Below are 53,985 nucleotides of genomic sequence, written 5' to 3'. Positions count from 1 at the left end.
AGGAGGAGGAGGAGGAGGGGAGGAGAAAGAGGAGGCAGAGGAGGAAGAAGAGGCAGAGGAGGAAGAGGAGGAGGAGGAGGAGGAGGAGAAGCCCTACTGTCTCTTCCAGCAGCCATCGACAACTGCCTGCAGTAGCTCCTGAGCTAGGGTTGGGACTTTGCGATCCCCATCTCTGTGGAATGTCACCAGGCTGGATCGTGTCCATGCAGCACAGCTAACGCAATGGCCCAGTCATGTCCAGAAGACACTACTTTGAAGCAGTCCTCTATGACTTTTACCTCTTACAATCTTTCTTCCCCCTCTCCTGGGGTGTTTCCTGAGCCTTGGGGACAGTAAGTGTGATGCAGATGTCTCATCTGGGGCTGAGCAGTCCACCATCTCTTGTTCTTGGCACCATGGCCGGTTGTGAGTTTCTGTACTGATTGTCATGAAACTTCTCGGATGAGAGTTGAGAGATGCACTCACGTATGGGTGTGAAGATAAGTACTCAGAAGGCACTTAATACTGTGCCCATTTAGCAATCAGGAAGTGGTTAGTCGCTCCCATAACAATTCATGCCACTGTTAGATCAGTGGGCATATCTTGCCAGGCTGGCTGTTACTGTACAACAAGTATTTTTATAAAGCATTTATAAAATAAATAAATAAATAAATAAATAAATAAATAGAAACGCTTTCTATTTCTCTTGAATAGATAGGTAAGAGTGTAACAGCAAAGCCAGGCAGCAGATGTTTCCTTTTAGTGGAATGCTTGAAAACCAGAAGCTCTAGTTACCTTTCCTAATCAATTACATTGACCAAGCCAGGCCTTTCCTAATCGATTACATTGACCAAGCCAGACCTTTCCTAATCAATTACATTGACCAAGCCAGCCGACATTCTATGTTTTACATCAGACTCTGAGGTAGTAGAGAAAATGTCAGGGCACAAAACACACTGGTGCCTTCCTGGGTCAGTTTTTAAAATGTATCCATATGCATTCAGCCATACAGATTATGCTTAAGTTATTGATGACAAAGTAGAGAGAGATGCTTAAGGCTCATCACACACACACACACACACACCCAAAACTTAGACACTCAAAAGCGAATATCAGCACTAATATTGTCAAAACAGGTTTTCAGGAATTGCTGCCCTGTGGTGAATGAACCTCTCGCACTGACTTTCTTACCCTGCAGCAAGAATGAGTAGAGTAAGACTCAGGCCTAAGCCACCTGTTTGTCATGATAATTCTCTATTTTATCATCCTCAGAAAGATCCCATCGGTGATAAACTAAAAAACTACAGTTCTTGCTTAATAATGAAAGAAATAATGAGGAGACAGAGACTGAAGCAGGGACGATGTTCTCATTAAGACAGAGGCAGAGATTAAAGTACCACAAATGATTAAAGAGCCAAGACAAAGTCATCAAAAGAAGGAAGGTGTGAAGGAGAGATAAACCTGTTTCTTAGGATCCCGAGTGTGGGATCGGAAAGGTCTTGTGAGAGAACAGGTGGTGTTAATCCACTAGAGGACCAACCACCTCATGCAGGAGCTTGGTTGTTGCCAGCTGAAAAGATCCCACCAACAGACTCTGGGAGGAGATATTTAAATGAGCCCAGAACTGGAGGCGGGGCTTTTTGGAGACTTCGAATAATTTTGGCTGTTCATCACTCAAGATGCTGCTAGAGAGAAGGCTTCAGGCTCCGGCTCCTGCTGAGGTTCGGGGTTCTGGTTACTCCAGGTTCCAGCAGAAAAAAAAATCCTGCTGTTTACACCAGGAGAACCATTCCTCGGAAACTGATATCCTTATGCTTTTGTTATTGTGTTCTTTAATTCTCTTTTCCTATTGTTTTGGTTAGTCAGGTTACAAGTGACGTACGCTCAGTTAATATGTTGTAATAAAATATATTGGTTAAGAAAATTGAGCCTACAAAGGTGGAGGCAGGAAGGCTTCTCCTCTGAGTATTTCCAGAAAGGAACCTACCCCACAACACTTTTAGTTACTGGAGATAATGAAATTAAGTTGATCGAAATAAAAAAAAAAGACAGAAAGAAAGAAAGAAAGAAAGAAAGAAAGAAAGAAAGAAAGAAAGAAAAGGAAATGAAAGAAAAGCCAAACCAAGCTGGATGACATATTAAGAAGGCCATGCTAGCAGAAATGTTGTAGATGGATCTTCTTAATAGCCTGTGGTACTTTATCTGTGGCCAGCAACACTCGCTCACCTGTGGAAATCATTTGTTTCTCCTTTCTATTAGTTTGTTCCTTTGTAAATAGGGGAAGATACCAGACACTGATATTTGTCTATCAGCTTTGATTCTGCCTTTTTTTTTATGGTGTAATTTTTTTTCTGGCCCTGTGGTATGGTTCACATTGACATTCATTAACGTAGCCTTTGTGTGATCTACAATGCAGAAAGCAATATCAAGTATGAGCCAGACTCCATTATCTTTAAACCATTTCTTAAGTTTTAAGACTATACAAACATATAATTTGTACTTATTTAAAGCATTATTCTTTAGGAGGTATTAGGTGGGGAGAGAGTCCTGGAAGAGACAGACAGCAGGAATGGTGGGGTGCAATTCGTGGACAAGGTAAAAACCTAGTGCAATGGAAACTCCTAGGATTCTATTAGGGTGACCCTAGCTAAGACTCCTAGTAATAGGACATAGATAGCCTGAGTCTGCCATCTCCTGTAACCAGGAAAAAGTGCTAGTGAAGGGTTTGGGACACCACACTAGCCACGAAACCATTGACCTACAAATACCAGCATGGTTGCTGGGGTAAAAAAGGAACAGAAATTGTGAAAGTAGCTATCCAATGCCTGATCCAGCTTGAGACATAAGCCCACCCATGACACTGCCTGAAGAACCAGAAACCAGAGTCCACATGGCCTAGAGACCAAGGATAGAACCAAACACAACTGGCAAAAAGAAAAAAAAATGTCAATAAAATGATGCCTAATGATATTATTCTACATTCATAGATTGGTACCTAGCCCAATGGTCATCAGAGAGGCTTCATGCAGCAACTGACAGAAACAGATGCAGAGACCCACAGCCAATCATGAAGTGGAGTTTGGGGACTCTTGCTAAAGAGGGGGAGGAAGGATAGTAGGAGCCAGAGGGGTCAAGAACATTACAAGAAAACCCACTGAATCAACAAATCTGGACTCACAGGGGCTTACTGAGAATAAACTAACAATCAGGGAGCCTGCAAGGATCTAACCTAGGTCCTGAGCCTGTGGTTACATAAGATCACAATCCTTTTCTAATTCTTTAGTTATCTCATGCAGATCTTATCCCATGATAGTGCCTTCTTGTTCATAAATTTCCTGAGTCTTCACGCACTGACTCTTCCTTGCTAACAATAAAACTCATGGAAAATAAAATAAGAGTGGTAATTGTTTGGATATTGCCTTGTGCCTTATTAAATGTGTATTTGTTTAAAAAGGCCAAAAGGAGTTTACATTTACATTGTAAACATTTCTTTTAAACCTTCAAATAATCCTGTAGGCACATTTGCATTACTTCTATATTCATGACATCGGTAGACATCTCACACTGCCTGTCTCCCAAGTTTCACTTCCTCTGGCATCCAGTCCCTTGGGAGCAGCACTGTGTCCAAATGACGTGTTCCTTCTTGCTGCTTTGCTCTCCTTGGTCACATCAGTGAGCCCACAACAAGCGGTCAACAAAAGTCCTGACCCTCAATGTCCTTCTTACAGCTGGATCAAGGCAGCTGGCCTAAGTCCAAAGTCTCTGTTGTGTGGAAACGCATTCCTGCATTTTTTTCCTTATTGCTGTTGTTTTGTCTAATTGTTGTACTTACGTAAGTATAATATTGTGTTTATGATATATACATGATGTTCTGATTCATGTGTACATTAAGTAGTGATCAATTCAGGGTAGATAGCGTATTCATTGCCTGAAGTCTTACCATTTCTTTTTGGTGAACTTACTCAAGTCCACCTCTTCCATTTCTAAAATATATAATCATTAGTATTGAGTATGTTCACTCATAGAGAAACAAAATTGGTTCTTCCCTGCAAACAATAACTTTTGACCTTCCACTATTCGGTGACTCTCCTCAGCCCTCATATCCCCACTAACAGTGATGGCCAGTGGAAATAGGCAAGAACTTGAGGGAAGCAGAAAGGGGAATGTCCTGGAAGCATCAGACCCTCACTCCTGCTGTGTTTCCTTTAGAAGCTCGTTGGTTCTCTCATCACCTGCCAACTTTGTACATCAGACCTATTTGAACTTTCTGTTCTTGGCAAGAAGAAGCCTCATGGATGGATCCAGCACTCTGTGTTGGATTTAATGATTTGTGTTTCAACAAAAGGTTCAGGAAGTAGGTTTACTTTACATTATGCCTTAGTTTAGGGTTTCTACTGCTGTGATCAAACCATAATCAAGCCACCTTGCACGGAAAGGCTTATTTAACTTACACATGCCAGTCATAGTCCGTTGAGGAAATCAGGCCAGAACTCAAGGCAGCAACCTGCAGGCCAAAACGGAAGCAAAGGCCATGGAGGAACACTGCTCACACATCACGACTTATGCAGTTTGTTTTCTTACATACCCCTGGGCCCTACGTAGGGATAGCACCACCCACAGTGGGCTAGGACCATCCACATCAAGCATTAACCAAGAAAACGCCTCACTGGATGCCTATGTGTGGCATTTTCTCAACTGAGGTTCCCTAATCTCAGATGACCCTGAGCTTGTGTCATGTTGGGGAAAAAATAGCACATATTATGTCACAAAACTCAAGCAACTTCTAACATAAATGCTGTTTATATCTCAAAGAAGTCACATGATAGCTGTTTCAAAACACTACGGAAAGTGGCCACTCTGACCTGTTAAGTCATGTGCAAACCATGACAGATTGCCTTCCTGGTATTAAATAAGGTCTGTTCTGGGCAAATAACTGGTAATTATGTATCTACCTTGTACAGGCCCAAGTAAGCCGGCCACCCAACTCAAATGTCTAAAATTCCAAGACTACAGATTGTACATAGTGCTAACTGGAATCTGGCACCCCACTAAGAATCTATTCTTAAGGACAGGCACATGGAGGAATACACATTCAATTAGTGGAATAATTTTCTCCCAGCCATTTGGCAACATCCAGAAGAAGAAAGGATACATTTTCCAGTTTTCTATGCACAACTGAAATATTACAAAACATACATATTTTGTGGCTAAAAATAAGTGGGTGCTTTAAATGCATTATAATCATAGGAAATATCTGTGTACCTGAGCCCCTCTGCAGACATCAGTGACGCTCACCTCACAGAACCAGGTGATCTTGTCTGGTGGAACAGTATGAACCCAGATCTCAATCACACTTTAACTATGTCTGTCACTCTTGCTTCCTGGTTTTGAGAACAGAAACATTGAAAGCATGAACCTGGGTGTGGCCACATCACCTTGAAAGCCTGAGTGGCAGTACTGAGGATACAGGGGGAGGTTAGAGTAGACGGAAGTGTCCCTCCCCTGAAAATATATAATTGGACCTACCATGTGATTTCCCAGTGTCACAACTCCATAAGTATTAGACATAACCAATGCTAGCATGTGATAGAAACATACACATATATCCATTTTTACATTATTTATGCCAGCCATGGTATGAAGTCAGCCCGTGTTCTTTGATAGATGGGTAGAGATAGTGGGGTGCGTATACAGGGGACTATTATTTAGCCATAAAGGAGAATGAAATCATGTCATTTTCAGGGAAATAGGTGGAATTGGAGAACACCATGCCAAGCAAAGTAAGTCAGACTCAGAAAGGCCAGCGTTGCATGTGTTTTCTCAGGCGTAGACTCTAGGAGGGGGGAAAGATATGAAAGCAGAAGGGTGACCATTCCGGAAATGAAAGGGGATCTGAGAAGTGGGAAGAGGGAATTAGAGACGGCAAGAGTGGATGCACATGATCAAAGTGGATTAAATGTGTGTGGGAAAAGTCACTGCTGTGTGCGTTACTATGCACAACTAATATCAGTTAATAAAAAGAAAAATGATAAGTGTACATCATTGCTTTTGCTCTTATAAGCAGAGTATAAGTGACTGTGGTTGTAATACTATTGCTATAAAAAGAAATATTAAGAACTTAGAAAGTTATTTTAACAGGAAAAATAATGAATTCATGCCCCCCCCCCAAAAAAATAGTTTACTTTAGAAACTGCACTGGAGTGAAAAAAAAATCAAAACAGGTAAAAATAGATAAAAGTTTCTACATTTTCAGTATCTATATTTTTCACTATTATTGCTACAAAAGTTGATTTTGAATCTTTCCCCTTGAAAATTGGCTTTATCATATTTTAAAGTTTGACCAGAAACCCGTTTTCAACAGTGTTCCCTGTGTGTCCAGAGTAAACCTTGAGGAATATTGATGCAGCTAACATTCGTTTCCACCTCACTCTCTCTCTCTCTCTCTCTCTCTCTCTCTCTCTCTCTCTCTCTCTCTCTCTCTCTCTCTCTCTCTCTCTCAGATCATTCCATGGCAACCCCATAACTGCACTTTACCTGCTAAGTACTGTGTCCCCTGAGGCACAAGCTTCCAGAAGAAATCTCCTTTGCTTGGTGCAGCTACATTTATTTGTGTCCACTAAGGATTTTACGTGATTTCCACGTATGACTTTGCCACGGTTTCTGCAAGGCAGGAAGGATACAGAGGAGTGCCCACGTCAGGGAAAGGGAGAAACGTGCTGCCTTCCCTGCTAAGCACGCTGTGACACTTCTACGTGGGTCTGAGAGCGTGAAATAGTAGGCAGAGTCCATGCAAATCTGTCATAAAGGAATGAGAGCATGACTTACTTGCGAGAAGCCGGGAGTGGTATAGAAGATGGAGAGAGTGTCTCGCCTGAGAAGCAGAAGACAGTGATACAGAGGGCACGTGGGAATGCGGCCGAATCCTGCAGAGAAGGCAGTTATTAATCTGTGCTTGTTAAAGGAAGCTATTGTTGTGCGTGTACTCTCCCTCCCTCCCTTCCTCTTCCCCTCCCTTTTTCCTTTTCTCCCTCCCCTCTCACACACTCACACACTCGTACAGATGAATATCCTGAAACTAGAAAGACCCCAGGAACTACACCAACAGCCTGCCTTATAGGAAGAACTACCAGCTACGGTGTGCAGACACAGCTGGGGACAAATGTGCCACGTTTTAAATAAAAAATAAATGATAAAGTTGTTAACTGTTTAGAAATAATATGGAGCAATTTTTGGCTTCCACACATACATTTGAATGCTTGATATATATATATATATATTCTGTATAGCAAAAAGTTTGGAACACTGAAGAGTTGCATCTGACCCTACACCCCAATGAACTCTGTGTGTCCTTGCTTTTCTGTGTCCCATGTTCACAGGGTCAGTGACAAACAAGTGAAGTCAAACGAATAGCATTCCACAGTCCCAGAATACAAAGCAGAATATGATCCCCCTCATCCCAGAGCTATTGGGTCACACAAACCCTCCCCAAATCCTGGAATCCTCCTTTGCCTGAATCACAGTTCCAAATTCACTTCCTGGCCCTGTTTAGGAAGAGGTCACAGCCCTCGTTTCCCCATTCCACCAAAGCATACTTCCCCTTCATGCCTACTTTCTCCTTCCCTCACTAAGGGAGAGACAGAGGCCAGGGAGGAAGGCCTGGGGAAGGAAGAGGAGTGTGCAAGAATCAACCGCAGATTCTCCTAAACAGTATCTCAGCATTTCTTCCCATGCTTGGTCTTGCTGACGCCAACAGGACTGGACCGGGTCTTGCTGACACACATTTCCCCTTCTCTTACCTCCCAGGGTCATCTTCCCTGTTCCCTGACTTCATTATGAAGCTACGCTGGGCATCGTGTGGATGTGCATTCCCTGAAAGTGTACGTTTCTAGCTGTTGTACTTTTCTCGAATACAACAGACAAGCAGGTTGCGTAGAGGTTCAGGCCAGAAACATTTTCACTGAGCAACCCAAGACACTATATTCATTTGTTGCCTGATGTGCAGAGTAAGACTGAGGCCAGCTTAGTTTTGATGTTTTAGATAGCAGGTTATCGATTCTTTAAATTCACAAGTGTTTTTCTTCCAGATTTTCTCCCTTGTACTCAAAAGATATTCAGATTTTACATGTATGTATTCATTATTTCCCAAAGTAAAAAGGCTTCTTTTCAATTCATATACTTAATGTATTTTTGCACACTTAAAAAGACTCCTCTCTTTTAATACATATTCAGTTTCTTATTTTATCCCACTTATTATAACATGCTTACAAAGGGGTTTATTTCTTAGGCTATATTATTAATCTGTGCCCCCCCCCATAGACCTTGTCATCCCTGTCAGCAGTGTAGCTGAAGTTACTGATATCATCCTCAGAGAGATTTCATAGTGGTTGCTTTCAAGCAAGAGACAATAAAATGGGGATTTCCCAGGCTTATTGGGTTAAGTGTATATACAGACACTTACTTCTGGGGTGGACAGTGTTCTTAAATTCCACAATTACCATTAAGGATGCCTGAAATATATGTCACTAACAACTACGGTAATAAAATCAGAGATGAGTCTACACTTAATACTCAACCAGACAAGTGTGTGGAGACAATCCATGATATTTCAGGTGATTTTCTTATCCTCAGAATGATAAATAAAATTTTTTGAATCAAAAACCTGAGCAGTGAGTATAGACAAACGTTTGTTTAAGTGAACATCTTGTTCAATATCTAGATTTTGTTTAATCTCTCAGTTTCCAGTTCATTTCATAGCCCATGACAAGAACAAATAACAGATATGAACTTTGATATAAAGTGAGAGGCTGGTTGTGTAGCCCTTCCACAATATTTGCTTTTATGTACTTTATCTCCTTCTTGAGGCAGGTGTCTTGATGACTTGGGGAGCAGTGGTGTCTTTAAAAGCACTGAGTTGATCTGAAAAGGTGCAAGATGTTTTTTTATTTATTTAATCACTTTACAGCCTGATCCCAGTCCCCAACCTCCTCTCCTCCCGGTCCAGCCCTCATGCCCCCCCCACCATTGCCCCATCTCCTTCCTCTCAGAGAAAAGGAGTCCCCTAAGGGGTACCAAACCACCTTGGCACCTCAAGTCACAGCAAAGATAAGCACATCTTCTCCCACCAAGGCCAGACAAAGCAACCCAGCTAGAGATCCAGAGGTAGGCAACAGAGTCAGAGACAGCCCCTGCTCCCATTGTTAGGGGACCCACATGATGACCACGCTACATATGTGTAGGGGAGGGGTCTAGGTCCAGCCCACGCATGCTCTTTGGTTGGTGGTTCAGTCTCTGTGAGCCCCCATGGGCCCAGGTTAGTTGACTCTCTAGGTCTTCTTGGGGTGTCCTTGACCCTTCCAGCTCCCTCAATCTTTCCTCCCACTCTTCCACAAAACTCCCAGAGTTATGGGTCTTGAATCTGTTTCCATCAGCTGCTGGATGAAGCCTCTCACACGGCAGTTATGCTAGGCTCCTGTCTGCAAGTTTAGCAGAGTTTCATTAATAGTGCCAGGGAGTGGCTCTCTCCTATGGGGTAGGTCTTAAGTTGGGCCAGTCATTGGTTTGCCATTTCCTCAATCACTGTTCCACCTCTATCCGTACACTTCTTGTAGGTGAGACAAATTTTGGGTTGAAGATTTTATGTGTAGGTTGGTGTCACTCTCCCTCCACTGGAAGTCTCACCTGGCCACAGGAAGTGGTAAGTTCAAATTCCATGTCCCCCCCACACACACACTGTTAGAGATGTCAGCTAGGGTCACCTTCATGGACTGTGGTACATTTACACAATGGAATGCTACTCAGCTATTAAAAACAAAGACAGCATGCAATTCGTAGGCAGATAAATGGAACTAGAAAAGATCATCCTGAGTGAGGTAACCCAGACCCAGAAAGACACACATGGTATGTAGTCACTTATAAATGGACATTTGCCATAATGTACAGGATAGCCATGCTTCAATCCACAGACCCAAAAAAAGCCAAGGAGGACCCAAGGAAGGATGCTGGAATCTCACACAGAAGAGGAAAGAAAATAGTCATCTGAAGTAAATAGAAGGACAGAGCTGTGTGGAAGAGGGAGTAGGGAGGGTGACAAGAGTGGGGATCAGGTGTGGGGAGAACAGAGGTAGGCAGTGGGGGGAGTGTGAGGGAAAGAACCTGGGAGAGAATGGAAATTGGCAGAGGAACATCTCTGGGACAGTGGAGGCCCAGAGTTATTTTAATGTTATATATTTAAGGTATATAACACCCTACCTTGCTATCCATACACACAGTGACATGGTGACTACAGTCAAGTAAATTGGGCACCATCTCTCATCTTATTTTTACTTGAAGTAAAATTATCTCAAATTTCTTAGAAAAAAATCATATCACGTGGTATTATAATGTATTCATTCAGTTCATTGGATCTTGAAGGTGATATGCTTTAATGTAATCTAAATATCAGAGGCTTTTGTATCTTTTGGTTACTGCCTCTCCCTCTCCCTCTCCCCAGCTCTATCCCATCTCCAGTAACTACACGTATGATATCTACACTTGAGCTCTTATTGAGAGTCTACATAAGTGACATACAGTGGTATCATAAAGTGGTCTCTTCCTTGCCTGACTGGCTTCACTTGGAATTTCTTCCAGGCATATGAAGAACATTTTACTCAGCATGTTATCCTAGATGGAATGGTCACCTTTGTAAAGGACAAAGTAGGGAAAGGTGAGCCTTCATTCACTGTCAATGGGAGCAAAAACTTGTACAGCCACTACAGCATTAAGCATGGAGATTTCTCAAAAAGTTAAAACTAAGCCTACTACATGACTCACCTGTACATTTAGGTCTTTTTTTTTTTTTTACATTTAAGTCTTTAGTCCATTTTGAGTTTATCTTTATGTATGGAGCAAGGATCTTGTCCCATCCTTTAGTATATATTGACAGACAGTTTTCCCTATAGTATTTATTAAAGACTCTGTCTTTTCTCCATACTATCTTTTTGTCTTTGCCTAAAATCGGTTTAGAGCTGGGGAGATAGATGCTTCAGTGGGTAAAGTCTTTGCAGTACAGGTATGAAAACCTGATTTTAAACCCACGTAAAACCTGGTAGAGTGACATACATCGGGAATTCTAGTGCTCCTGTGGCACAATGGGAAGTGAAGAAAAAAAGAATCCCACAGAAGCTTTCAGCATCACTGGGCCCAGCACACACAAAAGGAAGCAAAGAAGAGAACCTGCTCAGGTGGAAGGCAAGGACCAACACCTGAGGTTGTCCTCTGACTGTGACACACACACGCGCACATAGTAATGTGTACACATACACATGCATACACATCATACATATGACTGCATGTGTCCTGCGCACACCCACACATGCACGCACACACACACACACACACACACACACACACACACACACACACACTAGTTTATCAGATACACTTGGATTTGCATGGTTCTTTTTATTTTGATTCATTGACCTATATATCTATCCTATATAAGCATATATATGTATGTGTGTTTCGTGGCACACATTATTGTGATGCAGTCAGAGATTACAATGCCTCATTTGTTGTTATGGTTTTAACACAACATGTTCCTCCACAGGCTTGCTGTGTACAAGCCTTGGTTACACGAATGGTTCTGGGCACGTTAGGAAATGTGTTATAATTGATGGAAGTAGATCACCAGAGATCCGCCATGTAAAGATATATTTTATACCAACCCCCTTTCTGTCTCTCTGCCCACTAGAGAGGAGGTGATTTGCGCTATCGTGTGACCCTCGCTGTGATGTTCTGCTTCACTCTGGCTCAGACCAGCTCCACTCCACAACTGCTGCTGTCCTTGCTGATCATCCTACGGTACTGACTTCTCCAAAATGCTTGGGCTCTCGCTGCCACTAGGCTGCGTCTTCTTCAACCTTAGCTTCTCCTGGGCTCTTTTTCTGGACTGTAACCCTATCACACCAAGACTATCTTAGCTAGACTTTCTATTGCCATGATTAAACACCATGACCAAACCAACTTGGGGAGGAAAGGGTTTATTTCAGATCACAGTATATAGTCCATCATGAAAGAAAGTCAGGACAGGAGCTCATGGCATGAACCCAGAGGCAGGACCTGAAGCAGAGACCAGGGAGGAATGTTACTTACTGACTTGCTCCCTATGGCGTCTCAATCTGCTTTCTTAAACTTGCCCAGGAATGACAAAACCCACAGTGGGGTGGACTTTTCTACGTTAATAATCAATCAAGGAAATGCCCCCCTACAGACTTGTCCACAGGCCAATCTGATGAAGGCTGTTCCTCAGCTGATATTTCTTCTTCCCAGATATGTCTAGGAGGTGTGTGCCAAGGTAATAAAAATCCAACCAGTGCAGTGACTGAAATATTTCCTCCCTGCTTTAAATAACCATTATTCGCCTAGTTTTACATTAAGTTCAATGTGGAGCTGATTATGTCTTGAACTATCCATACACAGTGCCATCAAAAACCAAACTCCTGCCACAAGGGAAGCCCTCCTTTGAGCTATTGGCTAGGGCTGTCCAAGAGACTTACAAACCATTATCAGCTATTGCTGTTGCTATCACCATTACAAGCTATTGCCATTACCCTTGGCTTCCCCCACTCCCAGAAGAAGTTAAGTCCCTATTGCTGAAGACACCATGCACATCAGACACAGGACCAGAAGCCCACTGAGCTGAATCTAACCTGAAAGCCTCTTCCCTGAGGACTAGCTTTTAAGGTACCAGAAAGGCCATGCAAGCTTCCAATGATGAGAGCAACCAACAGTCCTACTTAGCTACGACACCTATGAGCCACAGTACTGACCAGGGTGGCAGGGTAACCTTAAGGATGCAGCAGTGGCACACATACCTTAGCAGTAACCAACAGCTCTCTGATTGGATTTAGGACTCACTCAATGAGAGGAAAGTCATGCATGGGACTGGAAACCTAACAAACTACCCAGGGCTACTGAAACTAGGGATCAGTAAGGATCCGTAAACCAGCATAAGCCCTAATTACACTCTAAATATTTGTCCTTATACCTACAGGTAAGTGTAGTCCTCATCCCCCATAAAAAAAAAAAAACATTTCTTTGAGTCAAATAGAGACTATTACAGAAAACCACAACCAACCATTCCCAAGGGATGCTTCTACAACACAACACCTGCCCCTAAGAATCGGGAATCAATGCAGAAAAAAAAAAGACAAAATTATTGTAAGAGTCAGAGGAGCAGCAAATTTGCTGTGATGTTGTGTCTACTAGGAATGTCAGAAGAGGCCCCTATGAAGAGTCACCTGGTAGCCTAAGCATGGCCTAACAAGAATGACACTGATAGACATGCATGCATGCATAGGGAAAAACTCACAAGGCCTCTACTGTAAACAAAGAAATACAGGCAAGTAAGGGATGCTGAGAGTTGGAGAAATAGTCTTCCCCAGGGAAGAGCACAACCAGTTGGTTATCCAACACCAAATGGTCAGCCCTGAAAGCGTACCTACAAACAATATTATACCAAAAAATAATATATGTGTGTGTGTATGTGTGTGTCCTCTCTCTCTCTCTCTCTCTCTCTCTCTCTCTCTCTCTCTCTCTCTCTCTGTGTGTGTGTGTGTGTGTGTGTGTGTTTGTGTGTGTGTGTGTGTGTGTTTGTGTGTGTGTGTTTGTTTGTGTGTGTGTGTGTGTGTGTGTGTGTGTGTGTACACATGAGAGGGTTTGGAGGGGCAAAGGATATAATCATATTATAATTCCAATTTTTATTTTAAAAAAGAGAATATACCCATGCCACACTATGGTGCAGTTACTGACTTAGGTTATGGGTTTTGCTCATGCATAAATTTGCGATTCTGGGAAATGTTTAGGGGGTGCTCACTAAATATTTGATGATAACTGAGTAAATGAGCCCCACTAGTGAAGGGATCACAAGCTACTTTAAGAAGATATTTCTTTACTTTTAACAGAGAAATGAAATGCATAAGGCAAGTAGATCTCTGTGAATTCAAGGCCAGTCTGGTCTGCACAGCCATTTCCAGTGTAGCCAAGGCTACACAAAGAAACCCTGTCCCATGTATGTATGTGTGTGTGTGTGTGTGTGTGTGTGTGTGTGTATACATACAGTAGAGGTCACTCATAAAATAAAACTCTGTTGCTATTTTAGTGTTTCAAACTTTTTAAAACTTGCAAAATTGTCCTTCATTTACACTGATATTTTAATAGTACACATACACTATTGTGGCTACTTATAAGATACAATTATTATAATTTTTATAACTTGCTTTACTTATGAAATAACATGGATTTTTACATTCAATACACTTCCTCATTTTTTTTTTCTGTAGCTGAAATCAAACTCAAGACTTTTCACATTCTGGGCAAGAGCTCAGTCACTGACCTTCACAGCACACTGTCCTTTTGATGGTTTGAAAATAAACCTTTATTTTGAACTTCATAAAGAGCAATGTCATGCACAAAATCCTGGTGTCCACAACTATCTACAACGAAAAATCTTCAGTCTAACAAATGTAATAATCACCGGGCGCGCAGTTCTCTTGTTGATTCCGTGTCAGTCGGGTTCAGTCATGGACTGTGACAGAAAGAGCATGCTCCTTACATGTATGCCTCATTCTTTTTTCTTTATAATCTTCGTAATTTAACTAAAATGTACTTATATCATTTCCCCCCTTTCCCTTGCCTACCCACAGCCCCTCCTGTGCCCCGTCTCCCTTCAAGCCCTCCCATAACCCCTCACACTTCCTCTCAAATCCATAGCCTCTCTTTCTTTATTTCATATACGCATGTATAAATACAAACTGCCGAATCCATTTAGTGCGGCTTGTATGTACGTGACTTCAGGGCTGACCACTTGGTTTTGGATAACCAGTTAATGGGCTCCACCCTCCGAGGACTAAGTTTCCCTCTCTCAGGTGCCGCTCTTTGCCTGTGGTTGTGTCACTGTTTTGTTGTATTTCAGGTCTTGTGTAGTCAGCTGTACTGTTCCAGTATTGTTGAGTGTTGCTTCCCTGTCATTTCTAGAGAACACGCACTCACTTCCTCACCCTCTGGCTCTTACGATCTGTTTCCTTTTCCACACGTTCCCTGCGCCTTAGAAGCAGGCAAGATCTGAGAGCAGGGCACGCCACGGTCAGTGGTTCTCTGCAATCCGACCAGCTGTGGTTTTCTGTGATGATCTATGTCTGCCACACAAAAAAGCTTCCTTGATGAGCGATTAGAGCTACACTGACCAAGCAGAGTTGCCTCACGGACCTGCTCCGCTCTTGTCTAAACGCTCCCATCCGTGTCTTTTTGCCTCTCTCTCTATGCTGGTGGTTATCTAAGACCCCGACCCTAGCCACCCTCTGACAGATCTGTTTAGTGAACAGCATTCTGGATCCCAGTCTTACCGATAACTGCTCTGAGGGTCTCTGATCATAAATTTCAGTCAATTTCCGGATCAGCAAGTCCACATTACTCTCTAGTTTTCTTCTATAAATGTCTACATTTAAAAATATGCTCTTTATTTTTTAATTAAAATATGACTTCACCTCTTCCCCCCTTCCCTTAACTCCTTCCATATATTTTTAATATGGGGAAAATCTTTTCTTTAATACATACTTGTTTCAAAATTTCACTGTTCTAAAAAACTGTACATATTTATATTTAAGCATATGACCATATGTTTCCTTAGAATCTGTACCTATGAATGAATTACTAAATATTTTTGGCTTACATGCATAGTAGTCAACACTGGGGCATAATCTGTGCCGTGAACATTTTGTACTCATTTTTATTATGAGTTTTTAAAAAAAAAAAAGCTGAGCTTTTCAGCAAGTAACTGGATGTGTTATTCATGGGTTTTGCAAACCTCAACTACTTTTTAAAAGAGGAAGAACATTATCCTTAAAATATCCTTTAAAAAAAGTCTTCGTGAAAACACTCATCTCTATGCCGACAAAATATAAGGGAAAAAAAACGTAATGATACTCATAAGGTTCGTGTGCCACTTTGGGAATTGAGTATAAGATTAAACATGCCTGTGACCTAATGTACTGTCCTTTTCACCATAGAAAAATATTATTTCCATACGCAGGACTTCTTCCTCTCCAGCACCCGTCTCCCAGTCAAACTGCTCAAGCCCGAAGCCAAAGAAGCTAAGAAAGCTGTCACATTTGCATTTTAGCAGCTACATCCTTACTCCTAAAGCATCGGCAGCAACGGAAGGTGTAGTGGCCTCTGAACCCGAGTTATCTTTGCCCATGTGTAATGGTGCCTCGAAGATGTCAATACTGCTTGGAGTGTGGATTCTTCCTGACTTCTTCAGGCTAATCAGAAGTTTCTAGCTTTTGTCCGAGCTTGTGTTCTTCATGCCAGAAATTCGTTGTGCAATCAGCCTCATCCTGGAAGAAGTTCCAAGTATCTTTATACATATCTATAAACATGCTCGTGTGGCAGGTTTAAGTGGAAATGAAAATGGCGGTCAGATCAAAATGGCGCTCTTTCTATGCTCATTCTTCTACATAGCACACGGTTCGGGAAGACATTTAACCCTTTAGCCTAGATGTTCCGATCTGCCGGAAGTCCATTATTAGCAATCTAACAGGGTAGCCGGCAAGACTAAAGGAGGGTTCAAAACCGTGTGCCACACACTTCTGAGTGAAGGAGGGGGTCCTTTCCAAGGACCAGTCGACAAGTTGGCCTGAGTCCCACAGAAGCCTTAACTGCCTTCCTTTCGCTTTGTTTTTTGTATGTGTGATGTAATCTTTGTTCCTGTGACTATGTTTTCTTCACACATTCGATCTCTGGCGTTTTGTTCTTGTTTTGCAGTGGTAAGGGGTAGTTTCAAAGGCTGGTGGGTGACCCCACACAGGGTCATCTCAGGGCCACTTCCTACCTTTTCCCTGTCACACCACTGAAGCCTGCAGACCAGGAAGCTAAGGAAATGAACACTTGCACTTGTGTTTCAGCCGCTGCAGGAGGACAGGCCACATCTCCTTAGCTGTGCCTGCTTCCCCACCCCTTCCTTGGGCAACAGGGATCACCTTGCTCCTCCCTGAAGTCGCTGTCCCTTGCAGAAGCTGACGTTTTCTTCGTTTTTTAAAGGAAAGGTCTAACACTTTGCAACTCTTGATAACTGTTTTCCAGACTTGATTGCTCTAGAGGAGTGAGGTGATCTCTGAAATGTCCCTGCTCCTCCTGCATGCTCTGTCCACACCGGCAATCTGCCTTCTTGCACACCACAGCACCACCTTGCTTTACCAAACCAAGATGTACGCCATTCACTTTAGCTCTGCGTTATTGCTGCCGAGGGACGCTTCTGTTCCCATCTCATTTCTGATTCTATCTCAGGTTCTAAACGGGGTCCCTTATCTGGTCAGCTCGCTCTGCTCATCTGCTTCTGCCTTTCTTGTAATTCTTTCCCTATTTACTACATCTACCCTTTCAACAACAGCCTATGTTTACATACAGCTCTTTTCTTCCTTCGACTTAAATGTTCAGGTCCTAAATTTAGAATAGATTGAATAGAGCTGGGCTATTGGCATACACTTGCAGTCCCAGGACTCAGGGAGCTACGGCAAGAGAGTGGTGAGTTTGGGTCTAGCCTGGGTTACATAGCACGGTCATGCCACAAATAAACAGATTGAAATTTGAGTGCTGTGTGCAGGTTGAAGCACGGAATAAATTCATTGCTAAAGCCAACATATAGACCAGAAAACTCTTTAGAAATGTGTTGAAAATCAACTATGTTAGAAAAGCCTCAGGGTAATTTATAATGTCTTTAGGTTAAATACTTCTGAGGTTTTTAAAACTTATATAATTTTTTAAAACTTATATAATTTATTTGTTCCTGGAATTGTTTAAAATGAGATTCTATAACATTACTGAACTAAAATTTGTTTTGACTTCTGAGGATAATTTCAATATTACAATAATATAACAATATTATTTATGATCATCCAAGTTCCAAATAAGGCACTCAACCTTTGAGAACAGAGGTCCTACATTTTATGTTTCTCACAGTTGCTAGCATGAGTTAACTAAACGATATTAACTAACCTGAAAAATGAACAAATGATATGTCCATAGGAAATGTTGTTCCTTTTGCACACATTTGTACATTAGCTTAGAGCAAGATTCAAATGAGGGAAACCGAGTGTGGTGGCCCACACCCTTAATCCCAGCACTCCGGAGGCAGAAGCAGGTGGATGTCTGTGAGTTCAAGGCCAGCCTGGTCTACAAAGCAAGTCTAGAACAGCCAGGGCTACACAGAGAAACCTTGTTTCAAAAAAAAAATCCAAATGAGGTGATAGATATAAAATGCCTTTACAATAAAGATTTGAAAATTAACATATATTCCTTTGTTAATTAAAAATTTATTCAGAACTTAATACTAATTATTAAGCCTTAAGAAACAATTGCTATATTGAATGAGTGTTAGTTTTGTATAAATTTTGTTTTTATAGTTTTATAAAACTTCTGGGGTTTATATTTATGTTTATATCTAGATGTTTATGCTTACATCCTGTGGTTCTCCTTAGGAATTTTCATAGCAGTGTCTTACTTATACCTACCATTTTATTTAACTTCTGAGAGTTCCATGGATTTTTTACTACTCATTTAATAAATAAATATCTGTAAAATTATTAATATATATTAATGAGCTTACATGTCAATATTTGTGAAATATTCACATTTTAACTTCAGAACTGGTTTATTAGTTTTTTCCTATAATTCATATCCAAATAGTTTTATATTTACATTCTATTGTCTTCTCAGCATACATGTTTTATTCTTATACATAAAAAGTAACATTTGAACTATATTTAAAATAATATATCAATTACATTTTAAGTATATTTAAATGGTAATATAATTTAATATTTTGTTTAATATTTTTTAAAGCTCAGGTTTAGGTGAGAGCTACAATACTAGAAAGCAATTCCACTCAAAATGATTAAAATTATGTTTTCATTAAAAAAAAAAAAGAGTAAGGTTCATGCCTGTAACCCCAGAATTCTGGATTTGGAGGCAAGAGGATCAAGAATTAATTCAAGGTCATCCTTGTCTCTGCAGATAGTTCAAAGCCAGCCTGGACTATATGCCTTTTATCAAAGAAAACACAAAAGCAAAGCTTTGGTGATGGCTGCACAGAGAAGAGTGCTTACTGCATAGCGTGAGGACCTGAGTTCAACTCCTCAGCACTCACGACATGACCACGGTACCCATGAACTTGCTGCAGCTATGGTGACCGGCCTAAGATCAAGCAATCAACATTCCAACAGACAACAGTAATTAGACTCCGTGGGTCAGAGAGAGAAGAGGGGGAGGGAGGGAGAGGGGGGAGGGGGTAGGCAGTAAAGGGGAAGAGCTATGTTGGGGGGTCTTGGCAGTACTAGGAGGGTGAGTTAGGGTGGATATGATCACACTCATTGTGTACATTTGTCAAAGAATAAATAAAAAGACGTTTTAAAAACAATTATTTTTCCTGTCTTAAAATTTCAATCTGGAACAAGCTAATGGTTAACATTGTTTTAGGACGCATCCTACTTCCTTCCTGGAAACACCTTCTCTTTACTCAAATACTATTCCTTACTCAGATTCTTATTGTCTTTATTCCTGGAAATTGCAGTGGTCAGTACAGTAACTTGCCGTCTTCAATATTGCTGTTGGAATACTTCTGAAAAGATAGAAAACCCTCATACAGGATTCTCATTAAAAAAAAAAAAAAGTGATGAGTTAGAAAAAGTGAAGTAGTTACTTCTCATCAAGACTGCAGCATAACCGGAATCAGTAGGAATGATGAAGTGTGGTTCAATGATGGGGAACTTGTGTGAGTGAGAATCTAGGCACACATTGTCCTTCCCTGTGTCCCTCCCTTTCTGGGACAGTGGTCACTACTGGGGAAAAGGACACAACTAAGCAGACAGAAGCCACATTAAATGGGGAAAGGGGAAAGGTCCCTGACCATAGTTAACGAAAACTCACTTGTTCATTCTAAATTCTTGCATTCTCTTATCTCCTCATCAGTAATGACAACCTTTAATTGGTGCATTTATACTATCAAGATACGTTTTTGCATTAGCCACGCCTCCTGTTCTTATATTTCAAATGCATATAATTGAATTAGTTATTATTTGGGGGTGGAATATGTATGGCACGTGCATATGTTTTATTTCTTTCCTATAACAATTAAAACACTGGAGATGCTATCAAGTATATCTTCTCATCTCTATCACATTTCATTTGTCACTAAAGTCTTACTGACAATCGCTTTTGTCTACTGACAAGTTTATTGTTTAGTTTGTGGTATTATGTCTACTTTTGAACATTTGTGCTTTAACATGCTCTAGTCACTGCTGGAAGAACTTTGAACATATCATAGTGTGTTTATTTTCAGTATCTTCTTTGTCACTTTATGTTCTTTATCTGCAGATAACTGTTGGAAGGGAGGGTCTCCAATCTGGAAGCGGGCATTGATACAGGGGGACAGTCAAGTCAGCAACTGAAATCCAAGCAGACCATATGATACAACAATTCCTGGAACTGGTACTTGACAAAGACTTTGTCATAGGCCCATGAACAAAGCAGAACTCCAATTACTAGAATCGGGCAAAAAAAAAAACCAAAAAACAAAAAATTATCAAGTTCGGGAATCAAAGTCAACTTTCTGTCAGGAAGCAGACAGTAATCAAAAATTTATATGTAGTAAGCATATGTTATACATGCCAACATCCACGTTTATAGATTCTACATAATCTAGCTGGATTAGCAAGTATGCAGCCTAAACTTAAATTCAGCACACTGGAATATTGAAGGGAAGTAGCCTGAGGGAAAGGTCAGCACTGAATTAACTAAGGCTGACGACATTGCTCTGGGATGTTTTCTGTGGGGAAATTAGATACACGGATGAAGAAATTTCTAGAATGATAAAGAAATAAGAGTTGATAAAATTGAAAAAAAAAGGGATCTCTGATCTTCTACCACATGGGATAACCAGGTCTACTGACCATTCTCCCTAGACTGCAACAAAGCAGAAAACTAGAGAGCCACAGGGGCAATTTATTCATTAATTGGTAGAGCCTAAAAAAAAATTAAAAATAAAAAAAAAAAAAGAAAGCACTGAACTGGGGATACAATAACCCCATCATTCACGAGGCTGAGTTATGGGCATCGTGAATTAGGGTCTGTTTGACTTTTTAAAATTATATCAGCCTCTATTAAATTTCTCTGATAAATTTCTGAATTACTTGTGATTTCTTGAAGCACACTGAACTTTGCATAAGCAGTTATTTTTGAGTTGTTAGACTGATCAATCATCCCCAAAGCTTTTGTGCTGGTGACTGTCACCTTGTTCTGTTCTCTTGGGGGACATCTTGAGTTGTTTGTTTGTTTGTTTGTTTGTTTTTTAATGTTCTTGGTCTTTGTAGTCATAGAAGGGCATTTGGACATGAAATGTGTAAATATTTATTCTGTAGTGCACAGCCTGAACTTTTCTATAACCATCTTTCTACAGACAGCCTGTCTCAGATTCCAGAAGCAATATCACAGGCACTTAGCTCAGGACATTCTAGCTCATACCGAGGTGTATTAGTTGCTGTGAGCTTCACCTACGTTCTTCATTTGTAATGATCCCTGGTGGGCCTACCCATATTTGCAATATTTCCTGACAATATCAGAACAAGTCAACTGAGAAGTATCTCACAATAATGTGGGAGCCATTATAGACATGATAGACTCAGGGAAGTTCTGCAGAGAGCTCCATAGGCTTGTGGAATGAATCAAACAGAATCGTTCATCTTGCTGGCTGAAGACGCATCAAAGCTTGCATCCAAAGCTATGGGATATTTAGGGTAGTGGATCTTGCCTCTGGTTAGATTCATAAGAGATTTCTGTGGATCCAGGAGACACAAGAGAACTCCTGCTCTGCCATTCTACTGAAGACAATCCTCTCTGGTTATCCTTTCCTCCTTTTCATTGAATTTCTTTTTTTTTTTTTTCATTTTTCATACATGTGCTTATGGCATGTGTGCGTGTTTTCATGTGCAAGTGTGTGTAGGTGTGCATGTACATGAGTTTGTAGGTATGTGGTCACCTGAGACTACTGTTAGGTATCTTCCTCAATAGCTCTTCACCTTAAGGCAGAGTCTCTTGAACTCACTGCTTTGACTAGACAGGCTACCAGCTTACCCAGGGGCTTCACTATATCTGTCTACACTGATGTGATTATAGGCAGGGCATTAATGCGTCAAGAAAAGAAAAAAAATGACTGAACATTCATGGAATCTATCTCATGATGCCTCAACTTCAACAATTCTAATTGAGATGAATAAAGTTTGTTAGACAGTTTGGCCAATGTTCAAGGCAAGTGAGGCATCTTGATTTGGCCACTAGATGCCAACTCTGATAGTGGTAACAATGGTGAGGCATCTTCTTAGGCATATGCTGAGTGCTCAGAACCTGTTTTTCAACCAAGTGCCACACTATGTCATCAGTAGACACAAGGATAAGTGAGCTACCTCTGGATTCAAAACACTCTGATGGAAGATTGTGATTGACAGGAGTCTTTGTTGCTTGGCTCGTCTCTCGTACCTATTCCTGCATTTGTTCAGATTAATACACACAGAGTATGAGGTGTTCTGGATAGCACAAACCCACATTTCCATGGCTAGTAACCGAGCAAGGATCGATCTGTTATCCTTCCCTGTTTAGATTAATTGTGTGCTTGTTTCATGAAAAATAGTACATTATTTGGCCTTTGACATTGGTCTGAGAAGGCCATCAGGTACTAGTCGGTATTTGTGATGTCAGTGGGACATGGTTGTGGTGGTCCTGGTGGAAAGCTGAAGGGAAACTGGGGCAGCACAAGACTCTTCTGTAAGGAGTCACAACACTGATGTCAGCAGAGAACTCCTGAGGAAATCCATAACCTCGGTTCATTTCAATAAACTCTAGCAGATTTCCTTTTAATCATGGCAACATAAGGTATATGATTCATCATAGAATAAGAAGTATGCCCAGAAAATTAAATAAGGTAGTATATTTTTAAATGTAGTATAATTCTAATATCAAAGGAAGGGGAAAGATGTCTTGTATTCAAGATGTATGTTAAGGAGAGACTGTCCTTAAGTGACAGCTTAAGTGTCCGAGTAAAGACATCTCTCTGAGATAGAAGGTAAAGCATTTTCAAGGACAGGGTCTTTGTCTGGGGTGATGGCATAGTGAGTCCCAGACCAGTTTGAGTGCTACACTGTAAGTCCTTGACTCTTCCTTTGTGGAGCCATTACACTCTTGACCAATCTATTGATGTGCTCCATCCATTAGATAGGAAGTACAAAGGCTGCCTGTATAACACATGACCAATCTGTTGATGAGCTCCACCCATTACATTGGAAGTACAAAGGCTGCCTATTTAACACATGTACATGGCCACCTAATAGATATGTTCTACTCTGGAAGTAATGTCAAAGGTGCAAATAATGACAAAATACTCTTTTGTGTGTTTTAATGCTTTCACATAGTTTAACTATGTCACCATTACTAGTATTCATGTGTGTGTATGTAATAGAAAAAAAAAATAAAACTCAAGGGCTAGAGGAATAGCTCAATAGAAAACACTTGCCTAGTATCTACAAGGCTTCATGTTAGATCTCCAGCACTGAAAAAAAGGAATAAAATAAATTTCAAAAACTAAAAATAGGAGATGGCTTAGCCATTAAGAGCACTTGCCGCTTTTGTAGAGGACCAAGTTCTGTTCCCAGCACCCACGTGGTGCTTCACAACCTTCAGTAACTCCAGTTCTGAGAACTCCAATGTACTTTCCTGGACTCTGTGGGTACCCACACACAAACAGGTAAACACATATAACATAAGAATTAATCAATTAGTTTTTTAACATTTTTTGTGAATTTCACACCATGCCCTAATTCCACTCATCTCGCCTGCCCTCATACCCACCATGCACCCTTATAATCTTCCCTCCAGACAGAGAAAAAGAAAATCTCATTGTGGAGACTGTAGTGTATACTTTTGTCCACCATAATTTACTTGCAAATGTTCATTGCAATAAGTCAATAGTCTGATATGAGGCCTCTGGTTTCTGCTACACTGACAATACTGGAACCTCGCTGGAATTCATCTCAGATATCCCGTTGTTATACTCTATGTCATGGAGATCCTGTAGTTTTGGATCTATAGGACTGGCCCCTTCATACACTCCAACACTTCATTGATGGGGTAGATGTTGGCATGGACCAATTCAAAACCCTGGATCTGGGCTGAGAGCTATCTGAGCTGGTCAGCCTGCCAGCTCTTCCACACATACACCACCTGGACAAGCTCTCCTGCCTGCTCTGCCTGGCCCTTTCAATGCTTCTGCCAGCAAGAGGTGAAGTCAGCTCTCCCACTCTCATACCCTCAGGACCAGCTCACCCACAGCCCCTGCAAGCAAAGCAAGCTCGATCCTGCTGCCCAGGCAAGGTGCAGGGACCACTCTCCTGAGTGTTGCAGCCCATAAGGGCATGGCCAGTTCTCTCATTCTCATGGTCCTGGGGCCAGCTCTCCTTCCTGCTATAGGTAGTGAGAGTGGAGGAAGGCATCTCTCCCTTACCCACACTGCTGCATGGAAAACAAATTGTGGTGTCAGCTTCCCACATTCACACCCTCAAATCTGGCTCACCTGCACACACACCACCAGCCCTATTGTGCTGCCCAGGTGAGGGACAGGGCCTGCTCTCCTGCTATCATGACCTTGTCAAGGCCAGCTCTCCTACCTACCACAGGTGATGGGGGCAAAATGGAGAGGAGGGGATCTTTCCTTTGCTGCTGCCACTGCAGCACAGCAAACAAGATGCAAGACTGGATCTCCCACACTCACACCCTTGGGCCTGGCTGCAACCCCCACATCCAGTGCCAGCACAATTGTGCTGCCCAGACAAAGAGTAGGGCCAACTCTCCCAAGTGCTACAGTTGGTGAGGAGCAGGGCAAGGTCTCCTGACCTCATGACCTAAGGTCCGTGTCTCCTGCCTGCTTCAGGTGGTGAAGGGCAAGAAGTGTATCTCACCCTCACTCATGCCACCACACAGGAGATGAGTGTCAGGAGCAGTTCTACCATGCTCAGACCCTTAGGGCTGGCTCACCTGCAACTTCCACACTGTGTAAGGCAGCTCTTCTGAGTATTACATCTGGTTAGGGGTAGGATTAGATCTCCTGTTCTCACTCGCCCAGGGCCAGATCTCCCATAATGCCCAGGTGAAGAGTTCTGCATAGCCCTCAGATATCAACATGTCCCAGGCTGCAGCACAGCCCAGGGACATTCACCTGGCATTTGGTGGTAACAGACTTCTGTTGACCCAGACATGGCCCCTGGTGGCAGTACAGGCCAGGACCCCACCATGGACCCAGGTGGCATCACCAGCCACTCCCATCAGGCTTTTCCTCATTGGCCCCGAGTCTCCAGTTCTGCCTCTCTTCATTGTGCCCACGTCCTTCGGTTTCTCTTTCTCTTCCATTTGTCCACCACTTACTTACTCCTCTTAGAGGTGCCCAGGGTCTCTGAGTGTCTGGGGTTGTCTCAGGAGTGCTACACCCTGCTCGTGCATTATGGCACTGGGCATGGGTCATCTCAGGCATCATCTGCCCCTCAGATCTGCATAGCAATGGACTAGTGGTCATCTCAGGCTAGCTTCCTGTTCAGGCCTCAAGGCTCACTCCTCATTTGGCCCCACACATGTGGTCCCACGCGAGGGTCATCTGTCTTAGACCCACTCCTTCCCAGAACCCATGGTCCCAGGAAAAGTTCTTTAGTCTCTGGCTGGTTCTTCACCCTGGGAGCCCATCCAGGCCTGCACAGCAAACTGGTGGTCATCTCAGACTTGTTTTTTAGGGATTCTTTGGCGGCTAATCATTCAGATGTTCACAGGTCAGAACACTGAGCATAGACATAGCCTCTTTCCTCTCTGATGCTTACTGATCCACATGTGATGCAGCAATCATACCTGCAATGCCCCTAGGGACAGATTAATCAATCAGTTCATTAAAATAACCAATCAAAGGCAACATGTGAATGAGTACACTCCCTAGTTTTTGTAAATCTATGGAAAGTGTTAAATTTTCATTTGGTTATGAACTGGACCTAGGTTCCCTACACATGTGTGGCCAATGGGCTGCTTAGTCTTCATGGAGCTCCCCTAGTAAGGGGAGCAGGGGCTGTCTCTAACATGGACTCTGTGGCCTGCTTTTCGATCATGATCCCCTGCCAGGGATGCCTGGCCTGGCCGAGTGGAAGAGGATGCATTCAGTCCGATTTGAGGTGCTGGGGTGGGTTGTTAGTGGAGGTCTCCCCTTTTCTGAGGAGTAGGGGAGGGGAATATGGAGGGAGGTCAGGACTGGGAGGAGAGGAGGGAGGTGGCTATGGTCTGGGTGTAAAGTGACTAAATATAATTTTTAAAATAATTTTTTTGAAGAAAAAGCAAAAAGAAAAATCCTTTGGTTGGTTTGTGCCCCAAAGTGGGAGGGGGAAGACGATGACTCTCCCTTTAAGGCTGACTCCTCCTTCGTTCTGGAACCTTTGCATTCTTAAGAGTGAGAGGATTATTTTTCCCCGTGGCCGTCCACTTTCTACAGAGAACACATCCATGAAATAGTACCAGAAGACCCAAAAGCCATCGGAATCATAAAACTTTGGAATGGGCAGGCACGGAATGGTTCTTCTCGAAGACTCTGGATCTCCTGGTAAATGTGTCTCAGATACATTTATCCTTTCGTGTAGTTAAGAGATGTTCTGACAGCTATGATTGGCATAGGAGAACAAGGAATAGAAAGGAGCGCTGGGGTCCTATGGAAGTGTTTTTCCTTGGCCATAGGTCTCAAACTGAAATCGTAAGGAAGGGTACAATGTGTGCATTAATTTTATAGAATTGCTGGGGTGAAATCAAGTCAGAATCTGAAATAAAGAGAAGCATCCTGTGTATGAAATAAGAGTTGTTAGGAGAGATAAAGTGCAGGACTCAACACTGATTAAAAGTTGATTTCCAACAGGAAATTTGGAAAGCCAACTCAGTGCAAAACCCTACTTCATCATGGGCATGGACTGGCTAAAATCATCCTGCAGTTTTATATGAGTGTTGAATGGTGGTCATTGAGGAGCTGAGAGCTATAAAAGCACTAAGTGTCGTGTTTCATGCAGTGTATGGAGATGATCAGATTAGCATTTGGGTATTTTGGACGTCAAGTAGACGTTTGTCACACTGTTGAGAGCGCTGTTTAGCAGGTACTGTTGGTGGCACAGTCGTGAACATGAGAAATAACAGCCATTCTGTCATGAAACTTATTATCTAACTGTGTGAGCCAGGCAGACATGGGGTTGAGGGCATGCACAGTTGATGCTTGGGAAGGTAGAGGGGCAGAAAACTCAGAAGCCTGTCCTGTAATATACAGAGAACATGCCCCACATCTAGTTTTATTGATGTCCCTTTCGACCATGCAGGCTTAAGACCTGCCTTTAAATTTTGCTTTCACACCCAGTGTTCTCATACCCCACTGCCGGGCTGCACATAAGCCCATGTTCCTTCCAAGCTCGTCTCCTGGCACTGAGAGTCTGAGTCTGTATCTTTCCCATTTGCCTTCCATTTTGAAAGAAGGCACTTGTTTGTTTGTTTGTTTGTTTGTTTTGTTTTTTGTTTGTTTGGTTTGGTTTGGTTTGGTTTAGCCTTTATCAGACCCCCAAACTCTGCACCTTTCCTTCTCTTGATAGCAAACTTCACTTCTCTCCTTTGTTTCACAGGTTATAAAAGAATTTTTCATATAGGTTTCTTCATCCTAGCTGTGACCTCACTTGTCAGTGTCTCGGCTGTCACTAATTCTCCTGGTGAGTATTTTGTCAAATTTACATATGTACAGCCTTGCCCTTCTCTAATATAAACTGTCAAACCAAATCACAATTCCCCTGTATGTTAAGTAGCCTCTAAAGACCCATCCTCTGTGGAGCTGAAGAACTGGGTGGTAAAAGCACACAATAATATTCTAACCGGCAGGCACAAAATTATTAGTACGGTCTTCCCTCATAAAAAAAAAAGTCCCAGGTTACATAAAGACTGAAAGTAGTATGTGGCAGACCGAAAGAAAAAAGAAGATAGCTCGGAGTTATTGGGACAAAAGGGAGTCCCAGGGACACTTTCATAAATTCAAAGCCCTATGCTTTACATTTTAAGACGTGCACTCCCGGAAGCCTGGCTGGTAGACCCACCACGTTCCTGCGTTAAGCCATCAGAAGAGCAAAATAAGCAGCCCAGAGAATCTGAGGAAGGGAGGGAGGGAAATGTTTGTCTTGTGATAGAAGATAACAGGAAAACAGCTCTCTCCGTTTCCGTGTTTGAAGACTAGTTTTAGTAGACGTCAAACTATGTGCGAAAATCCATGCAATTTAACATAAATGTAAGAAATGGTGTTTAATTCCCTTCAACGGGTTTTACCGTCCCCACACAGTCACTATCAACTTTGTTTCTATTGAGTTCACGATAGGAAGAAACATACATAGTTCATCCTGTAACACGCTGTGCGTCTTGTTTTAGGTGGTATAAATTGCCACGGTTAAGAACACCCAGCCATACCATTAAAATCCTGCGTGGTACTACGCTGTTAACTTTCCCAGTTTTGCCATCATTCCTCTTGAAGCCTGTAGTGCTAATAATCCTAGCTGGACTCTATGAAATAACATTCTCCTATTGTAGCACAATGGGGTCAGGATGGGTCTCAACCCTAACTCGAAATCACATGTAAGTAATCCTTAAAAAAAAAAATGTGTCATGCTCTCCGGACTTCATTTGACCATCGTTTGCCTGTATTGACTTGTTATTGCAGGAGGAATGAAAAAGGAACTGAGACTGACTGGTGGTGAAAACAACTGTAGTGGGAGAGTGGAACTTAAGATCCATGAGAAGTGGGGGACAGTGTGCAGTAACGGCTGGAGCACGAATGAGGTTTCTGTGGTTTGCCAGCAGCTAGGATGCCCGACTTCTATTAAAGCCCTTGGATGGGCTAACTCCAGTGCAGGCTCTGGGAACATCTGGATGGATAAGGTTTCCTGTACAGGAAATGAGTCGTTTCTCTGGGACTGCAAACATGAGGGGTGGGGAAAGCATAACTGTACCCACCAACAAGATGTTGGAGTGACCTGCTCAGGTAAGGCTCGCCTACATCAAAGCAGACCCCCCATGCGCACAGTGCTGATCCGGTTCCCAGTGTCTGTCTCTGGGCTGGGTTCTAGCACAGTCGCCCACTAATACTATGACTTCTAGCAAATCGTTGCATCTTTCTAAGCATCTGATAAGACAGGCAAAGCTCTCTGCACGGTTTCTGGTATATAACAAGAGCTGAAAAATGTTAGTTTCTTCATGGACCCCCCATCTTTCATTACCCGGTGGACTCAGCCGTCTTCATCTCCTTCTCTTCATTTATTTTATTATTAATCTTTATGATGGTATAACAAACATAGCATTTGCAACGAATATCAAAACTATAAGAAAATTTTTCAGGCTCTTACCTGTATACAGGATTAATATCCAACTCTGACTTAGGTGTGGCAGCTTCTGCTCTTATTTTCTTACATAATAAAGAGTTACACCAGAGCTGATGGCCACTCGAGGACTCGTTAGACTCGTAGGGCTCTGCTATCTGTGTTTGCGAGGTCCTTCATCCTGACTCCTGCTTCATCTTCAGAGAGTCTACCTCTTGGCACACTAAACAGCAGAAAGCTGGTGCCAGGCCACTCCTCCTGCCGCTGCACCACTCGTGTCCTAGCTCTGCTGTCTTTCTCTGTGCTCCGTGCTATGTCCAGCCACTGAATCTCATGCTCTTGAAGCATGAAGTGGACTAACAATGACAGCCCGGTGTTTAAACTTGTAAGGATTCAATAATACATGGCATGTGATGCACCTATGTGTACTTTGATTGTGACCTCTTATAATAAGTAATTGCCCATAATAAAAACAAGCCTTGTTAAGTTGGGGTCCTTGGTTGGAGTTTAGGGCTCATAAGATACCAAAATCTCCCTTCTTTGTGTATTTTACTCCTTACAGAAACTCATGTCATGAAGAACAAATTTTGCTGCAGAAAGAGAAAGAAAGATAGATAGAAAGATAGATAGATAGAAAGAAAGAATGAAAGAAATCCTTTTTTTGCTAAAAATGATACTAAATGCCTTGGGGAGAAAACAAACTTTGATTCATAAAATTGAAATAATATTTTTCCATAATTTTAAGAACTTGATAGCACATAGGATTTTGAAAACTGGTGTGTTTATTTAGGCATTTTAATCTTAATTTCTAATTTCAAATTCAACATGAATTATTCATTCTTAGAACTCTTTTACTATAAAATAGTTAAAAATAAAGAATCTAAGCATTTGGTAAATGACTATTTTCTCATTTTCAACAACTTGATTAGAGGACCAATTTTTTTCTGCTTTCTTTCTTTCTTTTAGTCAATAATAAGTTATACTAGTCTTTTCTATACTGAAGAATGTTCTGATCCATAACACAATTTTCCTGGAGAGTAGATGTAGAGGAAAATCATTATTGTTCATTGGATCTTAACACATCAAATTTCTTTGATATGTGGAGATGGGCAATATCTAAAAGTCAACCACTAATTTTATTAAAGTGGCATCAAATTCCAACTATCTGGGAAACCCTAAATGATTAATTGCTTGTGAATGAATTTCACTTCCTAACCTTGGTCTTTTCTGTAGATGGATCCAATGTGGAGATGAGACTGGTGAATGGGGCCAACCGGTGTTTAGGAAGAGTAGAAGTGAAGTTCCAGGGAAAGTGGGGAACAGTGTGCGATGACAACTTCAGCAAAGATCACGCTTCTGTGGTTTGTAAACAGCTTGGATGTGGAAGTGCCATTAGTTTCTCTGGCTCAGCTAAATTTGAAGCTGGTTCTGGACCAATCTGGCTTGACGACCTGGCCTGCAGTGGGAATGAATCAGCTCTCTGGGACTGCAAACACCGAGGATGGGGAAAGCATAACTGTGACCATGGCGAGGATGTTGCAGTGATTTGCTTAGGTGAGGACAGCTTCAGGCTTCTGTCCTCTGTGACAGACAAAAGAAAGGGGTACCAGAATCGTAAGACCAAGTTCTTGAGAGCATAATGGAGTCAGCCTCCATCTCCTCATTACTTTCTCATTTTGGGTACCAACTCCATCTCTAACTGAAATCAGGACATTGCAATAGCTGTAGGGGGCGAGGGAAGTGCTGGAGAGATGGCTCATTAATGAAGAGAGTCCTTACCACTTTTGCAGAAGAAGGCTGGGGTTCAGTTCTCAGCACCCATATGGTGATTCACAACTGCCTGCAACTCCAAATCCACAAAATCTGGTCCCTTTCCCTAATCTCCAAGGGCACTGCACATACATAGTGCATATACTACTGACCGTATAGCAAATATTTTAAAGCTTTTGTCCAGGTGAATATTATATACTGGGTGCATTTCCTCCTCATAACCCCTTATCCTTTCCATGTCTTTCTCCCTCACATTAAGTACTTTCTGTCCTTTTGGACTGTTTTATTTCTACTTTCAAATAATTTATACATAAGTAGACATATGATACAGATGATACATAGATTGGTTGATTGATAGACAGACAGACAGATGATAGGTAGGTAGATAGGTGATAGATACATAGATAGATGAGAGAGAGAGAGAGAGAGAGAGAGAGAGAGAGAGAGAGAGAGAGAGAATAGATAGATAAATAGACAGACAGACAGACAGATGATAGGTAGATAATAATGATGATGATAGACAGACAGATGATAGATAGGTAGAGAGATAAATAATAGACAGATAGGTAGATAGATGATGGATAGATAATAGATAGGTGATAGATATATGACAGATACATAGATAGATGATAGAAAATGATACATAGGTAGATAGATGGTGGACAGACAGATAGATGATAGGTAGATAGATAAATAGATGATATATATAAATAGATAGATAGATGATAGGTAGAAAAATAATTAGATGATAGAAGATGATGAAGATGGATAGATAGATAGATAGATAGATAGATAGATAGACAGATAGATATAGAAATATCACAAACATATAACTGTATATATCTATGAGCCATAATGGAAATAACAATCGATATTTGTCTTTCTGAGTTTGGTTTAAAAACAGCCCCCATCATCACCGTTCTCTGTCATCCTCTTCTTTAGTCACACTGACCTACTCCTTCCCAAAACATTAGCTCACATCCGTAGAATTAAATGATAAAAAATCAACGTGCCTGTACATCAGCACTTCCCAAAGGCTCAGGCCTCCCCTAAGCAAGTCCTGCTTTGGCCTGGTGACTTTAATATTCATACAGGGACCCAGTCTGTAGGCTTGTGTTTAATCACAGGATTTTCTTCAGAATCAAAGAGGGTTCTTTAAGTGGTGTTGGTTATTGAAGTGGGAGGAGAGGGTTAGTCAGTTCCTTCCCCTCTGCTGTGCCTGCAAACTAAGAAGGTATTCTAGTAATTATTTCTCCACTGGAGTTGAAACGCCACAACCAAGGCAACTTGTGGCAGGAATGGTTTATTTGTGCTTAAGGGTCCAGAGAGATAGGTGTCCCTCGCCATCACGGTGCGGAAGCATGACAACAGGTAGACGTGGTGAGTGGAGCAGCAAGCTGAGCACCCACATCTTTAAAGGGCAAAAACAAAGCAGAATGGCAGCTAGGAATAGTTCTGTGGGACTGCTGGATAAGGCCAAAGTCTTACTTCTCCGTATATCCATTTTTGTCCACTGTCTATGAAGGTGGACCCCCTTTTGTTCAGTGGGCTTCCCACTCCACTTGCTCTGGTAACCCCAGATTTTGTAAGGAGTGTCCCATAGCCCTCAACTAAGATTACAGGCAAGACCCTTTCCTACTGAGGAGATCCTAGCCTCCAGCAAATGACCTCTAATAGTACCTAGCAGTGATTCCCTCGCCCATAGGATAATTAAGTACTGTATTTTCTTTCTGGTGATAGGTCCCTGTGTTACTGCATGCAAATGAGGTACTGTACCAATGTATGTAGATTAAGTACCCTGGCACCCTTAGCCCTAGTGATTCAATACATTCACCCTCAAAACCCCTCCCTACTGCCCAAGGCTTATAAATAAAGGCTGGCTGGCATGCTTGGGTGCTTTCTCTCTTGTTTATCATTTTCCCACCACGACCATCTGAGACTCCATTTATTCTGGGGGTAGAGGGAAAGGCAGGAGACCACCTCTGGATGCCTTTGCAGCCACTTGGGCCTGCTCCGCCACCACTGATAGCTTGGTGCTGACCCCCACTGAGGCACCACAGCGCCTGCGTCTCATCAGACCCTAATGCCAGCTGGTTTCACACATTTGCCTGTTTCCTCTGCTGTGCTTAGGACAGCAGCTCAAGCAAGGAGCTGTCATATGTTGGTATCATCATGGGCTTGTGGGGTTCCTGAGTCTCCACTGCTATCTGAGACCTGCAATCTCATTCTGAAAGAGCTAAACTGTACCACTCCATGGAAAACTCAAATTCCACCTCCTCCAGAGGAACTGGGAACCTGGCTTAGTGCCCCAGGCCACTGTCCCAGAACAAGAAACGGGACCTTGGACCTTTGACATAGAGGTCTCTCCACTCTCATCTGGAGGCAAGCAGTGGCTGGACCAACCCAAGTAATGTGGGACCCAGGGCCAGATGCTGAATAGACCACATCTCCTAAACCACCCCAAACAGTGCCTCTAACTAGGGACCAAATGTTCTAACACCTGAGCCTGTGGAGGAGGATTCTCATTCAAGCCACCACAGGTACTCACAAAGGGGCAAGGTGCGCAGCACAAGATGAGTAGTGTAAGAGATCATGCAGTTAACAGTGAAAGCAGATGCCAGATATTTACCCAATCTGGTGTAGGAGGTGAGAAACCTAAGCACAGGCAGAGTAGGTTCTAACACCACTTGTGCTGGCCAAACAGGAACAAAACTGACTCTTGACAAATCTCTAAGACACTTCCCAAAGAAAACACCGTGTGATAAAAAGTCCTTGCCTCCTTCTACCTGTAGCGACTCGCGATAGAGCTATAGAATCACTGCCTCTGTCCATCCCTTCACCCCCTCCTCTAGCTCAGCTAGAGCTAGTTCTTCATCACCTTATTTTTTATTTCCATTTCACTGGCTTGTTATTTGTCGCTGTTACAGAGGGAGCAGATCTGAGCCTGAGACTGACAGATGGGATGTCCAGATGTTCAGGAAGACTGGAAGTGAGATTCCAAGGAGAATGGGGGACTGTGTGTGATGACAGCTGGGATGTCCATGATGCCTCTGTGGTGTGTAAGCAACTGGGGTGTCCAACTGCCATCACTGCCATTGGTCGAGTTAATGCCAGTGAGGGATCTGGACCAATTTGGCTTGACAATATTGCCTGCAAAGGACACGAAGCAGCTCTTTGGGAATGTAAACACCCGGAGTGGGGAAAGCATTACTGTCATCACAGAGAAGATGCTGGCGTGACTTGTTCTGGTAAGTCACAACAAAGAGCAAATCAAAGGGGTGGGGGAAGAATCTGTGTTCACTAGAAAAAGAAATAGGTGTGAGTTTTGAGTGGTGGAAATAATTAATTCATTGTTGAGAATCTCTTCACGGCTGTGAAGGCTTTGACACAGTCTTCCATAGGTGGGATACTTGACTCCATTCTCTGTATTGTTAGGAGCACTTTCTGGAATCACGCTTTCAATTCTAAGTCCATGTGGAGTTCAGAGACTTAGTATTTAAGGGACTATGATGAATCGGTGGAGGTGTGTGCCACACACCTGGGCGTGCATACATAATTAACATGTTAAGTCCTTAAGAACTATATACCATTTATAATAGAATTCACAGGCAGCACTTGTTTATTAAAGTCTCAGTAAACAGGTAAGCCAAAATAGGGTATGGTGGCACAGGCCTGTAATCCAAGCTACTTAGTAGAGAGATGAGGGCAGGAGATGGCAAACTCAAATACATTCTGGGCAACTTACTGAGACATCGTTTCAAAACTAGAAGCAAAAGAAAGTATAAAGAGGCACCAGGCATACAATTCTTTCCTAGTTGAAAGGGCCTAGGGTTGATCCTCAGGAATGCCAAGAAACAAGCCAGCAAGCACCGCGCCCAATGCCTCGGTGTCTACAAAGGAGGTAGTAGTCTCTCAGGAGCTGCCCTGCCTGGGCTCCCTCAGACTCTGCTTCTGTTTCTTCTGCAGACGGATCAGATCTGGAACTGAGGCTTGTAGGTGGAGGCAGTCGCTGTGCTGGGACTGTGGAGGTGGAGATTCAGAAGCTGGTAGGGAAGATGTGTAGCCGAGGCTGGAAACTGACAGATGCGGATGTGGTTTGTAGACAGCTTGGATGTGGGTCTGCACTTCAAACGCAGGCTAAGACCTACTCCAAAACCAAGGAGGCGACGAATACATGGCTCTTCCCTGGCACTTGTATGGGGAATGAGACTTCTCTCTGGCAATGCAGAAACTGGCAGTGGGGCGGCCTTCCCTGTGATCACTACGAAGAAGCCCAAGTTACCTGCTCAGGTGAGACCTTCAATTCATTTGCTAGGAAGCAGCTTAATTCCAAGGATACGGCAGGCAGATGCCATGGCCACGGTTTACTTTTTATGTTCTTTTTTTCCAGCCGTATAAATCAGGATATGTAGGTGCACTGCCTGCATTAGTCATAGAATTGGCATTTTTTAAAAAAAACCTATTCCTTGCAACATTTTTTAAAAGATTTATTTATTTGCTATGAATACAGTGTTCTGTCTACATGTACACCTGCACACCAGAAGAAGGCACCAGATCTCATTATAGATGGTTATGAGCTGCCATGTGGTTGCTGGGAATTGAACCCAGGGCCTCAGGAAGAGCAGTCAGTGTTCTTAACCTCTGAGACATCCCTCCAGCCCTCTAGGTTTTATTTTTAAAATAATTCTGATTGCAGTATTTTTCTAAAAGCAGTACGTACTTGACACACATCATGTGTCTGTATTATCATATGTCATATACTGATAAACTATGAGTTGTCCTTCAATTAACAATGTATTAGGGATCTGGCAAGGTGGCTCAGTAGGGAAAACATTTACCATACACTTGTAAGGACTTCAGTTCAGATTGACAGCACACATAAAGAGCTGGGTGCCCCAGGGCACACTTGAGGCTGACCACCTCTCTTCTCAAAGTTAGTGAGTGAATGCTATCCCAAGCTGATGTCAAAAGGCACATTGACAGGTGCTGACACCAGCTTCTGCCTGACATTGTTGACCTCTGACTTAAGGCCATTTGAAACCTTATGGCCGACTGAAAGGCCTGAGGCCTACCCTGCTGCTACGCTTGCCGCCTTTGTTTTAAGGAGGACCGATTTCATCTTCTGCTTTGGCTGCATTTTATGAGCAACCCAGCTGAGAGAAAGGACATGCAGGGTGTTTCAAATGATGGTCATTTATCCTTCTTTGTGTGCATCATATGCTTTAGTGACAAAAGCAAAAAGTCCTAACTTGTTGTTCTTACTCGTGTTCTTCACTCAGGTTTTTAAGAGAAGGGATATATGCTGATTCAGTTACTTTGGCAGACTAAAACTTAAGTTGCTAATCAAAAAAGCCAAATTCATGCACAAAATTGTATTTAATGACTCTCATATAGAAATTAATGAAGCCATGTGATTGTCGAGAAGAAGATAAGACCCCAGTATTCTAACCATAAACATGGAATGCGTGACCTAGCAAAAGCAACCTTGGTGTGGGTGAATGCATGTTAACAGATTCACAAAATAAGGCTGAAAAATAAAATGGAGCCCCTGAGTTTGGGTGCAAGTTTTTCCATTCAGTTTCAAATTCAAATGCTTTAGGATTGGGGAGCAGAGAGAATGTATACAGAAAGGTTTTGTTTTCAAACACACAACAGTTCCACCAAGGAAGAACACACATTTGGCTTGGTTTTGCTTTCTTCTGGTTGTGTTTAACTTCATTTGAAATGGCAGCATATGAATAACCCACAAGCTACAAGAAATCTAGTTTGGCTTGATCTCAGAAACTGCCTTGACTTAAAGACTAAGGACTGTGTACATACTATCCAGTGGCATCTGAGGGAGACTTTATGCTTGTCCAACTCAACAAGAAGTTAAAGACCTTTCAGTTCAAAACTCGATTACTTGCATATAGCATTGTTTGTTTTAAACTTAATCTGCATTTAGAAATCAGTAGGCTCTCCATCTCATATTTAATGGTGAAATGTTGGCACGCTGAGGCGTTCTATTTGTGTTTCTAATGCAGAAAACTAATGTCACACCTGGGACATTTTCAGAGCTATTTTAGTACAAGGTAAAAGACACAAGATCTTAAGAAAACATACAGAGTATGACTGGTGCAGCGACTTAAGGGCTGTCTGTCTGTCCATCTGTACCATGCCCAGGGCAGCATCAAATTTTCACATAGGCATCTGCGAAGGATGTGTACTCTTTAGAAGATTCAACCTCAAATGTATTCCTGTTGTTTGTTTGTTTGTTTGTTTGTTTTTTAAGGAGTGAGTTTGAGGTCTGGAGAGATGGCTCAGAGCTTAAGAGCACTGCCTGCTCTTCCAAAGGTCTTAAGTTCAATTCCCAGCAACCACAAGGTGGCTCACAACCATCTGTAATGAGATCTGGTGCCCTCTACTGGCCTGCAGGCATTACATGCAGGCAGAACTCTGTATACACAGTAAATAAATCTTACAAAAAGAAGAAGAGGAAGAAGAAGAAGAAGAAGAAGAAGAAGAAGAAGAAGAAGAAGAAGAAGAAGAAGAAGAAGAAGAAGAAGAAATGAATTTGAAGTAGTTTGTATTTTCAAGAAGCTCAAATGGGCCCTGGTGTTCAAGGAAGCCCTCACTTGTTTTGGTAGCTAAGTCTCTTGGCCTGACAAGGGGCACATCCCAATGTGACTTCCACTTCTTGTTGCTTGGCATCTCTTTTGTTTACATTCTAAAGCCCAGTTATGCTGAGTGACACACAGGTTTATTTTTCTTTTTCTCTTGGTCCTGAAGGCACCATATCTAGGAGTCTGGTATAGTGCTGTTTGCCCTTCCTGATGGCAGAGCAGATGGGGCAGAGAATATTGTGTGGGGAGTGGCAAAGCACGCACAGGTCTGTTTGTCCACAAAGCATTGTGATAAAGCCTTGTCAAAAAGAAATGGGAAGAGGACAGGAAAGTTGCAGATACTAAGTGTCGCACTCTTAAATGCCTGATGTTTGTCCAGTGTTCAAGTTGGAAATATATTGAAAACCTATGTGCAGATGTTGATGAGGCCGGTGTAGACTTCAGACTGCGGCAAGTGTTGGGCTGACCAACAGAGCCCAAACAAACTGTGAACAAACTGTGTTTAATGAACAAATGCAAGTGAGGGGGGGAAAGCAGTGCTGATCTTGGTTTTCTTCAAAAACCAAAGCTCTGGAATTTTCTTAGAAGGACAGGTTCATTGAGAAATGTGAGGTCCACAATTTGCTATACTCAGTACAGTCCAGAAATCCAGGAGAATCCAGGCTTAGTCCCATCATAAGTGAAAATGTGGAAATTGTACCTGTCACAGAATTACTATCATTTTCAGGTCACAGAGAACCCAGACTGGTTGGATCGGAAATTCCATGCTCTGGTCGTGTGGAAGTGAAACACGGCGACACGTGGGGCTCCATCTGTGATTTTGACTTGTCTCTGGAAGCTGCCAGCGTGGTGTGCAGGGAAAAAGAATGTGGAACAGTAATCTCTATACTAGGGGGAGCACATTTTGGAGAAGGAAGTGGACAGATCTGGGCTGAAGAGTTCCAGTGTACTGGGAATGAATCCCATCTTTCGCTGTGCTCTCTGGCGCCCCCTCTGGAAGGAACTTGTACCCACAGCAGGGATGTCAGCATAGTCTGCTCAAGTAAGCCGCAGAAAACGTCTTCCCTTTGCTCCTATTCAGTAAACGAGACAGAGTTAGGGAGTCACAGATGTCTTTTCTAAAGCCATGTCTCTTTCCAGGATACACGGAAATCCGCCTGGCAGATGGCAAGTCCTCCTGTGAGGGAAGAGTAGAGCTCAATGTGCTTGGAGCCTGGGGGTCCCTCTGCAATTCTCACTGGGACATCGAAGATGCCCATGTCTTATGTCAGCAGCTTGGCTGTGGAGTTGCTCTTTCTACTCCAGGAGGAGCACATTTTGGGAAAGGAGCTGGTCAGGTCTGGAGGCACATGTTTCACTGCACTGGGACTGAGCAGCATATAGGAGACTGCCTCGTAACTGCTCTGGGTGCTCCGACGTGTTCCGAGGGGCAAGTGGCATCTGTAATATGCTCAGGTGAGAGAAGGAAGGGCAGAGCTGATGATGAGCCTCTCCACAGTGGTGTGTTTTAGAATCAGGTGGGCCTGAGTCCAGGATGAAGCAAAAGAAAAGGAAATGCTCTATTTGGAGTATTTTTGAGACATGTATTAGAATAGCAACTTCGTTTGTCCTATTAGAGAGTAAGTGAGCTTAATTTTCATCAACCTTATTTCTGTCTAGTGCTCACTACAGTGGTTCTCGACCTTTCTACTGCTGTAACGCTTTAATGCAGTTCCTCACGTTGTGGTGAACCGACCACACACCATAAAATTATTCCCATTCATAAGTGCAATTTTGCTACTATTGTAAATCATAATGTAAATACATGATGTGCAAGATATCTGATATTCCACCCCCTGTGAATGGGTTTTTTGTTTTTTTGTGGTTTTGTGGGGTTTTTTTTGCTCCCCTCTCCCCCTGGGGCCAAGACTCACAGGTTGGAAACCACTGCCTTACTGTGGCCTCAGCTTTCTCAAAGCCCTTGCTTCATTTCCAAGTGGTTCATCTATTGTTCTTCCTGCTGGGATTGGAAGGACATCCTGAGACACGGGAGCCTAGGAACCACACAGCTCTGAGAGGAGGCCTCCTCATCAGAGGCAGCAGCTCCCAGGGGACGGTATCCCCAGCTGAGCTCAGGAGCTCAGGAGCCTCAGCCCCACCCCCACCCCCTGCTCCACTCCATCACTTCTCTTTTTTGCTTCATCGCTTCTTGGCTTCTTCTGATGAGAGTCACACTAGGCAGCAAATCTCATAAAAGAAATGTATTGAAGGGAAGAATCCAGGGAGACGAGAGACAAACCCAGGAATGGCTGCAAGAAACTGAACAGACACAGCCTTTATATAGGGTTTCTTAAGGGCGGGCAGAACTTTTCAGGGCAGAGATTTCCACAGTGAGGATTGATGGAATTTCAAGTCCTAAACTTGGGGGGCTCAGGGATTGGTGGGTTTTCCTGCTCAGAGATTGGTGGCTTTTTGTTCAGACTTTTCACCTAAAATTAGCCTAATCTGAGGGAGGGTCTATTGAGGGGCTGGAAATGGCCTTTGTGACAGTCATAGATGCTGGAAACAGAGGGGCCAGGCTGCTGGAGCTCCTCGGGTAGGGGCTTGGCCACTTTCCTGCCTTGAGGGTGTACAAAGCTTACAAAGTATACAACAGGAATCCATGGTCTTTCCTGGCAGCGTGAGTCACCTTGAATAGCTGGCAGAGACTTATGAGGAGATGCCACCATAGTAGATAGCTCCTCTGTTAGTATCTCAGGCAGCAGGTTGAGGTACGAAATGCGCAGATACTGTGGACAGCTCCCACAGTAGCATCTCACAATGGCAGCACACTAAGGAGGCGACATCGCCCTTACAGGAGCTACCTTTTTGACTGCTCCTGTGGCACTGGCACAGGCTAGGGCAGGGAAAGAGATCTAACAGCTTTTGTGGTGTGCTGTTCAGGGATTACACCATTCTCGTGAGCCCTCCACCTTCTTCTTCCTCTTTTGTTCTTTTTGGTTTGGCTTGGTTTTCGTTTTCGTTTTTTACTTTTGCTTTTGCTTTTGTTTTCATTTTTAGTTTTTTCAAGACAGGGTCTCTCTGTGTAGCCTTGGCTGCCCTGGACTCGCTTTGTAGACCAGGCTGGCCTCTAACTCAGAGACATCCTCCTGCCTCGGCCTCCCTGGGTGCTGGGATTATAGGCACGCTCCTTCCTCTTTCTAAAGTTACGTTTTTTTTTCCTCGTCTCATCTGCAGAACTCTTCATCCTTTGTGTCTAATGCACCTAAAATGTTTGGTGTTTTCAGGAAATAAATCCCAGATACTGTTGCCGTGTCCGTCATCATCTTCGGTCCAAACAACGAGCTCTACCATTCCGAAAGAGAGTGACGTTCCCTGCATAGGTGAGAATCTGTGATCAAGCGACGAAAATGACCTCAAACCTTTTAAAAAAAAAGTGTATTTCATCATTATCTTCATTTCTCTTTCCAGCGAGTGGTCAGCTTCGTTTGGTAGGTGGAGGTGGCCGCTGTGCCGGGAGAGTAGAGGTCTATCACGAGGGCGCCTGGGGCACCATCTGTGATGACAGCTGGGATCTGATCGACGCCAACGTGGTGTGCAAGCAGCTGGACTGCGGCGTGGCTATTAATGCCACTGGTTCTGCTCACTTTGGAGAAGGGACAGGGAATATCTGGCTGGACGAGATCAACTGCCAAGGGCAAGAATCTCATATTTGGCAGTGCCACTCACACGGCTGGGGGCGCCATAACTGCAGGCACAAGGAGGATGCAGGCGTTATCTGCTCAGGTACGTTCTGGTCACACTTGGCATTTAAAATGACTAAGGAGAAAATAACAGTGAACGTCAACCCGAAGTATACCCGTGCTGGTCTGTTCAATTTATTTCCAGAGTCAGAGCCCCAAAGCGTTTGCTTAACATGTTGGTACAAGCTCATGCATTGGATAGCACAAAAATGGTAATAGTGACATGCTTTTATAAATACATGTAGAGCTGGACATTGGGTTCAATAGCTCACTTGATAGTTATAGTATAAATAAGGTAGACTTAAAAAAATAAAATAAAAATAAATTCTATGTAGCATTTACAAAGAAAATATGTAATTCCCATGTTTAAATAAATCTTAAAAACAGATAAATGAGTTTTACTTGCCAGCTGGCATAATTTACCATAAAGAGGACGTTGCTCTTGCTTTGTACACATAACAAGGTTCAGAGACTTTCATGAACCAGGAAAAAATGCTCCCAGTTGCAGTGTGTTAAGGAAAACAGTAGAATGACTTGGTACAGTAGTGAAATGAAACAGTTGTATATCAGAAACAAAACATTGGTTTTAATGCCTGCGTCTCCTTAAATGTTAACTATCAAAGACATTGCCCCAACCCCCATACCAACACTAAGTGGCTGAGATGACGCATGCTCCTAAGACCGTACTTGATCATAGAATGGAATGGACAGGCACCGAGGTCTCATACCATATTCCTGAAATACATAGTTTATGTGTCAATGAAACCCAAGCAAGAATAGAATAAGACTTGTCTGGTTAAAATTACAGTAACTTAGGGAGAATTGTGTCACTGAAAAGAACTCAGGGGCTTTGATTGACTCTCACAAGTGTCTTAGAGCACTAACACTATTCAAATGAGATCCCTGAGTAGGAAACTCCAGATTAAAAAGCCAAAGCCTGATGGTATGTAAAAACTAATCCTACATTTTACTAAGATCTGCTGGTTCAGATGTTACTAACAAATTACTAGGAATTGATACATTATATCTATTACAGTTGTTTCTACATTAGAGGAAAAAAACAAAAGCGTTTTTTTCTTCAGAGAAGTTGTGAAACCACCAATTCTTCTTTTCCCCCAGAGTTCATGTCTCTGAGGCTGACCAATGAAGCCCAGGGAGAGACCTGTACAGGTCTCCTGGAAGTGTTCTACAATGGTACATGGGGCACTATTGGCAGCAGCAATATGTCTCCAACCACTGTGGGGGTGGTGTGCCGTCAGCTGGGCTGTGCAGACAATGGAACCGTGAAACCTACACCTTCAGACAAGACAGCATCCAGGCCCATGTGGATAGATAACGTGCAGTGCCCAAAAGGAGTTAACACTTTGTGGCAGTGCCCCTCATCGCCATGGGAGCAGAGACAGACCAGCAACTCCAAGGAGGCTTGGATCGTCTGTGACAGTGAGTACCCATTCTCAATAGGGCGCTTCCACTCGGCCACTCCACCATCACTGCTTTTCAGTCTCAGGAGTTTAGCCACGGCCCTAATTTTTAGTCAGCTATTTATCTATTCATCAAGACCATACACTGACAAAGACATTACAATAAAATATCTGATAAACTTTAAAGTGTCTCATAGCTTTATAAGTTAAAATATTTTTAAAAGCTGTTTTTTAAAACATTCAGGTTTTTTTTAATCTTCTGGAAAACTTCCTTTAAAAAAAGTTTAAGAATCTCTCAATTGTGTGTTTTTTTTCAATATCAAAATAAAGTAGCATTTTAAAGACTGAAGACACAGAGCACAACCATAATTTTTAGAAGGCAAAAATCAAGTTTTAACACTGTCAACAATTTAGTGTTTCAAAAATCAGTACCATTGGGTCACTTTTATGTTACGAAGTTTGGCTGCCAGGGGGAAAAAGTTCTTGTATATAAATTCATGGAGGTGCAGTTTTAATACTTCCTTTTTTTAAAAAAGCAGGTTTTTAAAGATGGGGTAGGAATTATAGAAAAATCTTATCCCAATTTTAAAGTATCTTTGGGGGCCTGTTTCCTCGTTTGCCTCGTGTCACGTGTTGCTGCCCAGAATGGCTCTAACACTGAGCTATGTTTTAAGTTAACTTTTTTGTTGCAGGCGTTACAGATTTTAACCACACCCAGTGATTTAGAATCTGTAACCAAGACATACAGAACACAGTAAAGTCATACATTTAAGACCAGTCAGAAACAAGCATGTAGTGGCCACATACATTTACACATTTAAAACAGATGGACAAAACTTTCCCTTACTTCTTCCAGTTGCAATTTCAAGGGAGGGGCACCTTGCTACCTCCTGAATCCATTTCTCAGGACCCAAGTGGTTCTGTAGTGGTTCTGGAGCAGGAGTAGCCACCACCAGCTTCCTTACTGGAGAAAGCTGGGGAGCTGCTGGTGCCCCTTTAAGAGCAGTTTGTACAGACACCCCCCCTCCCCAGCCCCCACCAGCTTTGCTGTCAGCTTGATCCGGGGAAGAAGGTGGGGCCATGGCAGCAGTGCTTGCTCCTAGCTGCCCTGTGCAGGGCTCCAAGAGCAGCACCAGTTTATCAGGGGTTTTGTTGTTTTCCTGATTCAGCCCCCCCCCCACTTTTTTTTTCCTGAAAATCCTTGAGATGGGTTAAGACTAAGTCAAGAGGTGAATGGTCAGCAGGGAGTCTGGCCCGTTTTTCTGAATATAAAGCAGAGCAACAATGAACTAAACGAAACTACAGACACAAACTGCCATGGACAGACAGGCATGCCCAAAACAAGATGTTCCCCAACGGGAGCCAGTGAGGGACCAGGACGTCTCCTGTCCACCTCTGACTCTAGGACCAATAATACTGCATCAGTTTCTCCTTTCTTGGGCTCCAGATAGGCTCCAACCAGAAACCAGAAGACAAGCTTACCTCTGGAGGTCCAGATGACTGAAAAACAGTCCCGTGTGCTGCTAATTCAGCTTTGGGGCTCAAGTGGGCACACGCACCAAATGTTAGGGTCCGAAACTCCAAAACAAACCATGCAGGCGAAAGAAGTCCAGCAAAGCAAGATCTTTGAGTTTGGCAGCAAAAACTGACCAGTTAGGGACAACAGCACAGACTCGGGAGCTGACTGCACAGACTCGGGAGCTGACTGCATCTTTCAACGTTCGTCTTAGTGTTTAAGCACATGACAAAAATCCATTGTACCCAGAACACTACTGATCATTCCGGGCTGCAGAACAGACTCGACAGCTGAACTGCGACCCCGAGCCAGGATGTTACAGTGTTTTTTAAACTCCAAAACCACAAACATCTGAGCCAAGTTATTCCTCCAATCAGGGTCTAGGGATAGCGGACTTCCTCAGGAGCAGGTCTTTGTGCTTCACATATCCTGCTCCCACGGGACGGGTTCTTCAACTGCAGCGGTGCGGCTGGCCTAGCATTCGCGTCTCAGCTTGCCGACCATGATGGCAGTTACTCACATACATGTCTCTTTCTGCAAAGCAGGATGTCAGCTATGCAGGGAGGTCTTGGGAACTTATTCAACATGGAAGTTTTATTCAAACATTGTCTCAATTTGGTTCTTTCTTACATCGCCTTCTGAGAAAACATGTTTTATTTTTTCTGTTCATACTCTGGTTTAATTTGTTAGGTCTCCTTAATCAGGGATGGCAAACTTCCAGATGATACTTCAGACCGGAAAAGTTGGTCTTGTGTAATTGTTATATGGTGCACGTGTATAGACACACATACAAGATGAGGAATCATTATTATTCCAGACTTTGACATTCGTGTACTCGAAAGTTTTATTTGATTGCTTTCCCTAAGAAAGACAAGAAACAGAGAACACGTGGTTAATAAATGGATCGTTGAAAGGCCTACATTCCTTTCTCCACATCTCTTCCAAATATTATCTCGCTACATTGATATGAGAAAACTCAAAATAGTCAATCCTGAACTATCTTTTCGCTACGCATCTTCCCAAGCTGTCCACATCGCTTTTGTCCTTGTGAGAAAATTTAACTCTTCCACATGATTATGTTGACTTCATCCACTTGCAGTTTCTTGAGTCACAGTATGATTCTTTTAAAACAATATCTTTAATAATTCTTTGAAATGTTCGTACAATGTACTTTGATGATATTCACCCCCCCTCCCTCAATTCCTATCACAGCCTCCCCTCCTCTTCTATGTACTCAACTTCACCTTCTCTTCTATTTTTCTAACCCATCGAATCCACTTTGCGCTGCCCAAATACTCTTGGGTGTGGGCCCGACCTTGGAGCTTGGTCTTACCAGGGTCTGTACCTTAAAGACAATGCTCTTCCCTCTCCCAGAAACGATCCGATCCGTTGCCAACGGCTCCTCAGTGAAGGGTGGGACTTCACACCCACCTCTCTTCTCCATGCTGGGTTTTTTTGTCTGCCTTGGGCTCACACATGTCTTGCGCAGACTGTCACAAGCGCTGACTTCACGTGTTCTGCTGTTTCCCTGTAGTCACCCAACACTTCTAGGTTTTACAGTCTTTCCATCCCAACTTTGGCAAAAAAAAAAAAAAATCCTTGCGGGAGGAGAATAATATAGACATTCTGTTTAAATCTTAGAAGCATGGCATCTCTTATTCTCTGCATACTGACAGGTTGTAGCTCTCGGCTACCCCTCCCCTGCTCTTTCCTCCACCTGCCCCTCCCATTTGCCACGCCCACTTAACCCTGCCCTTTCTACTCTTCCCATTCCTCCTTCTATATCGCTGCATTCTATCTCCCCTCCCACGAAATGTCTCCCCCCCCTCCCCCATGGTCCCATTCTAGTTCCCTGACCTCTATGCTTACCCCCCCCAAATGAAACAGCTATAGCTAGAGATTCAAATATACCATCCACATAGGAGACCAAACAAGTGGTATTTGTCTGTCTGGATTACCTCACACAGGATGATTGGTTTCCAGCTTCCTCAGTCTTCTACCTGAAATGTTCGTAATTTCATTTTTCTTAAGAGCTGAAGAATACTCCACTGTGTTAATGTACCACAGTTTCACTTTCTATTCCCCGAGTGGTGAACATTTAGCTTGTTTCCATTTCCTGGCTATTGTGAACAGAACAGCAATGAACATGAATGAGCAAGTGTCTTTGTAAGAAGATATAGGGGGCATTGGGGCAGTTGCCCAAAAGTGGTACAACTACGTCATCTGGTAGATCTATTTCTAGCCTTTTAAGGAACATCCACACTGATTTTTCATAGTGTCTACAACAGTTTGCTCTCCCAGCAGTGGTGCATAAGTGTTCCCCTTTCCCCCAAACCCACACCAGCATTTGTTGTCATTTGTTTTGTTTTTATTTTAGCTGTTCTGACTGGACTAAGATGAAATCTTAATGTAGCTTTTATTTGCATTTCCCCTAAGGGCTTGGGATGTTAAAATGTTTTCAAACTATTTTTCAGCTATTTACATTTCATCTTTTGAGAACTCTCTGTTTGGCCTCTTGCCCTGTTTTTTTTTTTTTTAACTTGAGTTGTTTGTTTTCTTAACATTAATTTTCTGAGTTCTTTGTGTATTATAGATACTAGCCTCCATCAGGTTTATAGCCAGTAATGATTGTTTCCCATGCTGTAGGTTGCATTTTCATAATAATAATCATGTCCTTTGTCATACAGAAGTTTTCTGTCTCATGTGGTCTCATTTGTCAAGTGCTTGATAGAATGTACCGAGTTTGGTGAAAGGACATATACTTTTATAAAGAGAGAAATTTTATGACTATTGCAATTTTTAGATCCCACATTAGTTTTTATATACTTAATTAATTCTTGGATTAATAAAGTAAGACTGCCTCAGTCTTACTCAACCTCTGGTCCTTACTATCTATCCACCTCTCCTCCCAAGATGGTCCCTGAGCCTTGGAAGAGAGGAATGTAATATAAATGTCTCATTTATAACTGTTACTGTCTGTACTTTACTAGTGCATATTAGTTTTTTTTTTTAAGTAATCAAATCTCTCTATTCTATAGCTTTTCAGAAATGCTCAGCTTCTCAGGAATAATACAAATCTCTCTCTCTCTCTCTCTCTCTCTCTCTCTCTCTCTCTCTCTCTCTCTCTTTCAGACAAAATAAGACTGAAGGAAGGACACACAGACTGTTCTGGACGTGTGGAGGTGTGGCACAAAGGTTCCTGGGGAACTGTGTGTGATGACTCCTGGGATCTTAAGGATGCTCAGGTTGTATGTAAACAGTTGGGCTGTGGTCAAGCTGTGAAGGCGCTAAAGGAAGCAGCATTTGGTCCAGGAACCGGGCCCATATGGCTCAATGAAGTGAAATGCAGAGGGAATGAGTCTTCCCTGTGGGACTGCCCTGCCAGACCATGGACTCACAGCGACTGTGGGCACAAGGAAGACGCTTCCGTGCAGTGCCTCCCAAGTGAGTGTCAACAACCTGGACTGAGCTGGACTCTTTGGTAGCAACGACAAGCCAGGCTTTAAAACGTGATGTGCGAATGCTTGATCTTAGCAACAAGGGTGTCTGACGGGAAGACGATTCTGGTGTTTCTATCTAAAGCAGTGGTTCTCAGCCTTCCTAATGTGGCAGCCCTTTAATGCAGTTCCTCATGTTGTGGTGACCCCTCGACCATAAAATTATTTAGTTGCTACTTCATAACTGTAATTATGCTACTGTTATGAATCGTAATGTAGGTACCTATATGTGACCCCCACAGGGGTTGTGAACCACTGATCTAAATGAATAATAAAGCATTTGCTGTCACACAGAGGCTATCCCAGAGGACAGGCATATAACCTACATATCTGTATACAGGAGGAGAGCGACTGAGAGACACAAGCTTTAGGTAGGAAAATGAAGTTCACTGGCTTAAGCAACAGTGAGGGCCCTTACAAGGAAATATTGATATTTACTCTATTCGTGGCCCCAGAACTGAGTCTCTTTCTCTTTTCCCCCTGCAGGAAAGCCTTTAGAATCACAGCGTGGCACAGGTACGTCATGGAATCTATAAACACGGGACTAATTTATAAGCATGAAACTGTGTTGTTTAGAATCCCTCTTCTTCAGAAGACTTTGGATCAGAAAGAGCTCTGAGGACTGGAGCTTTGCCTCAGGCCCAAAGGAAGAGCACTTTCTTTGTTGTCTTTATAACTATTTGCCTCTGCTTAGGTCACTCAGTCCTTGTTGCACTCTTGGTCATTGGGGTCATTATATTGGGCCTTCTCGTCACATCCCTCTTGTGGGCTCTGAAGCGAAGACAGATTCAGCGCTTTGCAGGTATGAGCCAAATTGCAATCTCTCGAACAGATCCATAGGGGTTCTTGGAATAATTATAAGTAAATAAATAAGTTATTCAATTATGAAGTGACCATAAAGCATCGGTGCTAGAAAAGGCTTAAAGAGTTTCTCAGAATGTAAAGAGCAAAATTCCCTGGTAGTGGGGAAGCCCTGGATACAATAATGTACTCTACGTTCTATCTGTAAGGTTGGGGTGGCTGACTAATGGGCCTGGTGGCTTAGAATGAATATACAATGTATTATTTAAGATGAAGATTTGTCCATTTTAATTCTCTCTAACCATAATAACCTTAATACAAAATTGTATTATACTATCAAGCAATGTGCTAGGGTCTGAAGATAAGGAAAAGAATAATAAAATATTTTTGTTTAATGGATTAGGTTTAGTAGAATGTGTGTGTGTGTGTGTGTGTGTGTGTGTCAATGTAGCGTCATAGTAACATGACTAAGAAGCAAAGTGGCACAAAGAAGAGAGAGGTTGTCTGAAGTAAAGGGGGCGGAAGGCTTCTAAGAAGCTTTTTGTGACAGATTTCAAAGATAATCCAGATAACTGGGCAAGAGACATTCCAGAGAGAGCGGGCTTGAGCAAGTGCAGGGAAGTACAAAGGATGACAGCGTTGTTGTTAAGTGAAGTGAGCATCAAAGAAAGAGTCCGCTTGCTGGGCCAGTGCAGAAGAAGGAGCAGCTTATGAAAGCCTCGCATCTGAGGGTACAAGAGTGCCTGGACAATGGAACAGCCTGTGAGGGAAGGGAAGGGATCGAGCTGTGCTTTAGAAAGGATCTTCCGGAAACAGACGCATGAGAGGTTGGAGCCGTCTCAGCATAAAGCGCTTCCTGCTTTTCGTCTCAGTTATCTCACAGTGATGAAAAATTGAGAGGGTTTGGTATTGAGAACGGAGGGTAGAGGGTGCGCTTTCAGGCGATCACAGAACAACGGTGGCCTCCTTGGTAGGAGCGTGGGTTGTTACGTCATGACAGCAGAGACGGTTGTCTATCCCACACAAGTAGGCTGGCTGAGAACCACAGCGTAGGGGGAGACTGAGAACTCAGAGGAAGGAGGGACGGTTTTATGGGCGTCCACTGATCTCTAACCCGGGACTCTGCGGTCAGTTTCCTCAAGAGGAGAGATTTTGATACATCGAGTTCAGTACCAGGAGATGGATTCAAAAACGGATGATCTGGACCTGCTAAAGTCCTCAGGTCAGTGCATTGTGTAAAAGTCTAAAGCTCAGAGCTCAAGCAAGTACCTGCAACTGAGGCTGAGGATCCTACTTTGATAGTCGAAAAGGTTCTAAAACCCTGTATTGGGAAGTTTGTGCCGCCCGGGAAGAGGAAAAGGTGGGGCGGGAGAGATGGGTCAGCCATTAATGGCTGGGCTCACAACCAAAATGTCAAGAAAGGCAGCCATGGGCTGAAAATTATTGTTAGAGACAGAAACGTGAACCATGAGGAAATCTCCATCTAGCCTAAGAGGCTGATCACTGAAAGGGGTGCACGGACCAAGAAGCATCCTAGGACTTGGACCTCATTTTGCTGAAATAGAAATCCACTTTATAAAAGATTGTTACAATGACTATTTAAATTTTCTTTCTCTTTTTAAAAAATAATTTGGCTGTGTATACTTTTAAATATTTATTTATCTATTACACATGCAATGTTTTGCCTGCGTGTGTGCCTGCAGGCCAGAAGAGGGCACCAGATCTCATTACAGATGGTTGTGAGCCACCCCGTGGTTGCTGGGAATTGAACTCGGGACCTCTGGAAGAACAGCCAGTGCATTTAACCTCTGAACCATCTTTCCAGCCTGGCTGTGTATACTTAAGGTCTACAATACAATGTTATGGAGAACACGGAGGCGCTATAAAAGTTACACAGCTGAAGCAAGTGAGCAATTCCATAGTCTCACATAGGAATCCTGCTCACAGCACGTGTTATCACTACTGCGCACGTGCTGCTGTCCACTCACCCCGCGCATTTTACATCCTCTCACATGCATCTTTTCCTTCTAAGTCTTATCCACTCCCACTCCATGTCATATCTGCCCTTGATTTTGATTATTATCTTTTTCTGAGAGCCTAAAAATTCAGGCTTTCCATACTCCATCCAATGAGACATCATAGCTGCCCTTATTTCCCTGGCTTCTCAGGAACCTTCTGAGAGGGACTTACCTCGCTTCTTCAGTCTGTTGCTGCTGCTATGTTAGACGCATATCTAAGGATCAGGACCTGTGCTGGGCCCCTTAGCTCATACCTTTTGCCAGCCTGATTGTGGGCAGTTTTTAGATGCTTAAAGCGCTTATGAGGCAAGGGAGGGTGAGAGGAGCGGGCAACTGGGCGGAGAGGAGGGAGGGAGAGGAAGTCCAGATTGGGATGTAAAGTAAATAAATTAATGAACTAATGAAAGAAGAAAAGCTTCTCAGAAACTTGAGGCCAGGACTGGCATATATTCCCAGTAATTACCTTATTCCTTCCAGAAAATTCCAATGATTCATTTGGCTTTAATGCTGATGGACTAATGTCTCTGTCTAAATATCTTCCTATTTCTGGAACCAAAAAGGGGGCCATTCAGAGGCACACTGAAAAGGAAAATGATAATTTATAATCCACAAAGGTGAGTGAGAATTTATTCATCATTGTTCAAAAGAGGCACACTCCTTTTGAGACAGACAACCCCTCTTGTATTAGAAAGAAAGAACGCATACATATATATATATATGTCTCCAGATGAATATGCATATGTGTCTATGTTCAGATATAAATATATCAACTCTATAAATATAACTCAGCCATTGCTAAGGGGTATGTGGGTGTGGGTGGGTGTGTGTCCCCACTTATCAAGAGCATGATACATCCATAAGGCTAAGGAGAAACAGGCTAAGTAAATCTCTTGAAATGTTACAAGGATCCTGCCATTGTATAAATTCATGCTGTGATTTAAAAAAAAAAGATTGTACAAGACACTACAAATGGCAAGACATTCATCTAGAAGGTTTAAGGAGGTTATAAGATGTGATATTTAAGTTAAACTTCAATCACGGTTTAAATATTAACCATTCCAGATAAAGTGTATAATATGTACAAACCATGGAGGGACAGATGCTAGCCATACCTTGAGGAAGTGGGCTTCCACTCAAATGCATAGATTACACACATTTATATCTATGCTTAAGCAAGGTGGGTAGGATTCACATTTTATAATTGTCTTCCATGAAGAAAGCTCAAGCAAAATTATAAAAACTTAAAAGTGAAAAATGCAAAAAAAAAATTTAAGTTATACATTTTTTTAAAGATGGTGAAATGAGTTTGTAGATACACTTTTCTGTTTTTTAAATGTAGTAATTAATGAATGTAGTTTTATAGAAATATTATATATGATCTGTGTGAGAAGTTTAAACGGAGATTAAGAGTAGAAGATAGAACTTTTGGAAAGTTTATAAACTGTAAAGTGTTGGGCTGGAGTGCAGCTTAGGGGCAGAACACTCGTCTAGTATTCACCAAGTTCTGAGTTTAACCACCAACACTATTGTGAAAAGAAAAACAAGTACTTATCGTATGGAGGTATCAATATCCACAAAATATAGGGAATTATATATGTGTGTGCATATATACATGGAGTTCTTAAAGTTTCTACATTGCGTGAACAGTGATTAGTGTTAATGTATATCTATATACATTATACACACATACACACACATATCTGTGTATATGTATCCACGGAACAGTTGAGTAAACCTACATAACGTCATTTTTCACCAAATGAATTGAAATAAAGCTCTGGAGGCCCTGGAGAGATGGCTCAGTAGGTAAAGTCCCTCCTACACAGCATGAGGACTTACCTGAGTTCATAGCCCCAGAAGCCACGTGAAGATGCCAGGGGTGCTGGCATAGTCCTGTAACCACAAAACTGAAGGAGAGAAGTGGACCCCTGAGGCTCATTAGCTAACCAGCCTAGCCAAATCAGTGAGCTTTAGGTTCAGTGAGAGACCATGCCTCAAAGCACTTTGGACTGGGAGAGATGCAGGAAAGAGACTTCACATCAGTCTTGGGTCACCACACACAAGTGCATCCTCATGCACGGACTAACACTAGCAAGTGCTCACACGACTAACGAAAAGTAAACAGAGAAGGAGAATAAATAGAAAGGATTTAATGTTCATATTTATTAGTATGCCTAGAGAATTCAAATTATAGTTTAAGAAACCGTGACATGAAAGCCAGCTAGGTTCACACTCACTATGGACCACACTGGTTTCAAACTCAGAGCAATCCCCTTGTCTCTGCCTGATGGGTTTTAGGCTCACAGGTGGACACGTAAAAGTCAGCACAAGTGTGCCTGACCTTTTGAATGTCATTTCTTGATCTTACTGTCACACCATGGAACAAAAGTGATTTTCACACACACCAAAGCTCAAAACACTTTGCATTTAATTCTCTGACCAACAAGGGTAGTATGTTTTCTCACACAAGTGAGCTTGGACATATATAGTTTGATACGATGCATTCCCCTGTGCAAAGACAGAAATGACCTTTTTCTACTTATGGATTAGACTGATGTTTAAGAAAACGTGACGCAACAGCCAGCTAAATGGAGCAAGAGCCCAGTCCATGCACGGATGACCACAGCCACATCTTCATAGCATCCTTTGTTTCCTGTGCACGGATGACCACACCCACATCTTCATAGCATCCTTTGTTTTCCGGTACTCTGCTGAACCTACAAAAACCATACTTGTGAAAGTGGCCACTTAGTAGAGACAAGAAACTTCTGAGGGGGTTAAATAAGCAATATTGTTACTGATTTAACATTACTTGTTTGGTTTGATTTTGGCTTTTGGTTTTTCTGTAAATAGACCTGGCTGTAGACAAATGTTTATTGTTTGGAAAAGGGAATGATAAAGATAAATAATTAAATACTCCAGCTTCTTTAGAAAGTCTTTCCTTTGAAAGCTTCACTTTCTATAAACTTGAATTTATTATCCCTGTATGTATATGTGCATGGTGAGTGTGTGGGTGGGTGTGGGTGTAGGTGTGGGTATGTGTGTGCATGTGTGTGTGTGTAGGCTTGTGTGCTTCCGTGCATGTGTAGAGGCAGGAGGGCAACATGCAGAAGGTTGTTCTGCTTTCACGTGGACTCGAAGGCTAGAACTCAGATGACTAGGTTTATGTGGCA

At 42.5% G+C, this 53,985-nt stretch overlaps 1 protein-coding gene and 1 long non-coding RNA gene across 4 annotated transcripts; one reads left to right on the top strand and one right to left on the bottom strand.

Annotated features, from left to right (window-relative positions):
* The first annotated feature begins 26,484 nt into the window (after positions 1 to 26,484).
* CD163 (CD163 molecule) lies at positions 26,485 to 53,749 on the top strand. Of its 3 annotated transcripts, none has more exons than XM_084766341.1 (17): positions 26,485 to 26,683; positions 27,735 to 27,818; positions 28,811 to 29,131; positions 30,699 to 31,019; positions 34,163 to 34,483; positions 35,202 to 35,525; positions 38,565 to 38,879; positions 38,978 to 39,292; positions 41,104 to 41,199; positions 41,288 to 41,602; positions 42,679 to 42,999; positions 47,629 to 47,940; positions 48,480 to 48,509; positions 48,688 to 48,795; positions 49,927 to 50,016; positions 51,290 to 51,426; positions 53,363 to 53,749. In XM_084766341.1, the coding sequence occupies exons 1-16, from the start codon at positions 26,638 to 26,640 to the stop codon at positions 51,415 to 51,417; spliced, it is 3,447 nt and encodes a 1,148-aa protein (XP_084622467.1). In that variant the 5' UTR covers positions 26,485 to 26,637; the 3' UTR covers positions 51,418 to 51,426; positions 53,363 to 53,749. The 3 variants fall into 3 exon arrangements, with proteins under 3 accessions (XP_084622467.1, XP_084622466.1, XP_084622468.1); XM_084766340.1 differs by having other exon boundaries at positions 26,485 to 26,698; XM_084766342.1 differs by having other exon boundaries at positions 26,486 to 26,698; positions 51,373 to 51,426.
* On the bottom strand, positions 39,268 to 46,084 carry LOC311588577. Its single transcript, XR_014776268.1, has 3 exons — positions 45,842 to 46,084; positions 44,463 to 45,357; positions 39,268 to 39,360 (listed from the first exon to the last, which is right to left on the bottom strand). It is a non-coding gene; the product is annotated as an uncharacterized lncRNA (long non-coding RNA).
* Positions 53,750 to 53,985: the final 236 nt, after the last annotated feature.

The sequence above is a fragment of the Acomys minous genome (assembly GCF_964271855.1).
Source record: "Acomys minous genome assembly, chromosome: 17".
Lineage (NCBI taxonomy): Eukaryota > Metazoa > Chordata > Mammalia > Rodentia > Muridae > Acomys > Acomys minous.
This window is presented reverse-complemented; position numbering and strand designations above follow the sequence as displayed.

Excerpts from the sequence above, each read along its gene's own strand:
- CD163 (XM_084766340.1), top strand. The coding sequence starts at position 26,638 with ATGGGCAGGCACGGAATGGTTCTTCTCGAAGACTCTGGATCTCCTGGT. Across the intron at positions 39,293-41,103 it reads GGCATCTGTAATATGCTCAG|GAAATAAATCCCAGATACTG; the intron begins GTGAGAGAAGGA and ends TGGTGTTTTCAG. Across the intron at positions 48,510-48,687 it reads AGAATCACAGCGTGGCACAG|GTCACTCAGTCCTTGTTGCA; the intron begins GTACGTCATGGA and ends GCCTCTGCTTAG.